At 35.1% G+C, this 71,349-nt stretch overlaps 6 protein-coding genes and 3 pseudogenes across 7 annotated transcripts; 3 read left to right on the forward strand and 6 right to left on the reverse strand.

The window, feature by feature from the left end:
- Positions 1-4,628: 4,628 nt before the first annotated feature.
- On the forward strand, positions 4,629-7,651 carry LOC120209022. The gene is made up of 5 exons (XM_039208111.1): positions 4,629-4,878; positions 5,887-6,004; positions 6,295-6,445; positions 7,138-7,223; positions 7,413-7,651. Exons 1-5 carry the CDS (start codon positions 4,741-4,743, stop codon positions 7,649-7,651), a joined length of 732 nt encoding a protein of 243 aa, XP_039064042.1. The 5' UTR covers positions 4,629-4,740.
- Positions 7,652-8,916: 1,265 nt separating this feature from the next.
- Positions 8,917-12,786, forward strand: LOC120209031 (annotated as a pseudogene).
- Positions 12,787-16,834: 4,048 nt separating this feature from the next.
- Positions 16,835-24,311, forward strand: LOC120209028 (protein decapping 5-like). Its single transcript, XM_039208116.1, has 8 exons — positions 16,835-17,126; positions 18,140-18,240; positions 19,276-19,347; positions 19,664-20,671; positions 21,684-21,755; positions 22,782-22,952; positions 23,046-23,156; positions 23,878-24,311. Exons 1-8 carry the CDS (start codon positions 16,973-16,975, stop codon positions 24,025-24,027), a joined length of 1,839 nt encoding a protein of 612 aa, XP_039064047.1. The 5' UTR covers positions 16,835-16,972; the 3' UTR covers positions 24,028-24,311.
- Positions 24,312-25,873: 1,562 nt separating this feature from the next.
- Positions 25,874-30,123, reverse strand: LOC120209032 (annotated as a pseudogene).
- Positions 30,124-43,236: 13,113 nt separating this feature from the next.
- LOC120209033 (allene oxide cyclase, chloroplastic-like) lies at positions 43,237-44,465 on the reverse strand. The gene is made up of 3 exons (XM_039208120.1): positions 44,172-44,465; positions 43,916-44,037; positions 43,237-43,773 (listed from the first exon to the last, which is right to left on the reverse strand). The coding sequence occupies exons 1-3, from the start codon at positions 44,404-44,406 to the stop codon at positions 43,372-43,374; spliced, it is 759 nt and encodes a 252-aa protein (XP_039064051.1). The 5' UTR covers positions 44,407-44,465; the 3' UTR covers positions 43,237-43,371.
- Positions 44,466-50,735: 6,270 nt separating this feature from the next.
- On the reverse strand, positions 50,736-54,990 carry LOC120209023 (histone acetyltransferase HAC12-like). Its single transcript, XM_039208112.1, has 12 exons — positions 54,892-54,990; positions 53,923-54,660; positions 53,395-53,706; positions 53,031-53,306; positions 52,782-52,910; positions 52,442-52,645; positions 52,187-52,329; positions 51,765-52,053; positions 51,505-51,644; positions 51,370-51,448; positions 50,888-51,279; positions 50,736-50,808 (listed from the first exon to the last, which is right to left on the reverse strand). The coding sequence occupies exons 1-12, from the start codon at positions 54,988-54,990 to the stop codon at positions 50,736-50,738; spliced, it is 2,874 nt and encodes a 957-aa protein (XP_039064043.1).
- Positions 54,991-62,951: 7,961 nt separating this feature from the next.
- Positions 62,952-65,203, reverse strand: LOC120209034 (ADP-ribosylation factor-like protein 8c). The gene is made up of 6 exons (XM_039208121.1): positions 65,098-65,203; positions 64,196-64,277; positions 64,080-64,112; positions 63,873-63,994; positions 63,549-63,710; positions 62,952-63,415 (listed from the first exon to the last, which is right to left on the reverse strand). The coding sequence occupies exons 1-6, from the start codon at positions 65,133-65,135 to the stop codon at positions 63,298-63,300; spliced, it is 555 nt and encodes a 184-aa protein (XP_039064052.1). The 5' UTR covers positions 65,136-65,203; the 3' UTR covers positions 62,952-63,297.
- A 1,891-nt stretch (positions 65,204-67,094) lies between these two features.
- On the reverse strand, positions 67,095-67,273 carry LOC120209043 (annotated as a pseudogene).
- A 2,790-nt stretch (positions 67,274-70,063) lies between these two features.
- LOC120209035 (60S acidic ribosomal protein P1-like) lies at positions 70,064-71,087 on the reverse strand. 2 transcript variants are annotated; one of them, XM_039208122.1, is made up of 4 exons: positions 71,012-71,087; positions 70,827-70,913; positions 70,446-70,661; positions 70,064-70,355 (listed from the first exon to the last, which is right to left on the reverse strand). In XM_039208122.1, the coding sequence occupies exons 2-4, from the start codon at positions 70,896-70,898 to the stop codon at positions 70,302-70,304; spliced, it is 342 nt and encodes a 113-aa protein (XP_039064053.1). In that variant the 5' UTR covers positions 70,899-70,913; positions 71,012-71,087; the 3' UTR covers positions 70,064-70,301. The 2 variants fall into 2 exon arrangements, with proteins under 2 accessions (XP_039064053.1, XP_039064054.1); XM_039208123.1 differs by having other exon boundaries at positions 70,827-70,906; positions 71,012-71,078.
- Positions 71,088-71,349: the final 262 nt, after the last annotated feature.

A 71,349-nucleotide genomic window follows, 5' to 3' on the forward strand; every position in this document is an offset into this window, starting at 1 on the left:
AAATAGGAGAACAAGAACGTGCTGAACTTCTACTTCAAAGTCTACCGGATTCATACGATCAACTCATCATCAACTTGACAAACAGTAATGTCACCAGTTTAGTCTTCGATGATGTTGCAGCTGCTGTTCTACAAGAAGAAAATCGGCGCAAGAACAAGGAAGACAGACAAGTAAATCTGCAACAAGCAGAAGCGTTGACAACGATGACAACGATGAGAGGAAGATCAACAGAACGTGGCCAAAGCAGCAGTCACAAACATGGTAGATCGAAGTCGAGGAGCAAGAAGAATTTAAAGTGTTACAACTGTGGAAAGAAGGGTCACTTGAAGAAGGATTGTTGGAGTCTAAATAAAAACTCCAATCCACAAGGCAATACCGCAAACACTTCAGATGATGGAAATGCTCTATGCTGTGAAGCATCAACCGCCGTAGAAGGAAGAAAACGATTTGCAGATATATGGCTCATTGATTCGGGAGCAACATATCACATGACCTCAAGAAGAGAATGGTTCCATCATTATGAACCTGTCTTAGGAGGATCTGTTTATAGTTGCAATGATCATGCCTTAGAGATCGTTGGCGTGGGAACCATCAAATTGAAGATGTATGACGGAACAATTAAAGTTGTTCGAGATGTGCGGCACGTGAAAGGCCTGAAGAAAAATTTATTATCCTACGGATTGTTGGATAATAATGCTAACAAGATTGAAACACAGAAAGGAATCATGAAGGTGTTCCGTGGAGCGCTTGTGGTGCTGAAAGGCGAAAAGATAGCAGCAAACTTGTACATGCTAAAAGGAGAAACTTTGCTAGAAGCAGAAGCCTCTATTGCCTCATGTAGTTCATATTCTGCAATGCTATGGCATCAGAAACTTGGACACATGTCAGAACAAGGAATGAAAGTCCTTGTGGAGCAAAAACTACTTCCAGGCTTAACAAAGGTATCACTTACTTTGTGTGAGCACTGCATAACAAGTAAGCAGCACCGGTTGAAATTCAACACATCAAATTCTAGAGGCAAAAGTGTTCTAGAATTGGTTCACTTTGATGTATGGCAAGCACCGGTTACATCCCTAGGCGGAGCAAAATATTTTGTCTCATTTATTGATGACTACTCCAGGAGATGTTGGGTGTATCATATTAAGAAGAAGTCAGATGTGTTTTCAACTTTCAAAAACTTCAAAGCACGGGTGGAACTTGATTCTGGAAATAAGATCAAGTGTTTCAGAACAGATAATGGAGGAGAATATACAAGTGAAGAATTTGATGACTTTTGCAGGAAAGAATGCATCAAAAGACAGTTCACAGTGGCGAACACTCCTCAACAAAATGGAGTGGCAGAGCGGATGAACAGAACCTTGTTAGAAAGAACAAGAGCAATATTGAGGGATGCAGGCCTAGAAAAATCATTCTGGGCAGAAGCAGTCAATACCGCCTGTTATTTGGTGAATCGAGCTCCATCAACTGCAATAGAGATGAAGACACCAATGGAGATGTGGACTGGTAAACCAGCTGATTATTCAAACCTCCATGTATTTGGAAGCATTGTGTACGTGATGTACAACCCCCAAGAAATTTCAAAGCTAGATCCAAAATCTAGGAAATGCAAATTCTTGGGGTATGCTGATGGTGTAAAGGGGTATCGCTTGTGGGATCCCACTGCCCGCAAAGTGATCATTAGCAGGGATGTTATCTTTGTAGAAGATAAGCTACAAAGAAAAGAAGACGATGCTAGCGCTGAAAAGTCAGAGACTACTCATATACATGTGGAAAAGGAGGTTGAACAAGGAGATTCTTCTGAAGCAGAACCAGCTCATGATGAACAAGAACTAGAGAGTTCTAAAGCTCCAATAACTCGTCAATCAGATCGTGTGAGAAGACGTCCCAATTGGCACTCAGATTATGTTATAGAATGTAATATTGCATACTGCCTTTTAACAGAGGACGGTGAGCCATCAACATACCAGGAGGCAATAAACAACTCAGATGCTTCATTATGGATGATGGCGATGCAAGAAGAAATCGAAGCCCTTCATAAAAATAATACATGGGACCTTGTGCCACTACCACAAGGAATGAAGCCAATTGGTAACAAATGGGTCTTCAAAATCAAGCGAAATGGTGACGATCAAGTGGAGAGGTATCGTGCAAGATTGGTGGTCAAAGGATATGCTCAAAAAGAAGGTATTGATTTCAATGAAATTTTTTCTCCTGTGGTTCGACTAACAACAGTTCGAGTACTCTTGGCAATGTGTGCTACATTGAACTTACATCTAGAGCAGCTAGATGTTAAAACAGCTTTTCTTCATGGAAATCTTGAAGAAGAGATTTATATGCTCCAGCCTGAAGGTTTTGAAGAAAAAGAAAAGAAGAACTTGGTTTGCAGGTTGAACAAATCTCTGTACGGTCTAAAGCATGCGCCGAGGTGTTGGTATAAGAGATTTGATTCCTTCATTTTGTGCCTTGGATACAACAGACTTAATGCAGACCCTTGTGCTTATTTCAAGAGGTCTGGTGATAACGATTTTGTTATATTGCTGTTGTATGTGGATGACATGTTGGTTGCAGGACCCAACAAAGATCATATTGAAGAATTAAAGGCACAACTGGCTAGAGAATTTGAAATGAAGGACTTGGGATCAGCAAACAAGATTCTAGGGATGCAAATTCACCGAGACAGAAGTAATAGGAAGATTTGGCTTTCACAAAAGAATTACTTGAGGAAGATCTTGTCACGATTCAACATGCAAGATTGTAAGCCAATTTCTACCCCTCTTCCTATTAACTTCAAATTATCCTCCAGTATGAGTCCTAGCAGTGAAGAAGAGAGGATGGAGATGTCTCGAGTACCGTATGCATCAGCAGTGGGAAGTTTAATGTTCGCTATGATATGCACAAGACCAGACATTGCACAAGCAGTGGGAGTGGTTAGTCGCTACATGGCAAATCCAGGCAAAGAGCATTGGAATATTGTAAAGAGGATCCTAAGATACATCAAAGGGACCTCAAATGTTGCATTATGTTACGGAGGATCAAACTTACTAATAAATGGGTATGTCGATTCTGACTATGCAGGAGATTTGGATAAAAGCAAATCTACTACAGGATATGTGTTCAAAGTTACTGGTGGAGCTATAAGCTGGGTTTCAAAATTACAGTCAGTTGTGGCTACATCCACAACAGAGGCAGAATATGTAGCAGCTACACAAGCCAGTAAAGAAGCAATTTGGTTGAAAATGCTATTGGAGGAGCTTGGGCACAATCAAAAGTTTGTCTCTCTATTTTGTGACAGTCAAAGTGCCTTGCATCTAGTAAGGAATCCAGCATTTCATTCAAGGACAAAGCACATAAGAGTTCAATACCATTTCATTCGTGAAAAGGTGGAAGAAGGGACGGTAGATATGCAGAAGATCCATACCAAAGACAATATAGCAGATTTCATGACGGAGGCAATCAACGCTGATAAATTTAGCTGGTGTCGATCCTCTTGTGGCCTGACAGAAACGTAAGCAACATGATGATACAAGGTAGAAAGAATGGTGTGAAGATATGATTGTTCCAATCAAATCTTCAAGTGGGAGATTGTTGACTAGCACCGAAAGGTGCATGGCCCCTTTTGTTGAAAATATAAAAAATGGGATAATTCAATTTAGTCACTAAATTTTAGGGTATTTACAAATTAGTCCTTAGGTTTCAACTATAAATATCCTAGCTCATTTAGCTTCAAAACCATCCCAAAAGCATTCTAACTTTCTTCCAATACTAGAGAGAATTTAGAGAGTTTATTGAGAGTTGTTTTTCTCCTTTTTTTATCAAGAGAGAATTATCATTGTTTTCTCCTTGGTCGATAGAGAGAAGTTGTAATTCCTATTTTCTCATAGTGAAATTCTTCTACCGTTGCCCATGGTTTTTACCCTAAATTTTTAGGAGTTTTCCACATAAATTTTGTGTCTCTTTTATCTTCATTTTTATTTTCTCAAATTATCAGTTGCGATTTTGCTCAATCAGATAGCCGTCTTACGCAACACACCCCTAGTCAAGGTCACGATTCTACCTTAGTTCGAAGGATTCGAGATGATGCAGAAAAGATGAACGTTTGTTCTCGACTTCATTCCAAGAGAAGCGAATAGGGTTGCCAACGCTCTTACTCGTAATGGTTTCTCGGGGCACATAGGCCTCACTGAATGGCAGAACCCGCCCTAGAACGTCAGTTCTTTGCTTCACGGCGATATGCAAACTGGGGGGGAAACCCCCAACAATATAGCTAAGCCTTTCATCATCTTCTAACAAAAAAAAAAAGAATTAAATTAAATTTTAAAATCAAATTCACATATCTGAAGAAAAAAATCATATTATATGAAAGGTCTTTAAAATAGCTGAAAATTCTGGATCACATCATTAATTTTCAATGAGAACTGGTGAGGGAGGAACGGTGGTGACAAATTGAAAGTACAAGGGATTAACAAATTGTTTTATAGTGATCAAAATCATTTTAATCGAACAGAATGAACATATTGAGTACTTGAAGTAAGTAGTGAGTGATAACTAAAAACATGTTTGATTATTAGTAAACTTCTAGTTATGAAATTAAAGAAAAGAAAAGATAAGCATAATTGAAGAGTTAAACAATTAACCCATGAGCATAATTGAAGAGTTAAACAATTAACCCATGATGCCGTCAGTTGGGAACAAAATTAACGAGAACAAGAATGGCAGAAGATCTACAGAAAGCAGAAGAGAATGGCGGCGGCCGCCTACGATTACGAGAACGATCCGAGATGGGCAGATTATTGGTCCGATATATTGATTCCTCCTCACATGGCATCTCGCTCCGATGTTGTCGATCATTTCAAGCGCAAGTTCTACCAGCGCTATATCGTATGTTTCTCGTCTTTCTTTTCAAAAAAATTGTTGTTAATTTTTGCGCTCTGGGTGTATTTAAGATTTTTCTTTCGTTTTTATATGAAATTTCAATCTGGGTTTCTTTCTGTTTTGTGCTTTTACCTCTTGTTTATTGTGGTTTGTGTTGGTATGTTCAAGAAGCTTGGAATTGAGAATTGGAGCTTTTGGTTTCTGGGTTTTCTTTCTCCTCAAATCTCCATTTTTGGGATTTTTGAATATATAGATGATTTATTGAGTTAATTATGGTTTTTCCTTTAAGAGCCATTATAGCTAGTTAAGGAAACAGCTGAAGAAGAAGAAGAAGAAGAGGTCATGTGTAATTGGGAAGTTTATTTATCTTGTTTACTGGGCCTTCTAATTAATGTCGCTCCCTGAGCTTTTATGAATTTGCCATTGGCTACTGACTGAGAAACATTGGAATGTGACCTTTTCGAATCATCCAGCAGTTGAAAGCAAGCCGAGTTTCTTATCTATTAAACATTTATAGTGAACTTGTCACCTTATAACAATGGCTACTTTCTTTTCACCTTATGAAAATGATGATCCAACCGCTTTCAGTCTGTATTTTCCCGAACACAAACAAGAGGAGGAATTTCAACTGCCTTTGCTAACCTGCATTTGTTTGACCGATTGATTTCTGGTTTTGCAATATACACATTTGGGCTGTTACAGGAAAACTATTTTTTGGATATTCGCTTTTGAAACAAAAAAACTAGGGGTAATGAACGTAGTCTTAATTGTTGAATTTATAAGATGGTCTACATGCTTGAAAAAATTGTTATAGGGATGCATATCCTATTTCCCTTGATGGAACTGGTCGTATCCTTTAATGTTGTTTATATGCAGTTTCTTTCAACTTTGTGGATTTTTATGGCTATATAAATATCTATAACATTCAAGTGCATTCATCTTCCCATAATATTATAGTATTGTTCCCTGAACAACTTGTAACTAATGATTTATGAGACCATGTTTCATGAACAGGATCCTGATCTTGCTGTAGAGGCTATGTCATCAGGGTCGCCATCCCGATCATCAAAACCATCTGCTTCATCGTCAACCTCATCAGCAGCAAATGACGGATCTCGGACACGCAATGCATGTAAAAACTCTTTTGTGCCAATGATGTTAGAGTACAGAAGCTAAAATTTGCAATAAACAACATAAATTAGCTGACCCTTATTCCCATATGTAATGGGGTAAGGGGAGGTAAGATAGTAGGCTGCTCCCAACACCAAGTTGAGAGCAGCTTCCGTGGGAGACCTCCAAATTATGAAATGCCCTCCGTGAGACTCGATCCCACAACATAAAATCGGATAATGTTGTTTATTTACTCGTCCATATTGATTGGTTGTTTCCTTCATTGAACTTGATCCTGAATTTGTGATTTAGGCTCAACCTCTAGAAGTTCAAGGGCATCAGCAACAGCTTCTATGCGTTGGGATCAACGAACAATACAATTTTCTGTCAATGCTTGGGTATACTACCTACCCCCACCCCTTTCTTTCTCCCACATTTGCATATTAGAAAGAAGACAAATAATGTCTCGAAATCTGATTTCGGTATTAGAAAATCAATTTTTAGATGGATCTTTATTGGTTTCGAGAGTTTCGTAAAAAATCAAATTGAGAAGGAACAATGAAATACTATTCTTGGAGTTCAAATCAAATGATTAATACTATTATCGGAGCCAAAATTAAAGTTTATTTAATATTATAATTTTTTTAAAATTCAATGGTAAAATTAATATAAATCCTAGAATTAAGTGATATATAATATAATTTATTAAGACATAATTGTTAGTGTACGTCGGATGAGTATTAATGTAATTGGCATCAACGTTCTGACTGGTGGATTTGGATGATGGGGCTTCAAGTTTTCTTTTTAGGAAGAGTAAATTAGATGAACAAGTGAATCTTCACTTCCATTGATTTCCATACATTAATTACTATAATTAAAGAGAAATTATTTGCATCATTTAATTAAAGGTATTTGTTATCAATATATGTATTGATTGAAGGCCAAATACTTTTTTTACTTCTATTTTCCTTTTTCAGAACTAGATTTTATAATAATATTCACTCAATGAATTACTCTATTTATTTATGGGAATTTCTCTTATTATCTGATTTTTTTTAATAAATTTGGTCAAATTCTAAAATCACACCCTAATTAATATTTTAAAGCAACCCTAATTAGGTAGGTTAAGCATAAGCACAACTGCTATATAAACAGAAAGCTACAAGCTACAAGCTACAAGGAAGCAACTAATAGCAGCAATCTAAAGCTCGGAGGTTCAAAATTTCCTGCAAAGACCATGGGTACGTACCATTAATTTATTTATTTCTTCGATATTTGTATATTCAATTTAGTTTCTCTATTACATGCATACATAATTTTGTTTTCTTTTAAAAACATCGTAATTTAAGATTGAAAAAGATATCATCGATACTAAAATTCTAATTCGTATAATTATTTTAAATTTTGCTAATTCGTTCCGATGAAAATAGGTATTCTTAAAACGTTGAGCCACAGTTGGTTGGGAAGACACTATGGTACATTGGCATCAGCTCTCATGGGAGTGATTGTGTTGGCGTTGGCAGCAATTGTAATTTGGAGTTCGATTAAAGAAGACAAAGCACGAGCGTCGCCACCGCCACCACAGGATACCCCAGAAGAACAAGAAGAAGAAAAGCCAATGGCTGAACCAAAAGAAGCAAAAGAAGAAGGAACAATGGCTGAACCATAGACATTATTATTATTACGATGATTAGTTCAAGTTTTTCTTTATATATATATTTGGATTATCAGTTCAATTATAAAATATAATGTTGGTTCTGATTAGAGTTATTTGAATATATTACATTATATTTAAACGAAAAAAATAGATGTGCTTAAAAAGTGATCCAAATCATGTAAATGCGATTTACGCAAATTATATCTCTCTCAGTGCAATTGGTATAGTTTTTGAAAAGTGATTTTTAAAAGTGTTGTAGAAATAAAATTTTAAAGATATTATACAAAATTGTACTTTAAAATTTAACTGTTTGAGATTGATGTTAAAAGTTGAGTTTGAAAATATAAAACGTCCGTTATAGACATCATGTTGTAAAATAAAAACACAACATTCAAATTATATTTACACTTATATATGAATCATATCAATTTAAACTATAATAAATTCAAAAAATTATTATCATATATGAATTATATATATTTGAAATAAAATAAGAATATAAAAAATACAAAAAAAATAATTATAATAAAACTATATTTTATATAACTCACTATTAATATTTAAATGAATAAATCACAAATTTTAATTATTTTTAAATAATTAAAATAAATATCTAAATTATTTTTTAAAGATGTTAATAATATATTATTAAAATAAAATATAAATAGATAATTGGGTGGAGCCCATGACATTTGTAAGAATAAAATTATAATTTTCTTCCAAATACAAAATTAAAAATTAAAAAACTAGAAATCCTACATTTTTACTGTTGGTTTGAAATAGTCGTTTTCATATAATTTTTTTATTTTTATCCGTTTAACATTGGTTTTACTAATCAAAATAAACTTTTTTCCTTAATCTTTTTATATATATTTTATATAAAACAACTTAAATTTAGTATTTATCTTTTTTTAAATAAAATAATTTAAAATTAATACTTGGAAAATCAAATGTACAAGAACCGAACATATTATTGAACAAAAAGTGTGTGTATATATATATATTATTTATGTTAATTAAATAAACTTAAGTGTGCAATAATAATGCCGTTAAGTTGATGTTAATTATTTTATTATTTTTTACAATATGAAATGATAAAATAATTACTGTCAATTTGAACCAATAGTTTGAGCTGAAAAAAAAACCTAGTTTAGGGGTTAAAATAATTTAATTAATAAAACTAAAGGGTCAAAAAGTGTCCTGTCGCACTAACCAATTTACCTCTTAAAAAACTTATTGTTGTCGTTAAATGTCACGAGTTTAAACACCAATTGAAAATGGCAGACGAATCGTCGCATTGAATCAAGTTGGTGAACTTCGTCTCCGAACAACAGGTAGCTTTATTTTTACCAATTTCTCATCCACTCCATTACTAAACCCTAGTCTGGTTTCGTTGATTATGATCAATATCTCGTTGTTTGGTGTTGATTATTGTCTGGCTTCGATAATGATGGCAGTTAGACGAGGCTAAAAGAACTAGAGGTGAACGAATTGAAGATGGAACTGCTCAAAGGGATAGGCCCTTGTAAGAGGTTTTTTTATTTATTTCTTGGTTCTTGCCCTAATGAATTCGCTCTTTTTTTTCTTCCCTTTTCTTTTCATTTTCTCCAATGAATCTCAAACAATTAATCGTTTTCTCTTTTTAATTTTGTTATCTAAACCATTTCTATGCATATTTTGAAGGAAAATAAAGACAAGAAAGATGCAGAGTTTAATGAACGGTTTAAACATAGTGAGTTTTTAAACTTTTCAGATTGCTGTTATTTGATGATGTAACTGTCTATGAGCTAAACCTTTGAACACTTTCTTCATTTGCAGGGCCACCTAAAGCTCTAGATGAAGACGAAACTGAGTTTCTTGATAAGTTGGAGAGGGTGAGCACTACTTTAATGAATGAATGCTATGGAAACTGTTGGAATTAGATAAATATGTTTGTTCTCTTTTGCAGTGATTGCAGATCGTTTTTCTCCTTTTGGTTGTAGTATTTATTCTTTATATTTACCATAATGTCGAAAAAATTGGTAGTTTCACCAAGTATAAGAGGCTTATAATGTCTGCGATCGTATACGCCGGTAAAGACGTGTGCATGTTAACTCATATAAATATTCTATTAGCCTAGGTGCTACCATTCCTGAATAGCTTAGTGTCATTTTTTTATGCTTTTCAATTTCTGATTTTCTTTTTCTTGTTAATGTAGTCGAGAAGGGAATATGAACGACAAGTAGCAGATGAGGAAGCTGAGCAGTTGCGAACTTTCCAAGTAATTTTCTACCCACTAACTAGTGACATTTGTGATTTATAGCTATGAAAATATTATTAGAAAAGAAGTATCTGCAACCGTGTTGTGCTTGACTGATCTGGCCTTTACCTCCACAGTAATTATTTGAAGTCCGTTGTTTTATTTTGAATTCTCAGTTACGTATCTTAATTTAATGGTAGAACTGCCGATTTACAATTATTTTGAATTTACAAGAATAATTGTTTGATTCTTAAAGACAAGTTATTTGTATTATTTCAAACACACCATATTCAACAGAAGATTCCTGCAATTATATCTACTTTTCAATCATTAGATTCAAGAAATCATGTCGATAAAGACTGAATATTTGATGTGGATAGTCATTTAAAAACTATTTTCATTATCATGTAGTGCATTGTTTGTTTAAGGTGCTAAGTTGTAGTCTCTGAGAATTACAAAGGATCATATATTATTAGTTTTCTAATAGCTGTTACTATAGCAGCAATCTGCTGCTACTATCTTGCTAGATGAAAAGTTTCTTGAGCAGCGTTTGAGTAGTTGTATTACTTGTTTAGCTTAGCCATATGTATATTTGTATTTTGTAGAACCAATTCCAATTTTGTTTTACATTTTATTTCATCCGAGACGCCGGTGTTTGTTTCTTTTTCAGGCAGCTGTTGCAGCACAGTCCAATATCGTGCTTGAAGTAAAAGAAACGTTGGCAGTTCCTGCAAGCCAGGTTGGTTTCAGATCAATTAGTAACATGGTTGCACTTTTTATAATGAACTTTATGGTTTGGACCTTAACCACACCTTGAATTGACAGAGCTTTTATCATGCCATATGATTCGGTAATTAGTTTTGGAGTATTTCGGATTTCATTTCCATGTAATCTAGTTGATTGCAACCTTTGTTTCCTACGACATTAAGTTGATTACTTTTTGCATCGTTGCTTGAAATAAATAACAATAGTGTGTCTTCTAATTGATTGTGAAACCAGTGACAATGGAGGCTCGTAACCAAGTGATTAGCCTCTTCAGCTTTTAATCGGCTCTTGTTTCTGCTTGCAGGAGCAAAAATTAGCTGGGAAGGAGAATCCAGCGACTCGGCCACTAGGCATGACCATAAAAGTGAAGCCACAGGCAAAAAGGGCCAAAACCGAGCCCGGTGAAAAACTAGTAAAAGCACCCGGCGCTGATAATGTGAAATCATCCGAAGGTGATCCCAATAAGTCTCTTAGGTGGCGTTTGGTTGGATGGAATCCCTTGGAATTGGTGGGAATTAGAATCCAATTCCACAACTTTCCCATGTTTAGTTCAAGTTTTTCAAGAGAATTGGAATATCTGATGGAATTCAATTCCATCAAATGAGGGAAAGTAAATTCCATCCAAAAATTGATGAAATTCAATTCCCTTGTTGGAGGGAATTGAAATTTGACCATACTACCCTAATCAATCATTTGGTAATTTATTTATATATTGAATAAAAAATATTTTTTTATTATTTCGGGTCGGGTCTATAATTCATATATTCGGGTCGGGTCGGGTGAAACTTTATTTTGGCCGGGTCGGATCGGGTTTTTTTAAGTGTGATATTCGGGTCGGGTCGGATTCGTGTTTAGGGTGAAAAAAATCGGACCGACCCGAAAATATATATAATTCAGGTTGGGTCGGATTAAGTCACTGTTTTTATTAAATAAAAATAATTTTTTATTATTTCGGGTCGGGTCGGGTTGGATTTCTAATTTATATATTCGGGTCAGGTCGGATGAAACTTTATTTTGTTCGGGTCGGGTTGGGTTTTTTAAGTGTGATATTCGGGTCGAGTCAGGTCGGGTGTTTTTAAGTTTGATATTCTGGTCGGGTCAGATGAAACTTTATTTTGTTTGGGTCGGGTCGAGTTTTTTAAGTGTGATATTCGGGTTGAGTCGGGTCGGGTTTTTTAAAGTGTGCTATTTGGGTCGGGTCGGGTTTAGGGTGAAAAAACCGGACCGACCCGAAAATATATATAATTCGGGTCGGGTCGGATTAAGTTACTGTTTTTATTAAATAATTTTTTTTATTTCGGTTCGGATTTCTAATTCATATATTTGGGTCTGGTCGGATGAAACTTTATTTTGTTCGGGTCGGGTTTTTTAAGTTTGATATTCGGGTCAAGTCGGATCGGATTTTTTAAGTGTGATATTCGGGTCGGGTTCGGGTTTAGGGTGAAAAAAATCAGACCGACCCAAAAAAAATATATATAATTTTACCTTATATATTTAGGAATAATTAAAATAATACCCCTATATATAATTTTTTTCAATTAAGTCAATGTTTTTATTGAATAAAAATATTTTTTTTATTATTTTGAGTCGTGTCGGGTCGAGTTTCTAATTTATATATTAAATAAAAATAGTTTTTGGTATATTTTTTTGTAACTAATTAACATACTCCGATTAGAATGTATCGAAATATTGTTCTATCTTTTGGTAACTTATTAACATATTTTGATTGCGATGATTTTAACTTATAATGTTTATTAGCATAATTTTTATAATTTATTAAAATGAATAATCAATCAATAAAATAAAATTTTCATATTTTTTAATTTTTTATAATGTATTACTACATGTAAGTTGTAAAATAAACTAAAATAAAACAAAAAAAATAAGAAGGGCAATTATATCATTTTACATTACTGAAATCAAATTTATCTTACATGTTTGCGAACTAAACAGAATATGGAATTTGATTCCAATTCCATTTCCTACCAACCAAATAGAATATGAAATTGGATTCTAATTCCTACAGATTCCAATTCCTTTATAGATTCCAATTCCCTCATAAATATTCCAGCGAACCAATCACCGCCTTAATGTTGCCAAGACAAGTCTTGTTTCATATAGTGATGAAAGTGAAGATGATTAAGAACTAAGCATGCCAATCTTGTAAATCGTATCTAAAACTGTAATGGTTTTAAATCCAAATTATTATGCATCGAGTTTGTATTATTAGTTAATCAAATGTTAATTCAGTTGGTTTTATTAGTTAAGGACAAAACAGTTTATTTCAGTTTAATGATTCATTATTGTTATGCCATATTTAGGTTAATTTGACAATAAAAAAAAGTCATAAGAAATGAAATAAAGGTTAAAGGTTAAAATTACTAAATTAATAAGTCGTAGGGATAAAAATATTATGAGAAAATAACCTCATCGACCAAAAATGCCTTATAATATACGATTTTAATTAATTTTTTTTGGATTGCAATCGATAATTCGCAACGCGATCTCCGGTATCGCAAATCAGTTTCCAGATTCGCAACGCGAACTTCGACTATCGTAATGCGAACTAACTTGGACTATCGCAATGTGAACTTAGACTATCGCAATGCGAATATGTAAATCGCAATGCGATAGTCGGCTATCGCAATGCGAACTTTATTGCATTTGTTTCTTAAGAATTTTCTCTAAAAAGATAGTATTCGCGCGGGCGTGTCGAAGATACGTATTACCACGACCACGACCCGAGACGAGACGGACGGCGGCGGCGGCGCGCGAGAGTCCCCCTTATTCTCTATCACTCAACAAGGAAGTGGGAAAGTCAAGCCTTAAATATCATTCCCAATAGTGTTTCCAATACTATGTGGGATTGAGCATTACCAACACTTGTTTCCAATACAATGTGATTATTCAGGAAACAATTAACAAGCATGCACCTTAAAACAACTGAATCAGCAACCAATTGCATTAGTATTATACGATTAAATATGTCATAATTAAATGTCAATCTACAATCAATCGCGATTATTGCAATTTTAAGAAAAACATTCCAAAATAATATCACTATTTAAGGCTCAATCCCATATAGTATTGGGAACAAGTATTGGTAATGCTCAATCCCACATAGTATTAGAAACACTATTGGGAATGGTATTTAAGGCTTGGCTTTCCACTTCCTTGTTGAGTGATAGAGAACAAGGGGGACTCTCGCGCGCGCCGCCGCCGCCGTCCGTCTCGTGGTCGTGGTCGTGGTCGTGGTCGTGGTCGTGGTAATACGTGTCTTTGACACGTCCGCGCGAATACTATCTTTTTAGAGAAAATTCTTAAGAAACAAATGCAATATCGTCGTTGCGATTTTGGACTATCGCAACGCGAACTTGGACTATCGCAATGCGAATATGTAAATCGCAATGCGATAGTCGAAGTTCGCGTTGCGAATCTGGAAACTGATTTACGACTCCGGAGATCGCGTTGCGAATTATCGATCGCATTGCGATTTAGTTGGTCATTTTGGCAAATCCAAAAAAAGTTGATTAAAATCGTATATTATAAGGCATTTTTTGTCACTGATGTTATTTTCTCAAATATTATTTAACTTATATTTTTTTTCTACATAAAATTCATTCAAATCACGGGTGTGAGAAATATCTTCATATACTTTTGAAACGTTATCAAGATTGAAGCAAGAAGGTCCGTATACGAATCAAAAGTTTAGCGAATCGTTTGATGGGAAGTTTGTTTACTAAATGAACGAATATGAACAAGATTTTATATTCGTTTAATTAAAAGAATGAACATGAACAAATGACTCGTTTGTTCATTAACATTCGTGAACGTTTCGTAATTCGTTTATTTATTTGTGTTTGTTTATTTATGTTTATTTATAATCAATTCAATCTACAGATCCGTTTAAAATAGTATGACATAATAAATTTGACCCTTAAACCCATTAATATTTTAAAATACAATTAATTTTAAACTCAAATAAAAAATATCCTTATCAACTAAAGAAAATATAAGCCCTAAATTATTTGAAAAACAAACAAACTTTTCTCAAGAATAAACCCAAAAATTAATTTTAAGTTCGTTCTTTTATGGTTGTTTAAGTTCATTTATGTTCGTTTAGTTGTTCGTGTTCGTTTGTTTGTTTGATTAATGTTAAACGAAAAACATGAACATATCTCAATTCATATTCATTCGATTCGTTTACAGGACTAAAAAACAGGTGATGGTCAACCACAAGTCCACAACCTAACATTAAAGCTGGTTATAAGTTCAAAATGTTTATGTATAGCACATGGGTGAAATAATAAGTTTTTTTGATAAATTTTATTAAATTTTGTAGACGCCTTATTTCGACCATATCATATAATGAATATATTACATAATAATATATATATATATATACTTTTTCATTTTATTTTACAGGACCAAATAAATACACAACAGCCCACTCGGCCCACTTGTGTTCGACCCAGTAACAAACCCTAAGGCAAATTAGGGTTCCTGATGTCTCAGCAGCTTTCCATCTCTCACCCCAGCGCCGCATGGTCAACAGTCCACGTCCAAGAGTCCCGCGGCCGAATCCCTCGGTCAATAACCCTCACCAATGTCTGAGTTTCACGGTCACACGCAACGATCCCGAAACGTCTGGCAACACCAACAACCCACGAAGATAACCAAGTTAGAATAAGACTCAAATGTTTAGCAAATCCTAGGCTATAAATAACGTATGTAATCAACACATAAAGGGGGATTTTTGGTTTTTTACAGAGGATTCACGTAGGAGTACAGAAGAAAACACATGAAAAACTAGCAGATCTCTTGTAAATTTCGAAACAGAAATAAATAAAAGGTATCGCTTTTACCTTTGTTTTTTTATTCGGAAAAGGTCCTATTTCAATCCTGAATTCATTTCAATTCGACCCGTAATCTATATTCTCTTTTAATTTGGGAACCTAACTTTGTCTGCAATTCAATTTGACCCTTATGACATTAGTTCTATCAGTTTATTATTTATTTTTCATATATATATATATACACGTATATTTTATTAGTCTATATATGGTTATTTTATTTGATGATTTCTTTATTTAAATACCATACTTTATATTTATGTATATATACGTATTTATTTATATATTTTGTTCTTACTGTTTTTCTACGTTTCTATCATTATTATATTTCATTTTCATTATTTTATTCCTATACTTTTATTAATATTTGTTTCGCCCAATATTTAATCATTTAGTATTAATATTGTTAAATACACATATACTTTCATTTATCTTATTTATTTATTTTATTTAATGTAAGCTATTGCTTTATATTTTTTTCCTATTCTAACACTTATATATGTATGTATATATTTTTGTTATTTTCATTTCTATTTGCTTTCCATCCTTATTTTTCCTTTATATTTGTTTAATTAAATCTAACATTTTTTTAGAGTACATTTTCAACCGATCAATGGTAAGTTTTGAATCGTTATTTTACCTTTTAATTTAAAATTACAATTTTCTTAATTAAAGACAACTGAAAATTATATAGTACCGGAAGGGCAGTTCAAGGGTGCTAACCCTTCCTTGACTGTAACCGACTCCCGAATCCGACACATCTATGGCACGATGCAGATCAGATAAGAAATTAGGTATCCGATCTACCCATTTATTTTTAAATAAATGATCGGTGACGACTCCAATCTATATTTTTCACGTCGAAGCCCAATCCCGGGGCCCAACCGAAAGACGGTTACGACAAATTTAAATAGATTTGTCAACAAAATCATTAATATACAATTTATATCTTGTTAACAATTCATGGATTGAGTTATTGGACAAAAAATTTCAGCTTTGGCATAAAATTTAAATAATTTTTATATTTCAAAAATATATTTATATTTAAATTTAATAATAATAATAATAATAATATATATAGATATTAATATAATTTTTTTATTGAAATAATAATAACAATCAAAGAAAATTTTCTTTTATTTCTTTTTCTTTTTTATCTCTATGAAAGCATAGGGTTAAGGTTTAATTTGTTATATATATATATAAGGTTTAATTTGTTATATATATATATATAATATATATATATAAAATGTTTAATTTGTTTAGGCCTTTGGGCTTTTATACAGCACCTAAAAGCACAGAGCCACAGAGCAAATGCGCAAAGCTTCAAAGGCTGGCTTGCACGCCTATCACTCGCCATTGTACGGTTTACACCATTTTTCTCTCAGATTTGTTTTAATTTTACGTTCACTTTGCACTCAAGAGGAGAACGAAAAAAAGAAAGAAGTAAACGTGGTTGCAAAACTCTCAACGGGCATGGCCTCAACCGAGAACTCCAGATCTTCAACCGCGGGGTCTCCTGATTCATATATAGGCAGCTTTATAAGCTTGACGTCTAAGTCTGAAATCCGATATGAAGGCGTTCTGTTTAATATCAACACCGAAGAATCCAGCATCGGCCTGAGAAATGGTAAAGAAATTTTTGAAAATAGCTTTCCTTTTTTTTTCTGGGATTTATTTAATTTTTCTTCGGGGTTGTTTTTTTCTATATATTTGAGCTCTATAATGGATTTTTTTTGTGGGTTTTCTTCGTTAAGGTGAAATTTTCTGTCTTGACTAGTTAATGCGAGGTCTGATTTGGTGATGCCTCGAACAGTTCGCTTTTATATATATATAAAGGTTTGCAAGTGAGATAAATGTTGAATGTTTAAACAATTGGTGTTAGTTGAGCAAGTCACTGGACTAAATATCCAGAGGCCTTGATTGTAGGGGGGGAAAGTCAAATCTAGAGATGCACACAGTGAAAATAGCTGATAATTTGTTTTCTGATGAACTTTCAAACATCTGTTTCATATCTCAACTTGTAGGACCTGTGAAACGTGAATAAATTATTCATATTGTTGTCTACCAACTAAAAGTTCATACATATAGCAGTATTTCCTGTATTTTTAACATAACATCTGTATAACACATCAAAGTTTTACATTTTATTTCTCTCTACACAACCATGCTCCTGCGATTAAGTTGGAATTGCACAATTTAGCAATAATAATGGGTTTTGAATTGTTAAGGACTGACTAAAATGTTTTGTACAAGTAGTTACTGATTGTATAAAGAACATCGATGTTTGTTGGAAATTTAATTATAAAAAAAAAGAGGATAATAAATGGAAGAGCTACATATTAGTATTTACATGGATTGCTGCAATAGAATGAATATGGAAAGTGAACATTGTGGCTTACCCCACTAGAAAAGAATCTGTTATGAAATGTATGCATCTATATAATATCGCCTCATTCATACTAGATAGAGAGGAGTATGGCTGTCAGGGCTTCAAATGTTAGTCTTGCTGCTTCGAATATTATTGCCGTGCTTGTGGTTAAGAAAGACCTATTCTATATTTTAGTGACTCTTCTTGTACCCTTGGGGTTTTAAGATGCAACTATGTCCTTTTAAATAATGTTTGTTCCTTTAACATTTTAGTAAGGTCATTTGGGACGGAAGGGCGAAAAAAAGACGGTCCACAAGTTCCAGCAAGTGATAAAATTTATGAGTATATACTCTTCCGTGGAAGTGACATCAAGGTATTCCGAATATTATTTGAACTAATGTACATTGCTAGAGCTATTATCTACCTTTTCAATTATGAAGTTTTGCTTTCCGCCATTGGTCATGGACAAAGAATTGGACTCCGAATTTGAATTTTGGTTGTAGAAGGCTGTTTCTGAGGAAATGTTGAATTGATGTAGTGTAGTGAAGGCGTTTCTATGATTGCAAATATCTTCTGCTTCAGTTATGGTGTCATAAGTTGTTTATTTACTATCTACACTTGGGCCAAGCAAGGCTATGATTGCTTAAAAATTTGTTAGAAGTTCCTTTTGGTCCATTCCGAAATACTTACTGTGTTTTTCTTGGTGTTTTAATTCATTCGAGAAAAACTATTTTACTTGAACAATCTTTATGAAATACAATTCAACTTTTATCGTCTTTCTTCCATTTTAACTGTGGCATTATGTAGCCACAATGCAATTGCTCCAACAATTTTGAGCATTGTCCTCCTTGGAAAGAGGAGATTTCTGGGTAGAATTGACCTTTTGATGCTATGGTGCATAGTTGTTGCACGTGTAATATCTCAGCAGCCATTAATATATGGTTTCACCATGGCATTGATTAAAAATATGCTGTTTTATAAGCTTTTGGCTTTCATTTTACCAAGGTTCATGAAATTCAGCCAATTTGGTATATTAATGCCAAAGAATGCCATAGGATTGCTACTGAGATGTTCCTGGAGCTCAATCTGGTTAGCAGTCTAAGGTTTTGTTACACCATTTATATCTAATATGGATTTTTTACAAGTGAACACATAAGTAAAATTAATTTGTTCTGTCCAAGTTTATGGTGTTATTGAAAGTTGTAATTATGCTACGAGGATAGAGTGTAGATTTCACACTACTAAATATGGACAAAGGAAAAAAGTTTTTCCTGCCCTAAAGCATTTTAATTTAGATGCTTCGTTTTCCTAGATTACAATTTGGTACCATATTCTTTTAGTGAATATAGAAAATCCCTTGTTTATTCATGCCTTGTCTTCTTTTCTTGTTCTGCATTTGTTTTTTTAGGACTTGCAGGTTAAATCATCTCCACCAGTTCCAACCCCGACACCTATACACAATGATCCTGCTATTATACAGGTAGATAAAAGAAAATGGTTTTATTCTCTCATTTCTCCATTTTCCTCTGTTTCTCCCCCCCTTTTCCTGGATATCCCTCTAAATTCTGTTTTCCCCATCCTTCCCACCCGTGTGCGTCACTTTTCTTAACAATGTATTTTCTGCTAAGATGCATAGATGTGCATAATCAACTTAAATTTGGACAAAAGCTTTCAGTTTCAAATAGCATTACAAATTTGCATTTTGAGAATCCAATTCTATAATTTTCAAGCTTCAATTTAGATACATCTGTATTAGTCAACTTGTCTGACATCTGTTGGGTTCTCTTCTTCTGCAGTCTCACTATCCCCAGTCTGCAATTGCATCCGGCAGCTTTCCTTCTGCTTCAAGCTCTATACAAGATCCAGGTTCCCAAACTTCGTCTATAGGACTCACAAGGCCAACATTTCAAGGCAATCTTCCATTATATCAAGCTGGTGCAAGTTTAGGGCCATGGGGTTCATCAACTGCTCCAAATGCAAACAGTGGGCTTTCCATGCCTATGTACTGGCAAGGTTACTACGGATCTGCAAATGGTCTTCCTCCACAGCAGCAAACTTTGCTCCAACCCCCACCTGGCTTATCAATGCCATCTCCCATGCAGCAATCTATGCAATATCCAGCTATGAATGCATCTTTACCTACTGCAGCTTCTAACATGCCAGGTTCTCAGTTACCTGAAAACTCTTCTCTTTTGCTGCCACCCTTTGGTTTTGGCCCCATGAATTTGCAATCTTCTGTTCTTCCAGCACAGTCTTCTAACTTAATTTCAGACTCATTAACTACTTTGAATCAAGATAGGGCTTCTTCTTTACCTCTTCCTACTGCAGCTCCAAGTAGTAGCCTGCCATTGGTTCCTCCATCAAGTACTGCTTTAGATAAAAGTTCTGTAATGTTATCTTTTTCTGAAAAACCAAAGACAGTCCCTGATCATGTGATGCCATTCAAAGGCATGCCTGAGTCTGCTTCCTCCACCTCAGGGACAAGTTCAGTTTTAAATGATGGAATGCTTCCTTCTTTAGTAACCGGGGGCCAGCTTTTACAACCTGGACTGGTCACATCATCTTTGTCTATGTCTTCTCAAACAGCACAAAAGGATGTGGAGGTTGTTCACGTGTCATCTCCAGAATTGACATCAGCCCCTGCACTAGCACTTGTACCTGCAAAAACATCACAACCTGTGTTAGGACAAGCACCACAATCATTGTCAGCACAGGCATCACCACCATTATTAGCACAACCGCCAAAAACAGAAGGCCAGGAACCTATATTGCCTTCACCTTCACCTTCACCCTCTGATCATAAGGTATTGCTTTTGTTTTGCAAAATGAAAGGGCTGTAAAATCTGAGGAACTTTGGTCCTGTGACATTTAGTGTTTTTCTTTTTTCCTTTTTTTTTGAGAGGGTTAGTGAGGATCATGGAACACATCTTTTATCCTGTGTTCCATTTCCTACCCCCACCTTCAAGGCATACGATTTACAACATGATTTTTCCCTACTGTTTAAAAAGATTAATTTAATGGAAATTGATACTAAAAGTTGTAATACTTGGGGCATGTTAAACAATATTGAAGCATTGCTATAAAGTTCTTCAAACTTGAAAGCATTCATATCATAGACAGTGTGCAAAAGATTGTTTTTGTGGACACAGAAAGAAGTATTCAGTGTCTTTTACTATTAAATTCCTATTTCCTTACTCTTAAAGGGGAAAAGATGGAGATAAAACAGGGATTTGTTGCATTCCAAGCTTCTGAAAGTAAATCATTCCCCTAGAAAATTTGGTTTTAGACTTCAGATGATTATATCTCTATAACTAACGGACATGTGATTTTCAGATTTGGAAATTACTGTGTGCTTTAGTTCAGAGTGTTCGGTTCCTGTTAGTCTCCTCTAACTGAAAGAACCCCACTTTTTGACAGAAATCTTACTATCATGGTGATTTGGTGCAACTGATTTGATGTTGCTAGGATCTTAAAATGAATTTCAAACTACAGACCTCTCCCAAACAATGTGGCTAAGTTCCTAATAATTTTTTAATTTCATTGAATTTAGAAATGTTTTCCCTTGAGTAATGTATAATCTATTACACTTGCTGACTAGCGTAGTCAATTTGTCTCTTGTTTCCTTTTGACAGATGAGGAACTGTATTACCAGATTTCTTTAGTTGTGGCCGGTTTTACCATTTACTATTAATGGCTATAGTCTTTTAAATAGTTAGGATGCATACTTGTATGTAGTGATATATCGGCTTGAAATGGTTACATGCACTTTTACCCCCTTTTTGATGTATTTTCTGCTGGTTATTGCGACCCTCCTAGCTACATGGAGCTCCAATGCACATTTATCATGGTTATAGAGGAGGGAGAGGTAGAGGAAGAGGAGGAAAAGAGGTTCGTTTTCTGTTTCTTTGATTTACCAGATTGTCATTTATGATGCTAATTTTTCAAGCCCCGGAATTAGCCAACTTCGTGTCTGTAATGAAGAATGCATTCAATAGTAGTTTCAAAAAGTTCTGAATAACATTCAATGACTTAAAAAAACTGATTGACATTTGTGTAGAGGACTATTTGTTTCTAAATAACATTTACCGTAAGCAGATAATACCTTCTTCACCCCAAAGCAATTGAGCTGAACTTTCAGTATTTCGAAACATGAATAATTTGACTGAACCATTGTCCCTATACCCCCCCTTTTTTTAGAAAAGAAAAAACTTGATTACCCCTACCTTCCATGTTTCGTAATTCAAACCTTGCGTCTTGCAACAAAAAAATAAATAAACTTGTTTGGTTCGTTTTTGAAAAATGAAATTCTATACTAATCTTCACCAAAATGCTTTGGGATGATACCCTTGGATATTCTTGAACATATGGAATTGATGCATAAGAGCTTATGCTTCTCTGACACTTCTAGTCTGTGTGAGACTGCCTACAAGCATGTGTGGTGTTCTCCAGATTTCATGGCATCATTTCAATCAGTTTAGGTTTATATCAGTCTAAAGGTTGCGATAAAACATACAATTAAAATATATATATTTTTTGTGTAACTTTATGATGTAATCTTATTGCAGTATCGTTGTGGGAATTAAATGATCATGACATGTAATTTTTAAGTTCTATGTATCATATAATGTTTATTTTCTAATTGTAGAAATTCCAAAAATTGCATTTAAAAGAAAAGTCAAAAGGCTTAAACAATTTTAATTTACTTTGCCCTTCAAGGAAATGATACTACCAACTAAACCCTCCTCCCTAGGAAAATGCTCATTCGAAAAATATCGCTTATTGCTTGACAAATTGTTTAAGCGCTATACTCTATTGGTCTTTGCTTTGCCAACCATGTTGTACTTGCAAGACTTATGACCTTTGTGTAGTCCAATGATTATAGATTGTTTGTAATGTCAACATTTTGCACTGCAGATTGCACTTTCGGCAACCAAATTTACAGAAGAATTTGACTTCACTGCAATGAACGAGAAATTTAATAAGGATGAAGTTTGGGGCCATCTTGGCAAAAGCAGCCGAGCTCAGGAAGATGCTGATGATTTACAAAATGAAGATAGTGTTGAATCGTCGGAAGTAGAAGTTAAGGTAAGAGCTCCCAGCATACTTGCTTGCCAGTTCAGTTTCCATACTTTAGTTCATAAATTTCTCTCAGTGCTGTTAGTTTTCCTTCTTTTGCAGCCTGTATATGTCAAGGATGATTTTTTTGATTCCTTGTCCTGTGATTCTCTTGGTGGTGGGTTTCGTGGTGGGAGGACTAGATTTTCAGAACAAATGAGAAGAGATACAGAGGTACTATATTCCATCGCATTATTCACATCATGAGTATTTAAATGTATGTATGCATGCATGCATGTATATTTCCGGATTAAAAATAATCTTACAACTGCTTACTCTTGGCACTAGAATCTTATATCTGCAGAGGTCCAAGATGCAATAAAAAAAAGTGCTTGCTTGCTGAAGGCACGATACATATATGCGTCTATAAATCTAAAATAAGATATAGCATTATGTTTATGAACTCTAAAGAATGTTATGGTTGGTTGTAGGAACAATGCAAAATTTTCTTTTTCTTTTGTTGATCATGTTGGTTTTTCTACATTACCGTATCCTTGTTATATATGCATTGGGAAGTAAATAGAACACTTAAAATAAAAGAAATTCAAGAGAATATCTATCGAGCTTTCTTTTTTCTGGCACCTACTTAAGAAAAACGCGTCTAGGGACACTAGGCATGTATCGAAGCAAATGCACTTCATCTGAAAGGAAAAGAGATGCGTTTAGGCATATGTGCTTGTTTAGAAATGACAAGTTCAATGTTGAAGATGAGGGAATTGGAACTTGGACTTTGACCAAATAAGTTACACAAGTAAAAACAATCATTGTTATGGCTTCTTGGCTTTCGATGGATTTTGCATAAACCTCTGGCCTAGCATTTCATGATGTGTTCGTTTCTTCACACCATCATGATATCGTATTCTCGACTTATACTCTCTTTACAATATCTATATAGACCTTTGGCGATTTCCCAAGGCATCGTGGCGGTAGAGGCGGCCGCGGACCTTTCCATGGTGGTCGAGCACGCAGTTCTTATTATGGAAGAGGCGGCTATGGTTATGGAGGGAGAGGTAGGGGATATGGCGCGGAGAATCGTGCCAACTAGTTAGCAGCTGGAATCGAGTACAATTAGTAGATCAAACTGTTAGCATAAACGTATCAACGTATGTGCCCATCAAATGAAGATTGGTCTTTGATTGTACTCCTATAATGGTACCTGCTTTAGGATTCAGACTACCGACCTAAAGAAATAAAAAAAAAAAACAATCCAGAAGAGGAGAGAGATTTCCATTGCACTGCTACATTATAAAGGCTTTGAATGATTGGCTTGTGAGGGTCATTTGATACGTAAACCCTGTGTTCTTTTATAACGGTATTCTGTATTATGTGAATTCCAGTTTTAATTACACGTTAAAGATTTTATTTAATGGAAGACTATTACGGGCCAAGGCTTTGTCTAGTTGAATGCATTCTTGATTTGAAATGTATTAAGATTTGATAATTATTTGTATAATAGAGCACTGTTTAGTTAGACTATCATTAAGAAACAAAATAAATAAATAAATATATGTGGCAGGATTCGTTTACTCGAAAAAGTTTATATTTTTTCTAAGATCATAGGATGAATGAAAATAAACGATTAAGATTAATAGTAAAAAATAAGAAAATACTAAAAAAGAAAGAAAGTAATTTTAACTTTCCATTTTCAATACCCTGGTTATCTTGCAAATACGTATAATTAAAGTTTATACTATGTATAGATATATCCTAACCTTAGATATATATTTTTGATATTTAAACTTGGTTTTAAATACTTAAACTTCACTCTTGGTTTAAATGTGTACTTGTAATACTTAAAATTTTGTACTTGTAATAAATAACTTATTTGATTCATGAATCAAGTTTAAATATCCAATTGCATAAAAAGGGTTTAGATACTGACTAGAATATTGAGGCCAGATTAAAGTATCCAATTAGATTAAAAAATCAAAGCTTAATATAAAAATAAGTGTTGAAATTATACAGTTTTCCCAAAGTGGTGTATAAACTTTTTCGGTCAATACAAGTGCCTAACGTTACAAACATAATCACTTTAGATGTCTCGACCGTAACAACCGTTAAAATATTTCGTTAAGTGATATGTGTTGAATTATGGTAATTTTAAAATTTTTATTTAAAATTTTAAAAAACTTCAAATATTTTTTTATTAAAAAGCTTAAAATTTTTGGAAATCTTAAAAACTAGGTTTGAAAATCTTAATTTCAGTCTTATATCCATGCCGATCGCCACTTTTATCGCTGTTGTCATAGACTGAACCCCTGGACGCACCTCCACTCGGAAGGTAAGTTCAAGGTTAGTAATTTTAAGGTTGATTACGGGATTTGGATTTTTTTATATAATTTTGGAAAAATTATTTTACTTAAAATATAATAATATTTTAATTTTTTATTTTAAAATAATAATATTTGTAATGTTAAGAATATATATTAACCGGAAAAAATTTGAACACCACTAAAAATATATCGTTTGATATTTCTTTTTATATTAAGCCAAAAATAAAAAAAAAAATGGTTGTCACTTATTTCCATATATAATGGAGTAAACTACCCCTAACACCAGGTTGAGAGCAGCTTCTGTAAAAAATCTCCGAATTATGAAATACCCTCCGTGAGACTCGATCCCACGACCTCAAGGTTAAGAACCTTGTGCTCTACCAACTGAGCTGGATAGTCATCTCTTTTCTTTTCTTTTCGAGTGTCATTAGTTTATTCTTGCATAATACAATTTAATTTCCTAAATTTCCAAGCTAAGCAAAGCCTACATACACTATTGTTCCCCTCCCCCCCCCCCAATATTCTACCTTGCCAAAATAGAAAGAAAAAGAATATCCTATTGTCCAGGCATTCTTGCGTAGCAAGAAAATTCATCAAATTTCCAATAAAATCACCCTTTGATACCTCAAGGAAAGAACAATAACAAACCAAAGCTTACTACAACATATGAGATCAGATCAATTCTGCCCGGAGAGGCGGACGGTTCGCACTCTTCACTGAGTCAGTTTACGAGAAAACGAAAAGTAACACCAGAAAACCATAGCCTATAGCCTTATTCCAAGAAAGAAAAAAAAGACGATAAGAAAAGAGAACATCTCTGACAAAATTTCTCTCCTTATTGTTCTGTTTCGACTGACCAAAATGATGGTCTACAACACGAGCAAAATTGTTGAGAATCCTCTGCAATACATTTACGAGCCGTTTCGAACTAGGACCACAGGTGTTCTCTTCTATATTCTCTCACTATCACGGGCACACCTGTTGGAGGAATCTAAAACAAGACAAGCCAGCTAATTGATTTACAAACTACTTGCAGCAAAACTAAGGGATTTATGTGCAAATGGTTTTTTTATCGTGTTGCGTTTACAATGTTTGCAGACATAACGAATATTACAGCATTTTGCAGTAAATAAAGACGGCCAAAACCGCAAAAATAGAAACCGTAATATCGTGTTGCAGCTGCTATTTAAATCCCAGACAAATGATTACGGCTAATAGACAGGCTAGGAAGGAAAAATACCGACTTGAAAATATTCCGTGCTTCTAAATAATGATACCCTACTAAGTTTTCCTTAACTAAGTTTTAATCCAATTATGTTTCTTTTCGAACAATCGAACTAAAAGAAGCGTTATAAAATCAAAACTTACCATGCCATAATCCGTGATTATCATGGAGACGTAATCTGATGGTGTAGCATCGTAACCGTCAACAGAAAAGTTTATAATCATCAGCTCTTAGAATACAGGCATAGTTCCACATTTATCAAACTATAAACACTTGCACTAAATTCAGAAGCTGCAATTTTTCTTGATTGACAAAACCATCTTAGTAGTTGATATCCTCTCTGCCATGAACCTTTGAAATGGCTTCTGGGTTACCTGCAACAGATGCCTAAACCACATCAATTTAAGTGATCAAAATGACGAATCAAGTCTAGATCAAGCAAAAGTTGACACCAAAATCTATATCCGGAAATGACTACCAAGCTCATTAAAACATATTGAATCAAGCTGCACCCTTTCATGAAATTTATTTGCTTCACAACACACTAATACCGGTACATGGAATGCGTGAGCAACCATAGCAACACAAGCAGTTCCAACCCTTGAGTAAACTGTTCCATTAGACAAGACTGATGAAGCACCCAGAAATACGTGATTAACCTCTTGCATGATACAAGAAACAGCATTTACATGAGTGTATGTACAGCTAAGGCCCTTCCTCACCAACCTCCATACTAAGAGTTGTCCTTCAAGCTTTGGACGAGAGTCAACCACTACAACACGGAATTGTTTGCCAAGTTCATGGGCATGCAATAAAATCATCTCAACTGCAGAGGATGCACCATATGTGAGAAGAACGTCACCATCTCGAATCTTTGTAACAGCATGTTTGACTATCACCTCTGCAATGATGATCTTTTCATTTATGAAATGATCAATATCTGACATCAGTGTAGCTTTTGCTTCTGATTCAGACAGAGCCAATGGTAATTTTGCAATTCAACTCTTTAAAAACTTGATTGCATTGCCCATACTATTCGACAGTGGCCTGCATTCAATCAAGAAAGAAACATAGCTACTTATCCTTGCAGTTAGGTCTCTAATTAGAGTTTTTCTGGTGGAGTTGAGTAATCCTTGATAGCCTCTTTGAATGCTTCAAACATTGCAATACAACGTGCATTGCCACTCCATATATCCCCAGACAAATACTGCAATCCAACCTGACAAAGTAACAAAAGCCTTAATGAAACAAAAAAATCATCGGTACTGCTATCTCTTTGACAGATTGATCGACTGTAGCTGATCTACTAATAAAAACCACAAGAGATGCCGAAGTAAAAACAGTAAAGCATTATTTACAAAGAACATATTACTGGAAGGTATGACGCAATCAATAATTAAGTATTACTATTCTATATATCATGGTGGAAATTTTAGATTCCTTGTATGATTGCCACATGTCTGATCAATAATTAAACAATTATCTTTCAAATGTATCCTAAATGGACATGTATCAGCAATTTAAATCTGCTATGGAGTTTAAAGATTACCAGTCATATACATTATTGTACATTGAACATATGCATAGATGTGGATATATTTCATTTATGCATGTATGTGGGGGCATGTGAACTGTTTTCAATGTGCAAATGAGCAAGTCAAGTTGAAAGGAAAACCTTGTAGACAGCAGGGTGCATTGAATCAAGTTCAAAAAACTTGGTCTCTAAATCAGGGAGCTGAGTTCCATGTTCGTACTAAGGCAAATGCCTGAACAGCTCCACTCTATTCCTAACTACAGTTTGTTTCACAACAGCACGCTTTTTGGCTTTCTCTACTCGGCTTGTATCATCATATTGCATTCGAGGATGAGGAGCATCTTTCTTCCTTTCTTTCTCAGGTGCACGATCACCTACCTTCTTCTCAAAAGCTGCAACTTGAGAACCATCATTCTTTTGTGATGACAGTTTTGCTGCTTTACTTGGTTTTGAATGGTCGCGACCTTAGATGCAGCACTTGATGCCTTAGTCCCTTCAGCTAATAATACATTGTATCAACAGAAACGAAGTTATTAAGGGTTTTTTTTAAAAGGTGAAATACACACTATGAAACAAATATGTATGGCTCAACAATCAACTCATTTAGGTTTTTAGTCCTGTTTAGGGAATACACTAAATATTAGAGTCACACAGAAAAAGCCATGCAGTGGAAATGCAAAGATGGTTTACGAGCAGGAAGTCATTCAAACAAAGCTAATCACTGTTGCTTTTGAAGCACCCATGTCCATCACTTGTGTTTGAAACATTTTCAAACATGGGTACTATGACATGATCCTCCAAATACATGAACTTGGAAAAAATGAAAATACACATGTGATGCACAAACCCCCAAGTCCATGTAACATAAACGTGAAAAGGAAATTTCAGTAGCAGTATGTACCCTTTTGCAGCAACCTTGGCAGCTTATTGAGCTTCCTGCAGGGCACGTCTTTCAGCTTTAGAAGTTTTCTCTTTCAATGATTTTGAACTAACAGGTCGATCATTCAGTACTCCAACTGATGCTCCACCAGCCTTCTCCGCATTCAATTTTTCCCTTTCAGCTTGGAAACACTTCAATTTCACAATTCTTTAAAATAAATAAGCAAGACTCTAGTACATTCAACAATACAAGGAAAGATTCAGGGTGGGGAAGTGGAAAAAGTTGCTCAGCTAGAATGACGCTGTTTCCCCCTAATATGCAACCGTGCCAAAGCAGCACTGTGAGAATGAAATATATGCATTACATATGAATTAGTTAAGATTCAATATGATTATATTATTAAAATGTATAAAAACATTAATTTGGCAATTTCAATTTCATTATATTTCTCCATGAATTGGAGAAATATAATGAAATGTAATATTTACAGGTGTTTTATCACATAAATTACAACATTTTCTAAATAGAAATTCAATTCCCGAATGTTATCACTGACGTCATGTAAATTCATCCAATAAAGTATAACAATCACTTGATATTTTTTTCACAAAGAAAAATAACAAAATAAATCAAGAAAAATGGTTTACCACTTACCAGAGATTCCCGGAGGCAAATTAACCACCGACACAGTCGTAAGCTCACTCGCGGGTACACTGCTCGCCTTGACACCCGGATAGGAGGATGGCAATTTCACGGTAACAACCTTACGACTAGGCGATGACGACGATGGCACGTCGTCGTTTTCAGTTGGAATAGTTACCGTTTTAGCTGAATACGAGAACGCCGTCGTGGCGGAGGTAACTTGTAGATCCGTACGGAATAACGTATCGGAATTGTGATGTGGCGGCGGAGGCAACATTACGGGGGAATTGAGTCGGCGGAGAGAGAGTGATCGTTAACCTGAGCGGAAGACGGAGATTGAGGTTGGATCGGATCTAGCTGACGTGGAGGATCCGAGCAGGAACGTTCGGGTGGCGCCGCCAGTGTAAAGAACCCAACTTGACGGACCTTCGGGTCGCTGACTGTTCGAGCGGAACGGCGAGGGTCCATTGGTCGGAAATGAATTATTTTGGGGGCGAATGGAACACTTCCTTTTCTTTTCTTTTTTCCCCTAATTAAAGGGATTTCATGAAAGAAGATTTTCCCGGGAAAATTTTAGGGTTTTAATGGAAGAGCGAAATATAATACATTTTGTTTAATAATTTTATTTTGTCTATTTGCGTTGAGAAAATCGTCTCAGTGACCAAAAAAAAGTTATAATATACGATTTTAACCAACTTTTTTTGGATTTGCCAAAATGACCAACAAAATCGCAACGCGAAATAAAAATCGCAACGCGATCCCCAGAATCGCAAATCAGTTTCCAGAATCGCAACGCGATTCTTGAAAATCGCGATGCGATAGTACAAATTCGCATTGCGATTTTCCATAATCGCAACGCGAATATGAAAATCGCAACGCGAACACATAAATCGCAACGCGTATCCGTAAATCGCAACGTGTATCCGTAAATCGCAACGCGTATGGGTAAATCGCAATGCGTATCCGTATATCGCAACGCGTATCCGTAAATCGCAACGCGTATCCGTAAACCGCAACGTGTATCCGTAAATCGCAACGCGTATCCGTAAATCGCAATGCGTATCCGTAAATCGCAACGCGTATCCGTAAATCGCAACGATAATCCGTAAATCGCAACGCGTATCCGTAAATCGCAACGATAATCCGTAAATCGCAACGAGAATCTGTAAATCGCAACGATAATCCGTAAATCGCAACGAGAATCTGTAAATCACAACACTGAAATTTTGGGTATATAACACTGAAATCATAAACTAAATCCCTAAATCGCAACTCATTCCATCTCCATCTATCACTCTCTCCGGCGACATCCGTTCCTATATCCAACGACATCCTTCCCCATCCGGCAACAGGTCTTAGTTTCGCATCTCGTTTGTTTAGTTACAACCATGAAATCATCTAATGTTGATCATGTTTGGATAGATTTGTGTTTTGGAGGGTCATGGGATAATGTTAATGGTGTTTTACAATATATGCCTTTACCCATAAATCTTCAACTAAAATTGTCTTTACAAAAGTTAACTTATGAAACTCTAATGCTACGTGTTTCAAATAAATTGAATTTAGAGCCCCTAAGTGGATTTAGGCTATCTTATCAGAGAAATGGTAAAGTTTATTTGTTAACCGACAATGAAGATGTTGAACGATTCATTGCTTACATTAGTGTTTCACAAGATGATGTTACATTGTATGTTGTTGAACCTAGAAGTAGTATTGTTGGGTCAGTAGCGGGTAGTAATCAACTAAGTTTTTCTCAAAACCCACAACCTTTCTCTAATCCAAATCCCAATCAACTTTCAGCACCAAATTCCGGTTTTCGTATTGACCAGTTAGACGATGATGAGCCAACAGAAAAAATTGTGAGTACTAGTCAGTATTCGAAATTTGGTCTTGGTCAATATCCGGACTTTGATATTGGTCAATACACGGATTTTGATGATGTTTCAGAAGAAGAAACAGACCATGCGTGTAATGATATTGATATTGGTCAATACCCGAATTTTGATGATGAAACAGCCGTTGCCGAAGAATGTAATGTTGATGATAATGAGGAGGAAGTTACGACTGTGAATGAACATGTTGAACATCCATTCTGTAATTCATATAATCCTGAAGAAGAAAAAGAAGAAGAAAAGTCCCCGAAGAAAAGAAAATGCCACGGGCGTATAACTGGAATATGCCAGAATTACTTCAGATACCGGAAGAAGAGTTGATAAAGAAAGCAGTTGATTGTTACACAAAAGTTATTCGTATCAAGAAAGATGATTGTTTTGATACAAAGGAAGACTTGAAGATAGCTTTATATACGAAATGTGTGGAAGATGGCTATCAACTAAAAGTTAACAAATCAAGCAAAGATCGTTTCGAAACAAGGTGTATGATTGACAAAAACTGTACGTGGCGTATGATTGCAAAGAGAATAAAAGATTGCAAAATGTTTCAAGTTAGGACTTTTATTGATAAACATACATGTTCAAGAACCCAAGTTTTTCCTCACCATAGACAGGCAAACAAAAAGGTGTTGGGTGGTTTTCTGGCTGAGTTAATGTTTTTGAATGGCGGGGTATATCGGGGACATGAAATTATGACTGACATGAATGCTCGGTTCAAGATTAGTATATCATATTCTCAAGCTTGGAGAGCCAAATGTTATGCCTTGGAATTGTTGAGGGGGTCGCCAGAAGCATCGTTTGCCCAACTGCCGGCTTATTGTCACAATTTAAAGCTGAAAAATCCTGGGTCGGTAACTCATATCAAAACAGATAGAGATGGACGCTTTGAGTTGCTGTTTATCGCCATTGGTGCTACGGTTAGTAAATCAATATAATTTTGTTGACTCATTTTTGTTAGTTACATGCATTTCACATTTAAATGATTATATTTCTTGTGTATATTATTTTGTAGATTCGTTCGTTTATTACTTGCATGCGCCCAGTTATTATAGTTGACGGAGCACATTTGAAAGGTCGATACCTTGGAGTAAACTTATTAGCAGTAGCCATGGATGCTAACAATGGGATATTGCCAATAGCTTACGGGGTTGGCAAATCTGAAACCTCTGATTCATGGACATGGTTTATGGGGCATCTTAGGGATTGCATAGGTCCTATTAGCAATCTGACAATCATATCCGATAGGGCAAACTCAATTGACAACGCTGTTAGAAGGTGTTTCCCAGATGCTTTTCATGGACTTTGTGGTGTTCATTTGTATAGAAATCTAAATCAAGGTCTGCTGGTATAAAAAAGCACAAATGGACATACTGGAAGGCTGTAAAAGCTTATCGGGAAGTGGATTTCAATAAGCATATAAATTGTTTAAGACGTGTTTTGCCTCAGTGTGCTCAAACACTAGAAGATGTCGGTTTGAAAGATGGTCAAGAGTACATCAACTTGGAGCAAGATATGGTTTCATGACGTCTAATAGTGCAGAATCAATCAACGCTCTAAGTCGTCATTCCCGGAAATTACCCATTACTATGTTAATGGAGTTTTTTCGAGCCTCTATTCAACAGTGGTACTACAAGAAAAGAAACCATGCAGGTATTATTTCTTTGAATTCGTAACTTATCATATTTATATATTTACTAAGTATTGTTTATTTAAATTTACAGGAACATTGGAACATCGTGTTACAACATGGACTGAAAAAAAGATAACGAAACGTGTTGTGAAGTCAACGTCATGGAGAGTTGAACCATGTTCAAACACTTTGTTTCAAGTACTGGATAATAACTTAAATGGGCTAGTCGATCTAAATGCAAAGACGTGTAGTTGTATGAAATGGCAAACATCTGGTTATCCGTGTGGCCATGTTATAAAAGTTGCTCTTCATTTAAACCAAGATGATTCAAGCGCATACGCTATGGATTGCTACACTACAGAAGTTTATCGACAGACTTATGCCGAGATTGTCTACCCTATTCCACATCCTTCTGAGTGGGACATACCAGATGACTTACAAACAGTTTTGCCACCAGCCATGGACAGAAGGCTACCTGGCCGACCAAAAAGTCACGATCGTATACCGTCTAAGGGTGAAGAGAAGAAGAGATCGACATGTAGTCGGTGCAAGGAAAGTGGTCATACAAGGTTGACATGTGGATCACCAGTGCCATCAAAATCATCTTTTCCTCTACCAAAATATGGATCCTCATCAAAATCCAAAGCTCATATGGTGTGAACTTTGTATTATGTAAACGTTGTTATTCAGTTGTATTATGTAAACGTTTTAACATTTAACATTTTATGTGTATTATGTAAACGTTGCCATCAAAAGCTCATATGCAAACGTTGTATTATGTGGATTTTATGTGTGAACTTTTAACATTTTCAGTTGAATTAATGACTCAGGCCAACCATTTTGACTTAACCAACTCTTGTTATTCAGTTGTTATCACTATTAGGCATGCATTTGACTATCGCAACACGGAAAATACAATCGCAACGCGAAATGAAAATCCCAACATGAAAATCGCAACGCGAAATGAAAATCGCAACGAGAGAATCGCAATGCGAAATGAAAATCGCAATGCGAAATGAAAATCGCAACGAGAGAATCGCAATGCGAAATGAAAATCGCAATGCGAAATGAAAATCGAACGACATAATCGCAATGCGAAATTAAAATCGCAATACGAAATGAAAATCGCAATGCGAAATGAAAATCGCAATGCGAAATGAAAATCGCAACGAAAGAATCGCAATGCGAAATGAAAATCGCAATGCGAAATGAAAATCGCAACGAGATAATCGCAATGCGAAATTATAAACGCATTGCGATTTTCATTTCCGCATTGCGATTTTCATTTCGCATTGCGATTCTCTCGTTGCGATTTTCATTTCGCATTGCGATTTTCATTTCGCATTGCGATAGTCATTTTTGCCTTCAACATAATGCAGATTGAAATCAACAAAATCAACATTACATTTCAATCAATTAAACAAGCACAAATAAGAATTATGTTCGCATCAATTACACAAATCAACTTTTACAAATCATCTTTTACAAATCAATTAAACAATCAAAAAATAAGCAATAATTCTTATTTCCGATCATCTACTATTGAATCAACTTTTACAAATCAATTAAACAATCAAAAACAATCAATTAAACTATTGAATCAACTTTTGCAGCTCGACATCATTTTCACGCAGTTCACTTCTGAGATTAACCTGCAGAAACCAAACATTTGTTCAAACAACACTTTCTACGCAAATTATTGAATTCTAGTTACTTAACCAAACATTTTCATTTATAAGTATATAAACTTACCAATTGTTTATGGACATTTTTATAACGCGGATGCAGGTAGGCAGCGTCTCGTATATCGATTTAGCCATATAATGCCGAAACCACAAGCCTACTGCAGCTTTATCTCTATCGGTGGGAGGTAGATACTTGATGCTTCCCGTCGTCAAACGCTCCAACGCCAAGCATACGAGAGGACCACAATCTCCTCTGGCTCCGCTCGTTTGTTGTGGCGCGGTCTCGTCTCTAATAACTGTAATATTGAGCTTCTTTGGCTTCTTGTTTCCAGAACGAGTCCAATAATTGATCGCATCCAAGAATTTAGCCAAATGAGAGCTCCATCCCTTAATAACATCTCTTAAATCAGCCAATGATATGTAATTTATCATGCTGTCATACACTATTGTCTTAAGGGATGGGAGCTGAAGCTCGACGAGAATCCAATGTTTACGTTCCAAAACAGGGATAAACACCTGCAATCATAAGTAATAATTCATTCATTTGCGCACTTATTTCATAAAACCTTTAAACTCAATCTAAAATAAATACTAACCTTATCGACCTCCCACCATGCAGGATAAAGTTTAGCTTGTCCATTGCCCAAATCAAATGATTCATCTCGTGCATTCTTCAAGTGAACGGCGTGAAAAGACGTCGGCATTATTGTATATCGTATATTTTTATTTTTCTTAAGTTTTCTTATTATTAGAAGACGTGTCACCCACGCATCGATATGCTGTTTTACAAAAAAAGACATATATTAGTGACTTACATAAATTTAAAAAAAAATTAATCAAATTGAAATATAAGAAAAATATAAGACTTACCCCCCCATCGAAATAGCCATTGTCTTCGACCCCTAATAATACGCCCCACCAAGGCCGTTCAAGCAACAAAAAGATATCATCGGTGAGCTTGCATATGTCAGTGAAACACCCCTTGCTCCGCTCATGTAGATAAAAATCAACTGCGGTCTTAGCCCAAAGGGTGTTATCCAAAATTGTGTCCGGTAGTTGTTCCCTCTCCTCTTCAGATACCGGTATGGTACTGGCCGGTAACTCATACGAGAGCCAACTCTCATCCATCATGTCCGGAACCGGTGGGGGTTTCTCAATACTTCGATATATTACCCCATGTGAATCAGACTCTGGAATGGTGGGAGGGACCTCTTCAACGATGACAGTTGCCTCTTGAACGGTGGGAGGGGACTCTCGAGGAATGATATGGGGGCCTCTTCAACGATAGGAGTGGACTCTTGAGGGATGACAGGCGAGTCGGGCTTCTTCTTGCGGTGTCTTCGCACTATTGGGGTGTACGGAGACTTAATAGCACGTGCACGCTGTCTGATGCGTGAACTCCGTCGTGCAAGCATAACCCGACGTAAAGCATCCACTCTATCGGCCGCTAAATAATTAAATACAAAAATCAGTAAATAACAGACATGATCTTTAAACAGTGAAAACAAAGACAAATATGTTTCAAACTTGCATTGTATTCACCCAAGTCATTATTCTATCATAGTTCACAAAATGCATCAGATAACAAAGAAAAATATGTTTCAAACTAATACCCTGAAGTTAGTATTTGTCTTTGTTTTGTCTATTGGTTGAAGTAATGCAATCCATTCAAGTTTCAATTTGCAGAAGAAGAAATAGTTTACTTTCGCAACACGAAACTTAAAATCGCAACGCGAAACCAAAATCGCAACGCGAAATGAAAATCGCAACGACAGAATCGCAATGCGAAATGAAAATCGCAACGAAAGAATCGCAACGCGAAATGAAAATCGCAATGCGATTTTGGTTTCGCGTTGCGATCTTGTCGTTGCGATTTTGGTTTCGCGTTGCGATTCTGTCGTTGCGATTTTCATTTCGCGTTGCGATTTTGGTTTCGCGTTGCGATTTTAAGTTTCGTGTTGCGAAAGTAAACTATTTCTTCTTCTGCAAATTGAAACTTGAATGGATAAATTTACTTTCAACCAAAAGATAAAACAAAGACAAATACTATTTCACAGTGTTAAAGAATACACAGTTTAGCAGAATTGGCAGCAACCGAACAAATTTACTTTCAACCAAAAGACAAAACAAAGACAAATACTATTTCACAGTGTTAAAGAATACACAGTTTAGCAGAATTGGCAGCAACCGAACAAATTTACTTTCAACCAAAAGACAAAACAAAGACAAATACTATTTCACAGTGTTAAAGAATACACAGTTTAGCAGAATTGGCAGCAACCGAACAAATTTACTTTCAACCAAAAGACAAAACAACGACAATATATTTCACAGTGTTAAAGAATACACAGTTTAGCAGAATTGGCAGCAACCGAACAAATTTACTTTCAACCAAAAGACAAAACAAAGACAAATACTATTTCACAGTGTTAAAGAATACACAGTTTAGCAGAATTGGCAGCAACCGAACAAATTTACTAAGCAATCTAAGTGAAATGGCTAATCTAAGTGAAATTACGAGTAAATTTATCATTAAGTTAAATATGGAAAATCTTAAACTTACCTCGTTGCGTAGAGTATGAACCTCATTCTGCAACGATACTATCATCTCACGTAGAGCGGCAACCTCACCACGTAAAGTTGACACCTCCACACGCCATGCACCATCGTTATCGCGTAGAGTACCGATCTCCTCACGCAAGGCATTGACCTCATCACGTAACTCCCTTGACTCATCCCGTTGAGGTGGAGGTGGAGAACAGGGAGATAGGAGTCGTGGCATCTTTGCCGGTCGCCTATCATGAGGTGGGTGGAGAAGAGGCTCGATGATGTGACGGGATAGGTGATGGCTCTCGTTCTAGAGATGTATAGTCGGGTCGATCGGGTGATGGCTCTAGGTGAGGTGATGGCTCTCGAATTGGAGGAAGTGGATGCTGCTCATCATCCGTGCCATCAAAAAAATTCTGACTAGCTTGCCACCAATCAGTGGCAAGCTCTTCCTCCGTGGGTGTCAGTCTTTGTAATGGAATGTTGGCCTCCTAAAATATAAAAACTCAAACAAAGTTAAACGTCTACTATTAATACTTGTTTATATATTATATGAAAGTATTTGTGTTAACTTACATTATTTATTGTGGCATATGGTATTAAGTCTTCCCAATCCAACAGAGTTTTCCTCTTCCAGGAAATAGCCCTGGGAATATCATTTGACGTTTTTATTGCATATGTACGCATGCTGGGGAAAGCCTCGAATATCCAAATCTACAAACAATATAATAACAAAATTAGTAATTGTTAAATAATTAATTATAATTTTAGAAACATTATATAGAAATTCTTACCTTAAAGGCCCAAACAAAGCCTGACAAAGTGTATTTGGACCCATCGCCCGCAAACTTTTGCGGTCATCAAAGGCAGACGACAACTTAGTCCAGGTAGCTTTCCATATATACGAACCCCACGGAAACAGATTCCATGCATTCAGGTCCTCTACCAATATTATTAGCTCCCGATGAATAGGTTGTCTGGCCTCTCTGCCTAAAAAGCCGGCATACACAAGTAGTAGAAGGCATACTCGGACAACATCGACGTCTTCCATCCGAGTGAAACCAGCTTTCTTATTAAATAATTTCTTCAGGTCGTCGACATGTAGGTTCGGCTTCTCCATTGACTCATCCGGAAAAACCCGGGATAACCATGATGGGCGGGCGATATGACGAGTGTACCGGCCTACATCATCGTGTCCGAATCGTAGACCAGTGATTAAGCAGAACTCCTTCCGCCCAAAGCAAGTATACGCTGGTGGAAAATGAAACCATATCTCTTCCTCACCACGTTGTATACTGTCGGGTAGATTTGATGTCATGGTCTGAAGCCACAAATGGGTCAAATTAGCATCTCCACCCGGATGCTGTACTCTCAGCCATGGCCCGAAGCAGGTTTCCTCAAACAATTGTCTTTGAGCAGGTGAAAGCTTCTTTGCAATTGTAGTGGCCAGGCTGACTTTATTTCTCAAGGTCAATTGAGCCGAAAAAAATTTCTACAAAAACAATAAACATACCAAGTTAGATATACCAAAAACTACACTGTGAAGATATACCAAAAACAATAAACATAAAAAGTAGTAGTTTATTCTTTAAACTAAAATTTGCAACACTGTTTTGTCTTTTGGTTGAAATGAAAATCGCAACGAGAGAATCGCAACGCGAGATGACAATCGCAACGAGAGAATCGCAACGCGAAATGAAAATCGCAACGAGAGAATCGCAACGCGAAATGAAAATCGCAATGCGATTTTGGTTTCGCGTTGCGATTCTCTCGTTGCGATTTCCATTTCGCGTTGCGATTCTCTCGTTGCGACAGTCATTCTCTCGTTGCGATTTTCATTTATCTCGTTGCGACTCTTCTGCAAATTGAAACTTGAATGGATTGCATTACTTCAACCAAAGACAGAACAAAGACAAAGACAAATACTAACTTGAAAATCGCAACGAGAGATAGCAACGCGAAATGAAAATCGCAACGACAGAATCGTAACGCGAAATGAAATCTAAGTGAAATGGTTAATCTATTATTGAAATGACCAGTAAACTTATCATCAGTTTCAATATGAAAAACCTACAATAATGCAAACATTTCAAAATAAAAATAATTAAAAAAACTAACCCTCGGAGGTTGATTTTCCATTTCTGAATATTGTGAGGGATTTCTGACCGTGAATGGTTGTGAGGGATTTCGCCGGAGATGGGACGGAAATCTTCGGAGATGGGGACGGATTTCTTCGCCGTAGAGAGTGAGAGATGGAGATGGGACTGAGTTGTGATTTTAGGTTTTAGGTTATGAGTTGCGATTACGGGATTTTGTCTTAATATTCTTTTTGTAATTTGAAAATAAAATACGCGTAGCGATTATAATGGCGCTTTAAATATCGCGTTGCGATTTACGGATACGCGTTGCGATTTTATGTATTATCGTTGCGATTTACGGATACGCGTTGCGATATACGGATACGCATTGCGATTTACCCATACGCGTTGCGATTTACGGATACACGTTGCGATTTACGGATACGCGTTGCGATTTATGTGTTCGCGTTGCGATTTTCATATTCGCGTTGCGATTTTGGAAAATCGCAATGCGAATTTGTACTATCGCATCGCGATTTTCAAGAATCGCGTTGCGATTTTGGAAACTGATTTGCGATTCTGGAAACTGATTTGCGATTCTGGGGATCGCGTTGCGATTTTTATTTCGCGTTGCGATTTTGTTGGTCATTTTGGCAAATCCAAAAAAAGTTGGTTAAAATCGTATATTATAACTTTTTTTTGGTCACTGAGGCGATTTTCTCTTTTTTTTTGGTCAAATCTCCATAACAAACTAATTAAATTAATATTTGAAGTTTTTTTTCCTTCAATTTTAACCAAGTTAAAATTCAAATTGGCCATGCCATAAGTATACAGGTGGACATCATGTTGAATGCTTTTTCTTAACTTTTGCAGTAGCTTAGGGTATTTACTGAGATTGTTAAATTCACTATGATCATCCCTTACAGATAAATAATTTCTGGAGAATTATTGGAAAGATATTCTCATCATATTTGATAATGCTTTACTTAAGTGTGTAATAAGAGATTAAGATATCGTTCAGTGTAGCTTGTTAAAAGTATTTTAGGTTAAAAGTTCGTTTCGACCGTAAAATCAATGTCAAACGTATAAAAAAAATATTGGCCGTGAAAACCGTGGTTTCAAACCAACCATAAAAACTATGATTTCTAACTTTTTTTTTAATTTCAACTTTACGTTTGTAAACAAATTATAATTTTATCCTTACCAATACATGAACTACGTTCAATTATATATTTACATTTTATTTTAAAATTTTACTGCTAATGTCCTTAAAAATAATTTATTACTTAATAATTTATTTTAATTACTATTGTTTTGTTAATATTCTTTTTGTCAAAACAATTATTTAAATTATTATTTGATAATAATTTTATGTCCACTTGTTAAAAAGTTTTGATAATATATTTTTTTAATAAAATATTTTGTATATAAAAATATTATTAATGTGTTATCTTAAAATATTTTTTATATTTTTATTATAGTTTAAGTTAATATATTTTATATATCACAATATTAATAAAGTGTAAATATAATTTAAATGATATATTTCTAATTTACGATATAATGTCTATAATGGACATTTTATCTTTTCAAATTCATCTTTTAATAATAATCCTAAACAATTAAATTTTAAATTATACTTAGTACTTTTAAAAGTTCGTCTCTACAACACTTTTAAAAGTTACTTTTCAAAAATTAAACCAAACTAAACTTAAATTGATTTATTAAATAAATTAATATTACAAAATTGTCAAACTCTTGTTTCTTTACGATCTAGTCCTAGTTTGGTTAACATGATTGCCATCGTAATATCTAAAAATATATAATTTTGAATGTGTTAACACCTTATCTATTTATTTGGAGGTTTGAGTGATTTAGACATTTATACATGAAAAAAGTATTATTTCTATGAATATTAAAATTATTTCGGACATTTTTGAGGTGCTAAGCAAAAATTTAAAAATAGGTCCTACAAATCAAATTTATATTTATTATATCGAATAATTAATTTAATAATATATTAACAAACTATAGAAAATAATTAAATTATGGACATTAAGTTATAATGTAGAAAATATGACTATTTTATAAAATTAAAAAAAAGAATAGGAGCCCTTAATTATAAATGTAAAAAATGAGACACCTGAGCAATAACTAGGGGTGTTCAAACTTCGGTTAGAATCGATTTAACCGACGAACTAAAGTTTTTTCGGTTAATCGATCATTTATTTTTTAGCTTGGTCGATTAACGGTGAATGATTTTTTTTCAAATTTCGTTATTGGTTAATTCGATTTGAAATTGATCGGTTAATCAAATTAACCACATTAATTGAAATTATTAAATATTTAATATATTATATATATTATTTATATATTATGTAGCCTAAATTTTGGTTTTAATCAAATTAATCGAAAATATAAGATATTTTAATATATAATATATATTATTTATAAACTTAGCTTAATTCAGTAATCGACCGATTAACTAAATTTTGTTCAGTTTGGTTAATTATTTTTTAAAAAAAAATTTAGTTCGATTAATGGTTAAAGCAAAATAAATTTCGATTATTAAATTTTTAAAAATTTAATTTAATCGATTAATCGAATCGACCGATTAAACACCCTAAACTCGGAGCGCTCCCTTTAGGCAATATAATACCTCTTTTTATATCAACGAGTTAAAAGGATAAATTGATCTTTAGATTTTTCTCTTATCTTAATATTTTATTATTTTATTTTTCGTCTGATTTAGATACCTTCATCGAGGATTAGTCTATCATTAATAAATGATAACACAATTCAATAATCGAATGATACGCAACAATATTTACGTAATTTATATATCATGCGATAAATTCAAATAATTAATTGATTATTTTTAAAACACATAAAAATTTAAATAATTAAAAAAATATAATTTAAAGAAATAAAAGAAATTAGATACTGAAAAAGGAAAGATAATATAATTCAATTTTAAGTTATCATTTAAATATTTGTTACTAAAAAAGGAAAGATAATATAATTAAATAATTAAATATTAGATACTAAAAAAGAAAGATAATATAATTAAATATTAGGTTATCATTTGAGTTAAAAATTAAATAAATGATGGGAAAAAAATCGGCTAGCTTCCAAACCATTAAAATGTTGTATTATAATTATTAATAAAAAAAGATTTTTTTTTACTTATAAATTTAAAAAAAATTATTAAATTTGACAAGTCATAGAAGTGGTACCCCTCACTATAATATTCACACCAAAAGAATATCCGTCACAATGACATCCAATGTTTGTACGGTGATAGTCTATGACATTGGTGGTTATTATTAAACTAATAAAGAATAAACTGATTATTAAAAAGGGCAAAACTACACCATTAGTCACCAACATAGCACTTCTCTCCTATTTTAATCATCAAATTAATTCTTTTAATAAAAATATTATTAATTTATTTATTTAATTTTGATCATTTATCGCTAAAAATTTAATAGAAAAATTAGATATTGCTTTGTTAAATTTTTATCAAAATTTATATTGAAGTTATATTATATTGCTCACGAATCAAGTGACTTTGATGGTAAAAAAATTGTTATTTCTTGAGGAATCGAATTCAAACATTAAAAATATCAGGAGTGTGAGCATTCATGGTTAAGAGGGCAAGAGTTTTTTTAACATATAGTTATCAAAGGTTTTGAATTTAAATACGATACTTGTATGAATACATAAAAAATAATTTAATATCAGCTAAATTAGGACTGGATCGAATCGAATATAATTGTTCGATAACTTAATTATTTAATGCAAAGAAAACATATTATTAATTGATGTCCAAAGGAAGAGTTACAGGACAAGAAGCACCAACATCAAAAGTGAAAATCTAGGATCTCAATTTGCTGGGATTCTATTACAAGTCCACTCCAATGGCTAAAAGCCAAAATTCATGCCACTAAAACATAAAGTTCAAAAACGACATCACTTTAATTTATTAAAATTATTAAACATTTTAATTGGTGAAATTTGCCACGGTGGCTTGTGGCTCACAAGCTTTAGCGGATGGAACGGCTTCAACACCGGGGTGTGGCTCAACCGGCTCGCAAAGCAGCTCGGCCGGGAGTTCACCGATTCCCTTCAAGTAAAAGGTGTAGAAAATCTTGAAGGGGAAAACGATTTGGCGAAGCTTAACCTGACCGGTGACACCTTCAAAGATGCCTGACCCGCCAGTAATAGCCAGATACGTGTCCTCGTATGTCAAGTACGGTCCCTGCACAGCTATGTGACCGTAGCTTCCGAAGTAGAAGCTGAATATGGCCTCGTACCGGTCACCTTTCATCTCCGGTTTGTTCTCGATTAAAATGCATATCCCCGCCGTTATTCCGATCCGTTTCTCCAAGTCTCCCCTGTAAATCTGAAATAAACAGGACTAAATTACAACTGCCCAAATAATATAGGGACTAATGGTGTAATTAGTCTTTTCTTTTTGATTTTTTTGTTTTCCCGAGAAACAAACAATTCAGTCCAGAAAATGAAAAAGGAGAAGAAAGGCTTACTTTGTTGCTGAAAGGGACAAGATCGCCAAGTGAGTTGACAGATTTCTGGCTTAAACGAAGATAAGCTGGACTCCCACGATCTCTCTCGTTCAACTCATAAATATGCATTTCTTGAACTTTCTCTGCAACAAAACAAAACCCAGAAAAAATGTTTGAATCAACAAGATCAACCCAAAGAGACAAATCAAACTAAAAATATGAAAGTATAAAACTGATGGGTTTCAATCAAAACCGGTAAAAGAAGGGTGACTATTACCGGCAGTTGAGCTAACAGATGAAAAGGCTTGGGTTTTGCAAGTGAAAGCCTGTTTGGGAGCCGAGAAAGTACTGCAGTTCGATGCCAAAAGCTTGTGACTCTGAGTTAGAGATGGGTATTTGATGAGTTTGATGGATGAAGCAGGCAGCAAGGAGTTGATGGTCGAAGTTGATCGGGGTTTCCCTATTATCCCAGAAGAAATGGCAGAGCTCAGAGCAGATCTCGAGGCAGCCATTGGTTCTTGAAACTCCGACTTTACCGTGTTTGGGGAGAAGGAAAGTGGAGGAATTTGATGAGTATATGATTAAGATTTAGACCATATTTATGGAAAGGAATAATTGTTTCTATCCGGGGGGGGGGGGCGGTTGGTGGACGGTGAAAATTTTTGACACGTGGGTTTTGGGTGTATGCTATGACGTACAACTATGGATTGGACTGTGTGGAATGTGCCAACGTGGACGGTCAAGGCAGTCTTAAATATATTACTATTTCTTTTACGTGTGAAAAAAAGGTAGAAATGGTGCGTTACATTTTGTATTATGTTTCAATACACGTGATTTGATTTCAAATAAACATTTATTTATTTGGACGGAGCGAGGTTTCCTTTCTTTAAAATTAGATGGGATATTATTTATTAAAAAAGCTACAAAAAGTAAAATGGTAAATGGGTAAATTATACCGTTCTTTACTATACTTTATTGTCTCTCCTATTTTGTTCACCAAACTTTTAATTTTTTTAATTTATTCACTAAACTTTACAAATTAAATAATTTTGCTCACTCCCCCGTTTTCTCTCTAACGGCTGATTTTTTATTATTATTTAATATAAAATAGTTAAAAAATAAAATAAAAATAGAAGGTGGACGGATGCCACTGCCGACCACCGTTGACCGCTATAGATGGTGATCGTTTGATCTCAAAATGGGATGGGTCGCTTTTCCTCCACGTCGTGAGTTTGAATCCGACCTCATTTTGTCAGAAGTTGCTCCGAAGTTCACAAATTTGAGATTGAAAGTGAGGAAACTGAAACGTTTCAGTCCAAATTCATGGGTTTTAGGATATTTTCTGGTGAAACAACCACCATATCCGAACTCAGGGGGTCGAGACGAGCCGACCCATCCCATTTTTGGACTGAACGACCACCATCTACGACAGTTGACGGTGGCCGGGATAAAAATGATGTGGTGCCCGACAGAGAGAAAATGGAGAAAATAAGGAAAAAAGTAAATTACACCATGAGTAATTAAACTTTACTCTATCTCATATTTTACTCACAAAAACGACATTATTTTATAGTATATTCAAAACAACGTCGTTTTGATTCATGTGCCACTTCATAACGCCGTTAAAAAATTAACGGCAAAGTGAGCAAAATAATTCAATCTGTAAATTTTGATGAGCAAATTAGAAAAATTGAAAAGTTCAGTGAGCAAAATAGGAAGGAGAGTAAAGTGGAGTGAGGAACTGTGTAATTTACCCATGATAAATTATGGAGTATTAATAATCATTAAATTTTTATAATTATTTTATATCCAGTGGTCGGAAAAATACAGAAAAATTCCAGAAAATATTTAAAGCACGAGAAGTCACTTACAATCATCAGTTTCCCAAAAAGATTGATGAAAATGGGGGTTTTATAAAACCTAACTATTTGAACCTTTACTAGTTACAATTGACGATAGTGAACATAAATCTAAGAACACCATATGAACAGGGTCGACGAGATGAACATAATGGTACCAAAGGCGTCTCACACCACCACACGGTTAGCGGTGAATCGAAAAAAACTAATATGGGTAGATAGAGAGAAAAATATTTCTGATTTTCACGAACATGGGAAAAAAGAGTGGATAAGAAAGGTGTTACTTTTTTTAAACCAACTTAAACTTTTGGGTAAATTATTCCCTAAGTTCCTAAATTCCAAAAACTCACAAACTGACATTAACTTTTATAATACTTTCAATTGAGTCCCAATTCGAGATGTGACAACTCTCTCCCCTTAAGAAAATTTTGACCTCAATATTTTACATGATAAAAAAGATGAAGAAACAACACCCTCATGAACAACAGAGTTACTGAAATGACCTTCCGAAACCATGGTTACCCCACAGTACTTTAACCATTGATATTAATATGATTATTAGAACTTGATGTTTTGCAATTAGTCCTACTCATCACATAACCTGTCAAGGAGTAGACCTCAGTCAACGGTAAATGATCATTCTAATCATCTCAGAACCCTATAATATGACATTTCAAAATCTGAATAGTTTACCCAAATAGATCATCATACTACAGATAATAGGTTGTACCGAAGTTTTAATCGTGTATCAGAGCCTCAAGAAGAGTTTTTTTAGAACTGTGACACAAATCCCATATCTCGGTCAGTCTTCATAGATAAGGGAAACTCCTCAAAGTAAACAATCTCAGAAGTAAGTAACCCAGTCAGTTATCAGGAATGTAACCAGTTCGAATAAGAATAAATTAAATGGATTTATCTAGATGATTGATAAAACACATATTAAATCTTACTTTGATAGAGTCAAAGGCAATCTACTGAAAAAGTTTACAATTACTCACTCATAAATCTACTCTAAAGTCTGTATGGGTTGAAATAAACTAGACAGAAATAAAATTATAGTTTTCATACTTTCATAGTAATAGTCGAAATTGACTCCCTCCCTTCGAGACAATCTGAATCAAAGTAATATATATGTTAAATCCTTTCGATTTTCATAATATAGACAATACATATGAAATTCTTATATTCAATCCCATTCAGAATACTTCAAAACTTATACTCATGTTTCATAATAATGAATATCAAATATAGAGTTAATAATTCCAAGGGAAGAGGAATGATAGTGTCGAAACACTTTCCCTAAGTAAAATTGAATTAGAACGATACAAATATCCTATTTATTAACTGAAAGATGAAGTTATTAGTATGTATCGAAACTAATCTACGAAGGATTTGAAAGAATTCAAAATAATTCATACCAAAATAATATTCCATTATGGAATGCAAAACTTTACACAAATCTTTGGCAACTCATGCGTTTCTAATATAATATTGGTAAAAAATCCTTTTTTTCTAGGAAACCCACGATGTGATAGAATAAGAACTCGATTAGGTTGTCGTTATTACAGGAATCCATTTATATTCTTATATTATCACGCAGAACTAAATTTTTTCAAACCTCACAATCGAGATGAACTTAAAAGAACATTTACTTATAAGGTATATAAAATTCCTACGAGTTACTTCTTAGGAAAGATTTTATAACGAGTTTAGAGATTACGGTCATAGTTTCCCATTTAAAACTGAACATAATGTTGAAAACCAGATATTATCACATCTTAATTTCAGGAGAAAATCGAGAATAAATTATGAATTACTAATGCAGTTTAGCCGAAGAGGACTGAAGAGTGTTAAAAGTACACCAAGAACATATATCTCTACCTTTTCTACTTTAGGAGTTGACTAAAAATGTTTCAGTTTAGACATATGTTGATTCCCCTAACAGTGAATAACGATCGCTATTTGACTTAATTACAAGAGTTCAGACCTTATACCCTAAATAACCAATTAAGGTGTCTAAACGACAACATACATCCAAATCAGGCTCACATCTATATATTAAGTACTAAACTATCATTACATAAAGGTAGTAACATTTCAGAATGGCATCGGAGTCTCGATAATTTCAGAAAATATTTAAAAATCTTGTGGCATGATTTTTCAAAAATCATTTTTCATACTTTTCTAAAAATTCTTTTGCAAATTTGTTTTAAACAAATTTTTAGAATTTTAACAGATGCACAATCCGAAAATTGAAACTTGGGCTATTATACCACTAAATGTAACCCACTAGACCCAGACTCGGAGTTACAATTGAATAAGGGTAATCACGTTGATCGCATAAACGACCCACAAACGATTAATAAGTCATTTTGGAAACATTTACCGAATACAAAATCAGAAATAAATGTATGTCATATCTTAAGAATGTTGAGAAATAAATATTAAACTCCATACATTATATAATCGAGACCACGCCTACTATAGCCAAACTGATTCTATATCATGTTAATCTCAAAAAGAAAGACAAACGGAGTGAGCTACAAAACTCAGTGTGTCCTCTAGTTTACATCAGGTAATATCAAAATGCAGAAAATTCAAACGTAAAATAATAAATAAAATAATAATCGAACAATATTAAAATTCAGATATTTTATCAGCAGAATGTCCTAACAAAAATTCACAATCTTACCTTACGTTTCGAATCAACAGAATATGTACATTACCTTACAAGGAGAAATCCAAAACCGAATACCAAAATCAGAATGGGGATTTACCCCTCCGTAGAGGATCTCAACAGAAACATAACGAAGATATAATCTCATGCAAGTGTCAGAACGGATAATTAATTTCATGCAGATGTCAGAACGGGGAATTAATCCCATGCAGATGTCAGAATAAGGACTAAGCCAATGAAGAATTAAAAATGCATCAACATGTAAATTAATGGTGATGTCACAACATTAAGAAGTTAGATATGTTGTATATATATAAATATATATATAATCAGATCACGAACATGTTTACATATAATAACATATAACATAACACGTTAAATATATCGAACAAGTCAAGGGAACACACCTATAATAGATAATCAATATCGGCTAGGCTTTATGTTTCCCACGATCAGTAGTACTAGATCCTACGGATTGTGAATGCATATCTCGAGACGAGTGAGCAGACTCAATTGAGCATAACGGTAGTAATCAGGATTTACTGGTGTGCGATCAGGAGACACGAGGACACCTTCAGAAAATTAGACTCAAAAGTGAGTTTAAAACCTCACAATTTATTTAACATAATTAGGACTTAAAACGAAAAATGATGCAAAACAAGGCTTTTAGGGTCAGAATTTGTCAAAACGAACTGCGTAAACGGGCTCATGACGTCGAAAAATGTCAAGATAAAGATTTTCAAAAAAAAGTCAACGGTTATCGGAAAAGTTAACAATCAAAGTCAAAGGGTCGAGTCGGTCAAAATCAACAGATCGGGTTGGTCAAAGTCAATGGGTCAGGACCTGTTCAAGGTCAAACCAACATAATGAAGTCTACTCTCGTCCGGCGGGACCTACTCTAGTGGCTGAAAAAATATAAAAAAATCTAAAAAATATTTAAAAGCACGAGAAGTCACTTACAATCATCGTTTTCCTGAAAAGATCGACGAAAAATGGATTTTTATAAAACTCGACTATTTAAACCTTCATTGGTTACAAACGACAATGACGAACAAAAATCCAAGAACACTAGATAAACTGGGTCGACGAGATGAATACAATGGCACCCAAAGTGTCACACACCACCACACGGTTAGCAATGAATCGAATAAAAACTAAAATGGATAGATAGAAAAACGTTTATGATTTTCACGACATGGAGAAAAAAGGGGAGAAGAAAGCCGTTGGTTTTTAACCAACTTAAACTTTTGGGTAAATTTTTTCTTAAGTCCCTAAACTTCTATAAACTTACAAACTGACATTGACTTTTACAGCACTTTCAATTTAGTCCCAATTCGGGATGTGATAGAATGTGCCGCGCTTTGATTTGGAAAGCTTTTGGCTTTGGGTTCAAGACGAGTTTGATGGATGAAGCAGGCAACGATGAATCGGTGAACGAAGATGATCTGGCGTTACCCATTATTTTCCCAGAAGAAATGGTGTAGCTTAAAGCCGAACTTGAGGCAGCCATTGGCTTTTAATATCGTTTGTGCTTACAGTGGAGTGTGTTTGGGGAGGAAGAAAGTTGAGGAATCCATGGGAAAGTTGGTGGACAGTGAAATTTGGCACGTGGGTTTTTGGGTGCATTGAATGACGGTGCAATCATGAATGAACGGTCAAAGCAGTCTTCAATTATCGAATACTCCATTATTAAACGTGAAAAAAGGGGAATGGCACGTTGGATTTTGTACGTTGCATGATACACGTGATTTTATGTTCAAATAGAAAAATATTATTTAATTGGACGCAAAAAGTTTTTAACTTTTTGCCCTTTAAAAGTTCACCCGTATATATTTTGGGCAATGATATGCTAAAATAATTAAAATCGAACAATTTTTTAATATTTAATGTTATATTATTTATTGACGGTGTATAGGTTTATGCATTATCCACGCATCAAATATTTGTGGAGTTTGTTCTTAGTGTACAGCAAATCTTGAATGCCAAGAGACTTTCCCAGCTTCTTCAAAGAGGTGCATCCCTCTGTGCCAGAGCTTTTGCATGCAGCTTTAAGTCCCTAATGAATTTCAAAAAAAAAAAAAAATTAAATCATTTTTCTGGGGAAAGAGTTTTTGATTTGTTTCAAGTGATAAAGAAGCTATCGGAAAAGGCTTTATAGTTGTGTCATACCTGCACCGTGGCACGATGCAGTCGGATTCTTCGCATTTTGTCGAGTGCAGTTTCAGTATGAGCCATGTCTTCTTACAGTGTCTACAACCTCCGGCCACCCTAACGGTGCATCTTTTTGAATGGAAGAATAGCCTTTTCATGAGACGGCAATTGGAGTCGGAGCAGAGCGAGCGACATCGAGCGGCATGTAGCAAGAGTTCCAGCGCTTCCTGTTCAATCAGATAATATTCCAAGTTAATTAACATTTATGTGGATCAACTGTTTTAAAAATGGACAGTATCTTCGTACCGATAATTTATCCGTCTTCTGATCTCTCTGTTCTCAGACGAAGAATCAATGGCGGAAGAATGAGGAGTCAACTTATGAGTGTGCAAGGAACAACCGTCTCGTTGATAACATGCAGCACAAACAAAAAATTCAGAACAGGTCTCACAGTGCCAACACTGGCCTATTGGTGTGTCCTTGTTACAAATACAGCAGTTGGTAGTAGCAAGCAACGCTTCCGGATTGTGAAGGTAATATAGGATCATCATCGAGGTATGCTTGGCCCGACGAAGCGTGTCGAACTGATAGTTGTTCTTCTGACAGAAGAATAAAAACTTGTACCTATCTTCAAATAGACCATTATCCATGCAGACATCTTTATCGTCAGTATCAGAAAGAACATCATCCACCATGTTCTGGAAAAAAAGAAAGACATGCATAAATACTCCAACCTCTTCATGATAAAGGTAACGAAACGGTTAAAACTGCAGGAGCTAAGATCTTACCCGACGGAGTGAATGTTTTTCACCATTCAATAAAGTGTGAGTGGAATCCTTGTAGGTTCTTTGTTTTGCACCATGGCACCTGCAAGACGACATGAAGAAAAACAAGAAAAAAATGCACAAACACTGAAAAATTACCTTCCACAAAGCTGAAAGCTTTTACCCAGATGGCAAGACCATCGGCATCCGTTTAAAGTGGCTTTATGGCAGCATACACAGACGAACTGCAGGTGAGCAATGATGAAATCCTCCTTCATAGGTAATATATTTTGGCCCAGCTGCCAAAGCAGGAAGAAATGAAATAATATGTTTAGTGACCATCATAGTTGCATAAAAAAGGAATTCGACAGAAAGCTAGACTAAACAGATTTAAAATAGTATGGTTTGTAAAATTTTACCTTCTGCATCAGCAGAAGATCCTTAATGCCATGACCAGATGGATTTGTGTGTCCCATGGCTTGCAATGTTCTCTTTGACACAGTTTTCATGCTCATATTTTTCGAGTCTTTCTTGATTTGTTTTATCACATCGTTGGCAGCACCAGACCAATAGTCACCATCAAAATATGGCAAATGAGCAGCTGTCACCTTGGTGTTGTATTTCCCAGTGGAGAAAAGTTGATCATAGAAGTTTGTCACATCGACCACTATGCCAGATTTAGAAGCCTTTTTTAGCATGGTCTTATGCCTGCACTTGCAAGAATGCTGCTAGTCAAGATGTGTATGCAAAGAAGGATAGAAAGACAAACAGGCACAACGCTGCACACACGTAGACATATATACGAGATAAGTGTGTGTGTGAGGGAGAGGGAGAGACATACCACTGCCGCAGCTTATCAGACTTCGGTATTTTCTGATCCTCTGGGTGGCAATACAAGATATAATCTTCGCCTTTCCTAGGTGGACAGGCCCATATGTAACAAGTTGCAAATCCCCTTTTCTTGCAGTAGTCAAGGTATCCTACCTAAAAACGGAAACAGAACACGAAAACAAGAAATGATCTCAGTGATCCAACTATAGCAACCAATGAGATTTGAAAAGCTATAATAATCGGAGCAGGAAATTATATGATATACCAATATTTCGTGATAAACAACAGTTCGAAGAGCTACTCCGCTAGCAGCAGTTTCTGTTTCGGGCCTAAAATACTTAATAGAATCAAGGTACGATATATAAACGCTGCGTTGATTTGGTCGACTACATTCTGCACCATACTCTTGAACATACATGATAAAAAGGCATACATCTGCCCCTTCAATAATCTGAAACAAAAGAATAACCTGAAAATGGAAAACAAATTCTCATGGTTCAGTGAAAATGAAATAAATCTAGATATTGATCCCGAAAGAGGCATGCTACAATTTGAGAATACCTAACTACCTTCAAAACATTTAATAATTTCCAAAGAAATCTTACCTTTGACTTGTATGGAAATTCGGCAGGGTAATTCTGATCCTTAAGTATATCTAAAAGCTTCTCATTCACTTTTACATGTTTCTGAACAGATAAAACCTCCCTGACAATAAGACCTTCTACTTCAGGAACCTATTGAACAATAGAACATTAAACAGTCAATGAAACAGCTAAACTAAGTACAAATAGCATTGTGAATCAAAGAATGTTGCTACAAAAACGAGAACATTACACTGAAACGTGCTATCTTACCTCATCAATGCTCATTCCTGTAGCCCTTGCCTTCTCTTGCCTGTTTTTCTGAAGACACCTAGACAGCCTTCGCTCTAAGTGGTCACTGAGTCTGGTTCGCGGCAGATCTTTTGCACCGGAAACAGTACTCACTGTTGGGGGCATCTGTTCTCCGTTTTCAATTTCTTTCAAGCAGCATTTTGGGCAGATAAAATCTTTTCCTTCCTTATTTTTTTTCTCATTAAAGAGAGCACATATCTGGTGTTGCCAACATTTACATTTATCACACTGAACCCACTGCAAGAAAACAACATTAGGAAGTGAGTCTTTCAGTTTGAAACTTCAGGACTATGAGAAATATTATATACCCTGGATGGATACTTACCCATTCTTCTGGTTCATCGTCATTCTTTATTTTAATTAGCTTTGACTTCGAAACAGATCTCCCAGAAGCTGTGATACACTCAGACCGAGATGCCTTATAGCATGTGGAACAAAGATAAATGCCATTTGCTTCAGGTATCACTTCAGGTATTCTATAAAACATTGCATCGCGTCTGATACGGATACAACATGACGAGCAATATATCGGTGCAGGAGAAAGTGAAAGCTTAGCCGCTCCACACAACTGGCACGGATCATTACTTTCAACTTTGCTGATCCCGTTTCCGTTTTCCCTTTCTTTCTTTCCAAGATCCTATTTTAATAAGAGAAGACTGTGTCAATGCACCTTCATGAATAAATGCAAAGTCTATGCACCTTCATGAACAAATGCAAAGTCTATGCACCTTCATGAACAAATGCAAAGTCTATGCATCTTCATGAACAGTAATTTTAATTAGATGATTAAACTCGGATATCCGCTAAACAGGACAGCACAATAAAATCAATAAACAACAATGAAAGCGCAAACCTTATCAATGCACTTTCTGAGAGTTGATATATGCTCCTTTATTTGCTGTGCTGTGAAATTTTCTATTAAGGCCACACCTCTTTGTTTTTTACTCTCAAACTTTGTTTCCGTTTTGTTGAAGTGATCTCTTTCATCATCTGCATTATCAGTACCATTTACGAAGTCGGTATCCTCTTTTTTATTATTCCCAACTACATCAGTTTCTCCTACTTCATAACTAACGGTAACTGCCTCTGGAGTACCAGGAAAACGCTCTGTAGCCGATATAGGAAAACTATCTACTACATCCTTGTCCATCACTTCAGCACTTGAAGAATCTTCCATAAGCATTGATAGCCATTCGGTGTTCACCTCCTCTGAATCCTCACCAATCTCTTTATCACCTGTGGACTTCTCTATAAACTTTGGTAACGGTTCGGTGTTCATCTCCATAATCTCAGAATTAGAAGATTCAAGAAACTCTGGCGACTGCACCAAGGGTGGAAGGTTGGTAAAACTTTGTTGAACCTTCAATGGAGCCATTGCACAAAACATACCACCATAAGGCAAACAGGAAGAAGTAGGATTTTCCAGCTTCAAACGCTTTGGCAAAGGTTCAATGACTTCTGAACTACCACATATGGGTTGACCAGAATCTCCTTTACCCGAAAATCTTAGAAGACTTCTTTTTACATGTTCAATATCAGGATAAAATCTATAGGCGAAATGGAGCTGGGGAAGATGACCATGAGTTGCAGCCTGTTCATTTATGGGATAGAAAGATTGATTTTTTCCAGTGAAAGGGAGCCGAGGAAGATGACCATGAGACACAGCTTGTTCGTTTACGGAACGGAAATATTGATTTCGTCCACCGAAAGGAAGCCGATGAAGATGACCACGAGACACAGCTTTTTTTTTTTTTTACGGGAAAGAAAGGCTGATTGTTTCCGGTGAAATGACATCTAGATTCAGCTTCTAATGGTCTTGAACCTGCAAGTTCGGAACATTAGTCGAAGCGGTCATCGATCCCAAGCCAAGCCGTACTTTAGCAACAGTTGGACAAACCATCATGCTCCCAACATGCACCATAGCCAAGTTGGAGAACTCCTCAATCCTGTTGGAAGCGTAGATGGGCTCACGATAATTTATAACACTCCGAAATTTTTATTGATACGAAACAAAATATTTTACAACGACACTCTCAATATTACAATACTGCAATACTAGCTGCGACTAGTTTACAAACACAACCTCACTCTTTTAAGGCTTTGCTAAGCTTCACAATCTATCTCTCATTTTTTTTCTCACTTTCTCTCGTATATTTTCCTCACTTGTATTACATACATCCTAAACTAGGCTAGAGCACATATATATAGGATCAATTAACCGACTTATTTTTAAGCTCTGGGTGCTTCTCAATTTTTCCATTATTGCCACCATATTTGTTGCAACCTTATCCTTTTAAGGGACCACCTTAATATGCTTAATAATTAAGAAATTCAAGAGGCTTCTAGCTTTTGTCATCTTGCCGTCATATTGTTGCACTTCTAGCCATCTTTCTTGACTTTTCAAGTTTGATTTTTAACACTCCCCCTCAAACTTGATTTTTCATTCCGAGCTTTTCTTTGAGTCGGTTGAATATATCTGCTATTAATGGCTTTGTGAAAATGTCTGCTATTTGATCTTCAGTTCTACAGTAAATTAGCTCCACATTTGTTTTCTTCACCTGCTCTCGTATAAAGTGATATTTTGTATCAATATGCTTGCTTCGGCTATGAGAGACTGGATTCTTAGCAAGGGAAATTGTAGACTTGTTGTCGACATAGATTGTAGTTGGTTCTTCTTGCACCAAATTTAGCTCGTTCAAAATATTCCTTAACCACATTGCTTGGCAAGTGCACGCTGCTGCGGCTATGTATTCTGCTTCACATGTTGAAAGAGCTACCGTTTGTTGCTTCTTTGATGACCATGAAAATACTGCAGAGCCGATATGAAAGAGATATCCAGTTGTGCTTTTCCGATCGTCTAAGTCTCCCCCATAATCACTATCAGAATAACCAACCAGCTTCGAATTTTCTGAATGCGTGTAGAATAAACCATGACCTGTTGTACCTTTGACATATCTGAGGATTCTTTTTGCTACAATCCAATGATCTTGTTTTGGATTCTCCATGAATCTGCTTACCAATCCCACAGCGTATGTTATGTCTGGTCGTGTGATAGTTAGATACCTTAGACTTCCAACTATGCTTTTGAACAATGTCGGATTCACTTGCTCTCTTGTTGAATTAACACTTAATTTGACTCCTGGTTCTGCTGGAGTGGCTACCGTCTTGCAATCTTCCATTCTGAATTTTCTTAAAATTTCTTCTGCATACTTCTTTTGTGATATAAATATTCCTTCTTGCATTTGCTTCACTTCAACTCCAAGGAAGTATGACATTTCTCCAATATCTGTCATTTCAAATTCTTTAGTCATAGCTTTCTTAAAATCATTGAACATACCTGGATTATTTCCTGTGAAAATCATGTCGTCCACATATAAGCACACGATCATGATATCACCGTCTTCATTTTTCTTTGTGTATAAGGCATGCTCGTATGGACTCTTCATGAACCCATTTCTCTGGAAATATTCATCAATCCTCGTGTTCCATGCTCTCGGGGCTTGCTTCAAACCATATAGAGCTTTCTTCAATCGGTAAACTTTGTCTTCATGTCCCTTTTTAATGTATCCAGGTGGTTGCTCAATATAAACTTCTTCTTCTAGGTAGCCATTTAGAAATGCTGACTTCACATCCATTTGATAAATTTTCCATCCTTTTTGTGCTGCGACTGCTGTGAGAAGTCTGATGGTCTCGATCCTTGCTACTGGAGCAAATACTTCATCATAGTCTATTCCTTGTCTTTGTTTATAGCCTTTGACAACTAGCCTCGATTTGTACTTCTCAACATTTCCTTCTTTATTGATCTTTGTCTTGTAAACCCATTTTACTCCAATTGGGTTATGGCCTTCTGGTTGTCTTGTTAGCTCCCAAGTATCATTTCTTTCTATTGATGCAATTTCTTCATCCATTGCATTCCTCCATTTGTCATCTTCAACCGCTTCTTCGTATGTTATTCACTGTTCACAAGCAAGCAGAAAAGTGAAACATTATTTAGTTCATAATCGTTGTACCTTTCTGGCATTCTTCTCTCTCTTGTGGATCTTCGAAGTTCTGTGGGAGGTGCTTCACGATCTTCTATTATGTTGCTGGCATCGCTGCTGCTGCTTGACGACGATGGTAGATTTTGTCGAGGATCTTGATCATCATCTTGTTCATCTTGATTGATAAGATCACCATCTTTATCTTCAAAAAATAGTCCTTCAACTTTCTTTTCCTCTTCGCTCCATCTCCAATAGTCTGCTTCATCGAACTCGACATCTCTTGAAATTATTATCTTCTTTGTAAGAGGATTATATAATCTGTAAGCTTTGCTTCTTTCATCATAGCCAATGAAAATACATTTTTTCTCCTCTGTCATCAAGCTTCTTTCTAGTCTGTTCTGGAACGTGGGCATATGCGATGCATCCAAAAATCTTGAGGTGTCCAACTCCTGGTTTCTGTCCACTCCATGCTTCGTTTGGCGTCATATACTTCACGCTTTTTGTTGGACATCGGTTCAATAGGTAAACTGCACATCGAACTGCTTCAGCCCAGAAATTTCTCGGTAGTTGTTTGCCTTTTATCATGCTTCTCGCCATGTCCAGGATTGTGCGATTCTTTCTTTCTGCAACTCCATTTTGTTGTGGCGTGTATCTGGCTGTCAGCTGATGGATGATGCCATGCTCTTTGCAGAATTCTTCAAATAACTTTGATGTATATTCGCCTCCTCTATCTGATCTGAGTATCTTCAAATATTGACCGCTTTGTTTTTCCGACATTGCTTTGAATTCTCTCAATTTTTCCAGCGCTTCTGACTTTTCTTTCAAGATATAAATCCAACATTTTCTACTAAAATCATCAATGAAAGTTAGGTAGTACCTGTTACCGCCAAGTGATGGTATGTCAAAAGGACCGGCTATATCTGTGTGTACTATCTCCAGTGGTCTTCGGGCACGCCAGGATCTACCAACTTCAAAGCTTTGTCTATGTTGCTTCCCTTTTATGCAAGCCTCACATAATTGATTTGGAGGGTTGATCTCTGGTAGTCCTTTCACCATGCTTGTTTTTGACAACAGCTTCAATCCAGAAAATCCAAGATGTCCATATCTTAGATGCCATAGCCATGAATCATCTTTGATCGCGATCTTTATGCACATTACTTCTCCTGACTCGATATCAATTGTAAAGAGACGATTTCGAGTCATATCAGCTTGGGCTATCAATTCTCCTTCTTTATTTTGATGGCGAGCGAGCGATTCTTCATCTGCACTTCATATCCTTTTTCCAGGAGTTGACCAAGACTGATGATATTGCTTTTCAAAGCAGGTACATAATAAACATCTGAAATATATTTCTTTCTCCATTTTTCTGAGTAATCATGACTTGCCTTTCCTTTTATTTCTGCGTGCGAGTCATCTCCGAACATTACTCGTCCATGAACTGTTTCATCTAATTTCACAAACAGTTCCCTTTGACCACACATATGGTTACTGGCACAATTATCAAGATACCAAATATTTTTCTTGAATTCTTCATTTCCTTTATAAGTGAGGAATACGTGAGATTTTTCAATTTTTTCTTCTTCAGCTGCTGCTACGTTATTTCTTTCTTCTTGTTTAGGAGCATATCTACACTCATAACTATAATGACCATACTTATTGCAATTATAACATTGTACCTGGAATTTACTTCCTTGTTGATATCTGCCCCTACCTCGGCCTCTGAATCCTCGTCCACGACCTGATGTTGGATTGCTTTCACTCATTTGATCGGTGCTATATGATCGACCACCACGTCCACGAGTTCCTCGTCCTCCTCTATATCTTCCACGATAACCACCACGATTTCCTCGTCCTTGTGTGTAGCTGTTGCTAGCTTTTCCTTCGTTGACATTCATCTTGCTTTGTAGAGCTTGCTCCAAATTTTCAGAATCCTCATTTTGTTTCATTTTCTGCTCATGGGCTTGAAGTGAACCCACAAGCTCATCAATCGATATCTGAGATAAATCTTTTGATTCTTCGATTGCCACCACCACGTAATCGAATTTTCTTGTTAATGACCGCAAAATTTTTTCCATCACTCTAACATCATCGAGTGATTCACCATTTCTTTTCATTTCATTTACGACCGTTTTCACACGGCTAATATAATCATCGATGTTTTCTGTATTTTTCATTTTTAGCATCTCAAACTCAGCACGGAGAGTTTGTAAGCGTACCTTCTTTGCTTTTTCGACACCTTGTAGAGATTTTTGCAAAATCTCCCACGCTTGTTTTGCGGTCTTTGCATCAGAAATTTTTTCAAAGGTAGATTCGTCTACTCCTTGAAAAATAAAGAACAATGCTTTTTTATCTTTTCTTCGGGATTCCTTCAATACCTTCTTTTCTTCATTGGCCAAGGCTGCTTCTGCTGCTGCATTTTCAGGCTCGGTGTAACCATCCTCGATGATATCCCAACAATCTTGGGACCCTAGTAACGCCTTCATTTGAATGCTCCAATTGCCATAATTTGTCTTTGTCAATCTCGGGATTTGAGGTTGAATCATGTTGGTCATCTTCTCCACCACGTTGAACTCGAACCTAGCTCTGAGGCCACTTGTTGGAAGCGTAGATGGGCTCACGATAATTTATAACACTCCGAAATTTTTATTGATACGAAACAAAATATTTTACAACGACACTCTCAATATTACAATACTGCAATACTAGCTGCGACTAGTTTACAAACACAACCTCACTCTTTTAAGGCTTTGCTAAGCTTCACAATCTATCTCTCATTTTTTTCTCACTTTCTCTCGTATATTTTCCTCACTTGTATTACATACATCCTAAACTAGGCTAGAGCACATATATATAGGATCAATTAACCGACTTATTTTTAAGCTCTGGGTGCTTCTCAATTTTTCCATTATTGCCACCATATTTGTTGCAACCTTATCCTTTTAAGGGACCACCTTAATATGCTTAATAATTAAGAAATTCAAGAGGCTTCTAGCTTTTGTCATCTTGCCGTCATATTGTTGCACTTCTAGCCATCTTTCTTGACTTTTCAAGTTTGATTTTTAACAAATCCAGTCAGAATTCTACACAAACATTATTATCAAAGTATGAGATATTCAATCTATCAATTTCAGATTATCACAAACAAAACCTAATTGGTTATTAAAAAAATCTAGATTACAGTTAACAACTTTGTAAAGAAGACAATTCGATTATCGGTAATTCAAAATTAATTGATACAATGAGACCAAACCGACACAACATGGAAACCCAATCGAAACTGATAATCAGCGTTACAAAACCTTACCTCCGCCAAACAGCTACACTTTTGAAAAAGACTCTCCTTGTCGGCGAAGTAAACAGAGAGAGTGAAACGAAGAGAGCAACTAAGAACGGTATCGAAAAACAGAAAATCGAGTACAGCAAGAATGATAATCGCAAAATCTCAATACTAAAGCATACATCGTTGCGTTAAGTTCAGGGTTTCAGGTGTTACCTTGTTTAATCTCCCGCTATATTAGAAACTTGGAACGCAAGAAAGAGGCCGAGACGAAGAGAAAGAGGATTTTGGCGTTTGTATCTCTTTAAATTACCCTTAAACACTATATATACATACCTAATCATGGATTTAAATTTACCGACCTAAATTTTTTTATTAGTTTTGTATTTATTATTCATGATGAATTTTTTGAAAAAAAAAGTTTTATTTATCGCAATCTATTTAATCTTCGGTTAATTATAAATAAGAAATAATTTCATATAAATAAAATAAAATTTTATGTTTATTTACACTACATTCATTTTCCTTATTCACCATAATTAACTTTCATATATTACTTAAAATCTAATTAATTTTTAAATATATTTAAAAAAAACATCTTAAATTACTTACAATGATTGGACAGAATAAGAGACTTATTTCAAAAACTGTGTGATAAGATAAAGTCTTCGTTTTTTTTAAAAGACAATAAAGAATTTTTTTATTAAGGGATTGTGTTTATGTGGTTCGATGCCATTGTTTTTTTTTAAAAAAAGTTTAATTAGTTGACTTATGATTAAAATTGGACAAAACTAGAAAAATATTGAGGTCGAAAAAAAAGAATTAGAGAATTACGAGCAGTGAAAAATTATTTAGAGATTTAAGATAGTCGTATAAAATATATTATTTTATTAAAACTCGTCATGCGAACATGAAGAGTTATATAGACAAGATCCATAAAATGTTATTGGCGATTATCTATACTAATTATTATCTAGAAATCAAATTGATAGCTATAGTTTCATGTATTAGATGATGCACTCAAAAGTCTGTACGATTACTCAATCACGTTATACTTAAAAAGCATGATCGTTCATATTTTCATTGCGATGTTGGGCATACAAAATTACAAATTAAAATAACGACCATTTAGCATCAAATTAGTTTATTTTTTATCGTGATGTATTTCATGTTTTGCTTTTTTGCATCAATTTTAATCATTTACGTGTTATTAAATAATAATAAAAAAATAAAATTTATGATAATTATTTATCTGCAATTGTGTATTATTTATACACACCGTGGCATATTTAACCACAGAGATGGACGCAAGATTTTATATCAGGAGGCGAACTTGATCTTATAAAATTTTAGGGGACAAACAGGAACTTATAAAATTTCAAGGGACGGAAACATGTTTTCAATAAAAAATATATAAAAATCTAATAATATATATATAAGATAAATTTAAATTTTCAAAGGCAATTGCCGCCACCCACCCGTAGTCCATCTCTTTGTAAGCATATTATCAAAGCACGTGTGATAATGACAACTTTCTTGCTATCCAAACAGTACTTTCTTCATCAACAGATTCATTCATCTTCGGAGGTTGCAGTCAACCACGATACACACCCAACTCACCTTTCCAATACAACATTAACTCGCTACTCACTTCTCTCCTCAACTCAGCCACTTACTCCTAAAACAGCTACACCATCAAGGGCTCTGGTCCTCAAGACGTCGTCTACGGCCTTTACCAATGCCGCAACGACCTCTCCATGCCCGACTGCGCCTCCAGCGTCACCCATGCTGTGACCAAAGTCGACTCTTATTACCCCCACAGCATGCGGTGGCTTGTTGTAGCTGCAGGCCTTCTACATCAAGTACGGCAATGCTATGTTCCTCGGGGTTAAAGACAAGAACGTGGTGTACAAAAAGTGCGGGCCGCCAGTGCAGTACGACAAGTAGGAGGAGATCATCGTGCGCTGCGATGCGGTGAGGAGTGGCTCCAGGAATATTTGCTAGTAAAGGGCTTCTTATCATCGTTATTTTTCAGGGACCGTACTAAAAACAAATTGAAAGTTCAACGCCTGTATTGCAAATTTTAAAAATTGAGTGACCAAAATACAAACATCCTATAAGTTTGAGGGACTATTTTCGTACTTTAAACTTAATTTTATTATCTGATTCAAAAAAGCCCTTCTACTTTTTTTAATACCTAAATAAGCCATATCCTTCGATTTCAAATGAAACATTGATTTATGCTAACTGTTTATTTTCATATAAATTCAACAAGCCCTTGTACTCTGTGTTTTGGAAATAATGTTGACGACTATCATTGGTCTTAGAAACTTCATATTTTACATATATCAATGGCTATAAACTAGAATTAATAAATAAGGTGTCAATTTTTTGTATTACTTTTTTTTAATAATTTATAACATTTAATAACTATTTTAAAAAATTGAAAGTAGAAGATGCAATTACTAGCCATATATACCTAACAATTGCTTCCCGGCTGATGAATCCATTGTGGGATACTTGGAATCCTGTTCCAATGGTATATTTCAAAACCCTAAAGTAAACAGCCTAATTCAACGCTCAAGCCTTACTATTTATGATTACCATCAAAATGGAAGTCACAAGTTTCTTGAACTTTTCGTTTTTCTTGAAATCGTCGTGTCCGACACACATATCTAACACATTTCCAGACAAGAGTATGGGAGCATGATCTTCAAAATACACTAAAGAAGATTAATGCCCCTAAATATGCATTAATCGATAGTTCCAATGCTATATACAACACACTTCTTTGGAGCTAGGCCTAAGTTCTTTCGAGCAGTTCACGAAAAACTCATTTCGATCACACAAAACCATAAATTGAAGGAAATTCGATGAAAAATCTTACCAGAATTTCAACTTGTACACATGTGTGCTTGGTCCTTCCTTCACCTGCAAGGATACAAAGCAGGAGAGGCATCGGAGCCACTGCTTATTCGGCAGTTCTCGAGTGCTTGATCAGCCAGTCAATGACGACATCCAGATTTACGGAATCTTTGCATGAAATCATGTAGCAGCACACCTCTCTATCACTGATTGATCCGAGACCTCTATGAAACAAATATCAAACAAAAATAATAACACGTTTTTAGATTCGTAAAGAACAGAGAAACGAGTTTTCTCGAGGTAAATCATCCAAGAAGAGAAACAAATATGACTTAATGTAAAGCTTCTAAAACTTACAGCTGATCCACCAAAGCTTGCTTCGAAAGAGCTTCTGACTTATCGATTTTGTTACCAAGAACAAGTAAAGGAATTCCACTCAAGGAAGGTTTTGTCAAGAGGTCGTGTAACTCGGTTCGGGATATTGGAACACTGTCTCTATCAGCAGCATCAACTACATATCTGCCATTATTATGTGAAGGATTAAGTATATAAAAAAAGATGCTAATGATATGATATGACATGACAGTTCTCACAAGAAGATCATCTTAACCAGTAAATGAAGATGATTAAAGCTAAACGATATACTGTAAACATAATAGAGTACGAAAGAGAAAACCTTACACGATAGCGGAGACCCCACGACAGTAACGTTCCCACATGGTACGGAACCTCCGTTGCCCTCCAAGATCCCATAGTTTTATCGTCACGTTTCCCTTTGTAACTTTTTTCATGTTAAATCCAACCTGGATTCCACATTCGATGATTTTCTTTTAAGATATCATCAGGGAGAATCATTATATCTGATTTGTCCAAATAAAAGGTACCTACGGTGGGAATCATGTCTTCACTATAGCCCCCTGTCTGGTAAACAAAACAAAATTAAACATAAGACAGTCATTAACAATGCTTATATGTATGAGCAGGAAAAAGATTGCGTTACTCACAGCAATGGAATTAACAAGAGATGTTTTTCCGGCATTCTGAAGACCAACAAGGGATAGTTCCATTTCCTGCTTGAAGAATAAGCTGCAATGTAGATACTCAGAAATAAGCACAGAAGTGCTTAAAAACATATCTTCACACTAACTATTACCTCAGGTTCTCCGAACAAACTATACAACGAAACTTGGTGTCTATGATGATTTTACAAATTGACTACCTGGATGGAAGAAGCAAGCTAGATCGAACAACCTATTCCAGGACAACGGTAATCGAATGACCAAAACTAGAATAATACACGACTATTAAGACCCAGAGAAATAACGCAAAACCAGTTTGGTACAATATTGGTTTAAAGTTACCGCTAACATCACTACACGATATTTCCGAAAGAACCGCTCTTTAGGGTCTAGTCGAACCGAATTTCAATAACATGACCAAAACGAAATCAATTTAACTAAGAAACCTACTACATTGCCTCTCTTTGACAAAAGAGTATACACCATTACACCTCTAAAACAATGAAAACGCAGAATCTCAAAGAACAGATGAACTCATGCCAATTATACCTTCAACAGTATTAGAAAAGAGAGATCAAACATTGAACATATTTCCCACTATTATCATTTTGAACAAAGGATATATTTGAAAAGATCCATATGAATACTGAACATTTTGCAGCATTTTTTTGCAAATCTAGAATCAAATCTCAAGTCCAAGCAAGAAATGTGAAGCTAATTAAAATTCCACTATTTCCCCAGCAGCCAGCCGCAGCAAAACACAATTAAAACCCAGTCTTGCATAGTCTTACAGAGTTAATATCAAAATCAAACCGTAATAAAACCGTAATAGTTTATAGAAGATTCAACAATTTCCCCAATCTCTTAATATTGTATGGGAGAATTACCTGCGGAGCCAATTGAGAAGTGAATCCCACAAACCCATTTTGAGAAAACTGCAGAGCCGAGAGAGTACAGGGAAAAGATAGCTAAAGGAAACTTCAGTCCCTCGGTTTTCCCTTGTTTTCTTGTCCTTTGTAAACAAAATATTACGTGTGGATGTGGTTTCTCTTATTAATCAACAATGAATTGACACCGACATTATTTTGGGTTGACTTAATACGCACTGAAACTTCACTTCAAAAAATGTTTTCAAAAAATGTTTTACCTTGAAAATAGATGTTTTAATGTATTTTTTATTATTTTAAGTGTTCAAACGTTAAATATTATTAAAAATCTCTGTTAAATGAAACGTGCTATTTTATAATAATTTTATTTTTTTTTAGATATTTTATATTAAAAAAATAAAACACTGCCCTCCCCTTTTCCCTCCCATCCTTTTCTCCCTTATGTCCCTCCCTATCACGGACAAAGATCGCTTGCCACGGCCGACCAAACGACAAACAACTGATCATCACATCCGATCAAACGACAACAACAGACCACCACATCTGACCAAACGGTCGATTATCACTATCGATCTAAGAGATTTTTATAGTTTCAAAACCCTAAAACAAATATTTTCAATTACACTATTTTTGGGGTGTTCTATTGGTTGCGAAATATGGGACTTTTGGTTGTGGTTGGTTGGCATGCCACACGCAGTTAGGTGTTCGGTTAATTGTATGTGTTGGTGGTGATCGGCTATGGAAAATGGATTAAAATTAAAGTTTTAAAACTTTGGGGTTCTTTTTATGATTTAAAAAAATATTTTTTAAATAAACATATATTTTTATTTATTATTTTAAATAAAATTTTTAAAATTATCATAATATGACACGTGTCACTTAATGACCAAATTTAATGACGATTGACATCTAGACACTTAAAAGTATAACAGAGAAAAAGTTAAGCACCTATTTTTAAAAAAAAAAAAAAAAAATTGGGATTCTGTTATGGGTCTCTGCAGGTTGAAGTGTGAGGCTTTCACTTGGGATGTGGTATTGAATTGGGCTATATTAGGAGAATTTTTGGTGGTGTGTCTAAGGAGGTGGACGGTGTCTTGACTTCTATAGAGGAGACTGTCCGTTCCAAGCTTCATGGGGTTCGGTTTGATAGCAATGTATATAGGGTTTTGTGTACAGCTTGGGGTTTGAATTGATTATATTATCGTCTTTTTGTTAGATGCTCTTGTTTTTTTAGCAGCTTGTGGTTTTTTTATATAATACATACATTTTATTCAAAAAAAATATTAATTACGAATAATTTTATAAATCTAAAATAGTTTAGGGATAAAATATAATCTTCATTTTTTATATATGTTTTCTTCTCAAACTCTATCTTTCGTCCCCGCATATCTCTATTGCTATTTATCTTCTCCGTCACCAATCACCTAACGGATACGGAGAAACTCTGACAAACCGATCTTAAGCGACAACCCTAATTTACACCTTTGAGTTAACAAATAGTGTTCTTTCATACTTGGAACAGCTACAATCATCACAAGGAACTTAAATCTTTGTCCGAGTTTCTAACAAATGTAGAAAGTGTGAGCATAAATAATTGTGCTTCTCTGGAACAAGTTGCGATTCCATCAAAAGCATGTAGTTCAACTGGTTATGCCCGGTGCTCACTGCTACAGATTGCTTGAGAATGTCAATGCATTAACATTGCTGAAAAAGAGTATTAAGGTTGGTTCAATATCTGTGTTTCTCTTACAAAATCTCGTACTTGATTATCTAGTTTTTGTTACTATTGCTAACCAACAAGAGTTGTGTTCTGGAAGGTATATTCAAATTCAAGAGATATTTAGCATTATCATACCTGGAAATGAAAATCCCAGAAGGGTTCAGCCATGAGAGAGTTGACTGTTCAATCAAGATACCACTGCCATCTCTGCAAACAATGAGCTACCAGTTTTAACAAAATGAATTGACGGAAAACGGGGAAAAAGAGAGAGCGGGATAGTCTGTGCGCGACCACCCCAGCTAGACTAGGAAGGCTGAGAACGAACCTCTGCCCCCATTAATCACGCTCTGGTCGCACAGCCTCGGTTCATCAACCAGACTTAGAATCCTGTCTCCTTAGAACTCAAGGATACAAAGGTACGAGCCTATAGAACAGACTCTGTTCAAGTAAGGTCCTTTTGCCTCTCGATTCTAAGTTCAATACCACACGCTTTGTTCTTTCCTCCTTGGTGTGGGATTTGTTCAGCTTTTGACAAAACAGTCGATATTTTAACCTACATGTAGAGCCGGGTATATGGGCTAAGGGCCACAGGCAGCCGTGCGGGTTTCGGACCTAAAAAAATAAAGCTCGTTTAAATTGCGAGTTTTATAGTTCGGACTGTTAAACTTGTAGATTTAATGGGTATACCCGTGGGCGCCGCAGGTAGCCCACTTAATTTAATTATTATTTTTAATTTATTTTATGTTTTACGGAATATAATTCACGTTTAGCCCAATTCACGTTTTATGTGCATTTTAACCATAGTCCAATTCACGTTTTATGTGCAGTGAAGTCTGAAGGTCAATTCACGTTTTAATTTAATGATATGCAATTTTAAAGTATGAAGCCCAAATGTTCACAACCCCATTCACATTTTGAAATCCTATGAATAAACGTTCCCAATTCACACTGAAACAAGCAATTGAAGCAAGCCCCCAAATCCAGTTCACACTTTCAATTTCTTTTTACTTTCATTTACTTATTTCAAATTTTCAATTATTTGTTGGTTGTTTCTTTTAATCTAACTTTTAATTTTGTGTAAATGATGTAGGGCTTCACTATGGGTAGAATTTATGTTTTTAGATCCAATTACGACTCTGCAATCAGATACAATATTAATATATAAATTTAGTCCTTCAAAATTTTTAAAACTTTTAATTTAAATCTCTAAGTTTTTAAAGTTTTAAGTTGATCCCAAATTCTATCGTATTGATCATGAGTTTGAGCAGTTGCGTCTCCACGTGTGTTGTTAATGGTTAAGAAATGTTTTAAACGGACATTAGCCTTGTAATCATTCTCAAAGTATTCAAAAAATAATAAAAATATAAGGGTAAAAATATTTTAAGTCCTTTTTAATTTTAAAATTTAATTGAATCCACTCTATCTTTATATAATTTTGATTAAAAATGATAAATTTAATCGTCAACAGTTTCCGTAATGTGCAAATTGTATGTTGAATATTAGCTTTAATGATTAAATTAATTACTATATTAATTTGACAAAAAATATCATATATGTTGTTATTTATCTTTAATTACTCATTCTAAATTTTGACAAAAGATTAAATTACTTTTTTAGAGGGACCAAGGTTTTTCAATATCACAGTTTATATATTCAAAAATATTAGTTTGTCACGAACTAAATAATTTCGGTAATAAAGAAATTATTGTTATTATTTGAAATTTGGAGTCCGAACACTATAAATATCAAGAATTTAAACATTTAATATCAAATGATTGAAAATTATTTTTAAACCGTAATTATTTTATAGTTACCCGAGATAATAAAAAAATATTAATTTATATTGGCACAGTTTCCGGCAGTGCAAATAATAATGCAAATGACAACCAAATCTAGATCGTGGCGCACTGCTACTCCCAGCAAATGATATAGTATAATACATTCCCCATCATAAAATGACACTGTCACGCCCACCAAATTGAGAATCAAATTTTCATTTTATTTATTTGTTTTTTTAATGATTATTACTACCATCCATCAGTCAGTCAATTTATCTATTGTAAACTGTATAGGGATATGGTATATTCCAAAAATATTTAGGCAAACGGCACTGTTTAACGTGCATGACCTTGTGATCTTTGTTTTCGGCTCTATCCCACTTGGCAACCTACGTGTGGCCTAAACGGATGCTCACTTCCAGACTCTCACCACTCATCTCCATTTCCTTTGCTTGAATAGACCACAATTTTTATAATATTTTATATTGTAATCAAAAAAATTATATTATCAATAACTAGAATTTATAATCAAAAGTGTTATAAAGAATATAATATTTTTTTATTTTAATATTACTCTGTCAACTTAAAAAGTTAACGTTCTTTATTTTTTTTAACCTAACAAGTTTGTGTTTTAGAATATCCGACTACGCAGTTTCATGAATAATCGAGAGATGCAATTAAGAAGCACGTGGTTTGGCGCAAATATGTGAAAGAAGAACTAATTAGTGATGGATCCCTAGAGCTCAATGGTGCTGAGATTTTGGTAAAGGTTGAAGTTGTTGCTTAATTTTGTAATATGGTTCGTAAATATTGATGGAGATGAGCTGGTGTGGGCAATGGAGCTTTGATGTTGCCATGGTAGCTGTAGGGATGGGCATGGGATCCAAACCTGACGGGTATCGGCCTGATCGGATAAGGTTTTAAAAAAATTAGGTTCGAGTAGGTCAAGTTTTTTAAGGCTGATGTTCGGGTCAAATAATGATTTAGGATGAAAAAACCCAACCCAATAAATATATAATTTTACCTTATATATTTAAATATAATTACAATAATATTTTTATTGAAAAAAATTGTTTCAGGTCGGTTAGAAGTGTAAATTTTTCGGGTCGAATCAGGTCGGATGTAAAGTGTAAAACTTTTGGAATGGCCAAAACCCGTCCCATAACCATCCCTAACCAGCTATCGACTTTGCGTTTGCTATGAAAATTTGCATGAAAGAGCCGTACAATGATCTTAGTTTTCCCCAAGCCATTTCTACACCTTGTTTGACACCATTTGCCTAGAGACGTATTTTACATAAATATGTTGAATTTATTTAAATTTAATATCGTATCATATTTAAACAGTAGTGAAAACAATTTTGATCTCGAGATATTAGGTTCAAAGAGCAACATTGACAAACTATGTCCGTTGTCAATAAATTAAAAAAATTCTGAACGAATGCTATACTGTAATCACTCGTACCATCAAAAGAAGAAGAGCTGTATTTCAAACCATTGAACCACATGAAATGAAGCACTTGAAAACTTTTACAAATGCGTCAGACAAGGATTGTATGCATAAACAAGATTCAAACACGCAATTCTCAGAAGAATACTCAAAACAGCCAAAAACTAACACAGATAAAACTCAAAACAACAGCTACCGTCAAAGCTTAATGCATTAAACGAGTAATGTAAACCAAAACAGGAACTGAAAGGATCTTTCTAATCAAACAAACCGAATCCCAAATCATCATCGCTCTCCTCCTCCGGTTCTTCCTGCAAAATCACCAAAAATAAATCACATATCAGAATAAATGGTGACAAATGAAATGCATATTCTTATTCATTTGCGATTCATCTTCCAACCTTCTTCTTTTCCTCAGCAGGAGCAGGAGCAGAAGCACCACCACCGGCTGCGGCAACGGGTGCAGCGGCAGCGACCGGAGCACCGCCGCCACCAGCACCAACATTCGTTATGAGATTCTCAATATCACACTTCTCGAAAAGCTTAGCGAACAAACTCGGCCAGTATGATTCAACCGAAACATTTGCAGCTTTAACTAAAGTTGCAATCTTCTCAGCCTATTATCGAAAGTTAAAGAAAAACTAGCAAAAAATCCAACTTCTCATAGCTACGGGCAAGTAATCATTTCAATAACAATAATCAAAATCCAAATCGATATGAAACTAAATTTCAAATCACAAATCGTGGAATCATAAAAACATAAGAAGATGCATATAGGATACGGTAATGGGGATGCCATCGTCATGGAGAATCAATGCAGCGTAAGAGCAAGCAGCTTCACTAGCCGAAGACATCGTTTCAACTTTCAACTGCTAATCAAAACCCAGTCTGTATAAGATTTAGCAAAAACATCGGCATCATACGTGAAACCAAAACCGTAGGAAATCTCGGAATGTACATGGGTTACCTGAGAGAGAGAGAATCTAGGAATGGGCAGAATCTGAGCAGCCGCTCTTCGAAATTCAGGGCAAAGTGTTTACAAGGGTTTCTCTTCAGCGCTGAAAATGGGATTTTAAAGACAGAAAACAAAGTGTTAATTGGGCTCTAACTATTTTTAGGCCCATTCAACAAAAGTGAGGCTTTTATTCTATTTGATTTTTGGGCCCAAATAATTTCTTTTCTAAATAAAATTATTCATTTTTATAAACAAATGGGTTAACTACATGGATGGTAACTTATCTTTAAGTTTTATCCTTTTTTGGTCACTTATTTAAAAATATATAAGATATGATCACTTTTGTTTCC

The sequence above is a fragment of the Hibiscus syriacus genome, unplaced genomic scaffold (genome assembly GCF_006381635.1).
Source record: "Hibiscus syriacus cultivar Baekdansim isolate YM2019G1 unplaced genomic scaffold, ASM638163v2 tig00018060_pilon, whole genome shotgun sequence".
Classification (NCBI taxonomy): domain Eukaryota; kingdom Viridiplantae; phylum Streptophyta; class Magnoliopsida; order Malvales; family Malvaceae; genus Hibiscus; species Hibiscus syriacus.

What these genes read in the sequence shown, in the direction of transcription:
- LOC120209033 (XM_039208120.1), bottom strand. Translation starts at nt 44,406, where the DNA reads ATGGCTGCCTCGAGATCTGCTCTGAGCTCTGCCATTTCTTCTGGGATA. An exon ending in ATCTGTTAGCTCAACTGCCG is followed by an intron (nt 44,038 to 44,171) that starts GTAATAGTCACC and finishes GTTTTGTTGCAG; the next exon opens with AGAAAGTTCAAGAAATGCAT. An exon ending in TTGTCCCTTTCAGCAACAAA is followed by an intron (nt 43,774 to 43,915) that starts GTAAGCCTTTCT and finishes TGTTTATTTCAG; the next exon opens with ATTTACAGGGGAGACTTGGA.
- LOC120209034 (XM_039208121.1), bottom strand. Translation starts at nt 65,135, where the DNA reads ATGGGTTTGTGGGATTCACTTCTCAATTGGCTCCGCAG. An exon ending in CTTCTCAATTGGCTCCGCAG is followed by an intron (nt 64,278 to 65,097) that starts GTAATTCTCCCA and finishes TCTACATTGCAG; the next exon opens with CTTATTCTTCAAGCAGGAAA. An exon ending in CAAGCTTTGGTGGATCAGCT is followed by an intron (nt 63,416 to 63,548) that starts GTAAGTTTTAGA and finishes TTTGTTTCATAG; the next exon opens with AGGTCTCGGATCAATCAGTG.
- LOC120209022 (XM_039208111.1), top strand. Translation starts at nt 4,741, where the DNA reads ATGGCGGCGGCCGCCTACGATTACGAGAACGATCCGAGATGGGCAGAT. An exon ending in TTAGAAAGAAGACAAATAAT is followed by an intron (nt 6,446 to 7,137) that starts GTCTCGAAATCT and finishes CTATATAAACAG; the next exon opens with AAAGCTACAAGCTACAAGCT. An exon ending in ATTTCCTGCAAAGACCATGG is followed by an intron (nt 7,224 to 7,412) that starts GTACGTACCATT and finishes CGATGAAAATAG; the next exon opens with GTATTCTTAAAACGTTGAGC.
- LOC120209023 (XM_039208112.1), bottom strand. Translation starts at nt 54,990, where the DNA reads ATGGTGCATGTTGGGAGCATGATGGTTTGTCCAACTGTTGCTAAAGTA. An exon ending in TTGTTTATCACGAAATATTG is followed by an intron (nt 52,330 to 52,441) that starts GTATATCATATA and finishes TTCCGTTTTTAG; the next exon opens with GTAGGATACCTTGACTACTG. An exon ending in AGAAGACGGATAAATTATCG is followed by an intron (nt 50,809 to 50,887) that starts GTACGAAGATAC and finishes CTGATTGAACAG; the next exon opens with GAAGCGCTGGAACTCTTGCT.
- LOC120209035 (XM_039208122.1), bottom strand. Translation starts at nt 70,898, where the DNA reads ATGTCTTCGGCTAGTGAAGCTGCTTGCTCTTACGCTGCATTGATTCTC. An exon ending in ACGATGGCATCCCCATTACC is followed by an intron (nt 70,662 to 70,826) that starts GTATCCTATATG and finishes TTTCGATAATAG; the next exon opens with GCTGAGAAGATTGCAACTTT. An exon ending in CTGCTGAGGAAAAGAAGAAG is followed by an intron (nt 70,356 to 70,445) that starts GTTGGAAGATGA and finishes GTGATTTTGCAG; the next exon opens with GAAGAACCGGAGGAGGAGAG.
- LOC120209028 (XM_039208116.1), top strand. Translation starts at nt 16,973, where the DNA reads ATGGCCTCAACCGAGAACTCCAGATCTTCAACCGCGGGGTCTCCTGAT. An exon ending in CAGCATCGGCCTGAGAAATG is followed by an intron (nt 17,127 to 18,139) that starts GTAAAGAAATTT and finishes TTAACATTTTAG; the next exon opens with TAAGGTCATTTGGGACGGAA. An exon ending in GAGGAAGAGGAGGAAAAGAG is followed by an intron (nt 21,756 to 22,781) that starts GTTCGTTTTCTG and finishes TTTGCACTGCAG; the next exon opens with ATTGCACTTTCGGCAACCAA.